Genomic DNA, 72089 nt, shown 5'->3' with positions numbered 1-72089 from the left:
CTACACTTATACCTTTAAGTGAATACAATGTCTTAATCAATTCTTTGAATCTTTACTTTTAGAATGCAAAGAGCCAATGATGTTTTTCAACTGCTCCAGCGCTAGCCCTGGTTCCAAGGGATCAGAGTGTCAGAAGAGCTGCAAAACATTAGACATGGCCTGTGTGAGTTACTTGAATTCTTATTAAGGTGTAGGTCATGCTTATGTTATTCTAAACCAGTATGCTAGTTTTTTCTGTTTCTGTTTGACACAAAACAAGAAATTTAAGTGACATGACATGGTCATAGTGCACTGTACTTCTGCAAAAGTAGAGCTCCAATAGGGATAATAAAACACCAGAATTGCACCACAAAAGTAGTACCAGATCTAATATACAGAATGGAAAATGAGACAGACTGTACAGAAAAGAGGTGTGAAGATACTTTATGAACTCTATCCTTTTGTGTTCCACTGAGAAAATAACATCATATGGGTTTAGAATGGCATTGGGATAAGTAAATAACCAATACATTGTAATATAAGGATGAATTATTCCTTTCTGCAGTAATAATTTGTTGTGAAATATTGCAAATGTGTTACTGCAGATCAGCACAGAGTGTGTGTCTGGCTGTGTGTGCCCATCTGGTCTGGTGTCAGATGGGAACGGTGGCTGCATTGCTGAAGACCTCTGTCCTTGCATACATAATGGAGTTGCCTACCAACCTGGGGAAAGCATTAAGACTGATTGCAATACATGGTAAATACAACTGTGAGATTTTTAATTATTTTTTATATTTTAGATACTATTGTTTATAATGCACTTACATTACTTTTTGTAGTGCTTGTAAGAATAGACGATGGATATGTACCACAAACCAGTGCAGTGGGACATGCAGCATCTATGGAGATGGTCATTATAGAACCTTTGATGAGAAAAGATACGTCTTTAGTGGAAACTGTGAATACAGCCTTGTTCAGGTATTAACCTTATACTTTCTTATGAGGCCTGAAGCTCTTTATAACTTAATCTAAATCTAAATTTTCATGTTATGCCCAGGACTTCTGCAATAGCACCAGTGGCACTTTTAGAGTCATTACTGAAAATATCCCCTGCGGATCCACTGGCACCACTTGTTCCAAGGCTATCAAGATTTTTCTTGGAGTGAGTTAACTCTCTGCATTTACCAAAGCAGGCATATAAAACCTTAAATTAGTACAGAATGAACATTGTATTTGTCATTTATATTTCAGAGCAATGAGCTTAGATTGACAGATGGATCCTACCAAGTTGTTCACAGAGATGCAGGAGAGGAGATTCCCTACCAGATGCGCACCATGGGGCTTTACTTGGTGATTGAGGCCAGTAATGGTCTGATGCTCATTTGGGACAGAAAAACAACAATACACATCAAACTGAATCCAGAGTTTAGTGTGAGTAATGTGGCAGGACTATCACCTCAATCTTTGTCAAGTCTATTTATTAAATATTTTTTATATATATATATATATATATATATATATATATATATATATATATATATATATATATATATATATATATATATATATATATATATATACATATATAATACGTTTATAATAACAGTGTTCTATTCATATTGACAGGGGCGCGTGTGTGGTCTATGTGGAAACTACGATGGGAACGCAAACAATGACTTCACTACACGCAGTCAAGCAATTGCTGTCGAAGCCCTGGATTTTGTAAACAGCTGGAAGCTCTCTAGTTGTCCAGACGCAACTCTCATCCAAGAACCTTGTGTCCATAATCCGTATAGAGAGGCCTGGGCACAGAGGCAGTGCAGCATCATTACTAGCAATGCCTTCTCAACCTGTCACTCACAGGTACTTACAACAAACTGCTATTAAGGGAACTCGAATATCCATGTTATTATGTTTGAAAAATCGATCGCATTTACCAGCCACATTGTTATGAATATTGCTTTAAAGGTGGACCCCTCTCCTTTTTATGATGCTTGTGTGAGAGACGCATGTGCCTGTGATAGTGGTGGAGATTATGAATGTTTTTGCACTGCTGTAACAGCCTATGCACAAGCCTGTAACGAAGCTGGAGCCTGTGTTGCCTGGAGAACACCTAAAATATGCCGTGAGTCACTGATAACTATCGCATTGTCATCAGATATGCTGTAAAGAATGACTAAAAACAGTACACCACAAAAGCCTAAAATAAGTTTAAGGTTTGCCTTTTCATTGCAGCATTGTTCTGTGATTATTACAACCCCCCTGGTGAATGTGAGTGGCATTACAAACCTTGTGGAGCTCCTTGTATGCAGACATGCAGAAACCCTTCTGGAAACTGCTCTAGTCAGATACCAGCGCTTGAAGGTGAGAACTCATAATTACAACCAGTTATATCATTTGCATGTTATTGAGAAAACAGCTATAAATACTTGTATTTTGAAGACACTTTGAAATTATTTTGTCACATCACACTTATTTTGTATTCTATTAAATACATATTTTTAAATAATGCATAATAATTAGTGTATGTTTACTACCGTAGAAACCCTAGAGATAATTTCGGGGGGATTTTGCTTCAGCTTAAAAAAATTCAAAGTGATTTTTGTCAAGTATTCATGCAAATGTTTCATTCAAATATCACCTAGGTTCAGAATCATAAAAAATCATAATAGGCTATGTCCCCTAAACTGGACAAGTTTATAGAATAGTTAGTTTATATTATAGTTTATATTTGTCTTCAAAACATTTGTCACAACAATTTATTCACTGAAATCTATTCTTAAATTGAACTTCACATTGCCACATTGCACATCACATGCTTTGTTTGTTTTAATCTGATTTATATTTTTCCCTTTGAACCTTTTTTAGGATGCTATCCTAAATGCCCTCCTGAGCAGCCTGTTTTTGATGAGGATAACATGAAATGTGTGACACAAGAAGATTGTGGCTGCTTTGTTGAAATGTTACATTATGAAATTGGCCAGCAGGTGCCAACCACAGAAAACTGTCAGTCATGGTATGCGTATTTTCTACTCGTACTCAAGTTCCATATAGGTCATTAATAGTTTTTAAATATTCTATTTGTGTTTTTTTCATGCAGTTATTGTTCATCATTTGGTGTTGTCTGTGAGTTTGATGTAAATGGTAAGATTTTTGCCATTTCAGTTATAGTTTAGTTTTGAAGATTAGTTTAGTTTAGTTGAAAGTCTACTTTCATTAAATTCTTTTTTTCATACTTTTTCTTCATTTACAGCATGTACATGCCAATACAACAATGTAGAGTACTACTTTGGAGATATAATTTATCATACAACGGATGGACTGGGAGGATGTATCACAGGCAGATGTTCAGTCAATGGAACTATTGAGAGGACTTTGATACCTTGTGAAACGACTGCTGTCCCAACAGTCACATCCCCCCAGACCACAACACAGAAATTAACACCAACCCCGACAACAGTTTTTGTCTTCAGCACCCCAGGTACCTTGTTATTTCTGTAATAGACAGCTTTTTCATATATATTGCTTGTATATATAGGGTTCATTCATTGGAAATCAAAGCTTATTAAGCATTAGTTATACTGGAAGGACTTGTAGTAGTAAACATTGATTATTTTCATTTAATTACAAATGATCACAACTTCTCCAGACAATGGAACTGAAAAATATTTTCATATTATTCAAACACTGAGCATGCATTTTACAACACAAAATTATTAATTTGCTCTTATTCTTAATTACTTTAAGATTTTTCTTATTGAAATGCTTATTTTACATTCATCTTACATTTAATAACTTATTTACTTGATGACCACAGAATACACTTCACCGGAAACTGAAAAAGAAACAACCACAACTTATGAGGTTTTAACTACATCCAACAAGCCAGAACAATTGACAAGCGGACCAACAACTATAGTTATTTTAACTGCTTCTACTGCGGAAATTAAACATTCAACTGAACAACTGGTGTATGTAACTTCAAAGCCTTCAACATCATCAGATCAAACATCAACACTGTCCTCATCAACGACAGCAAAGAAAACAACTGACACTGAAAGTTCCATAGAGACACAAAGTACAGTAACATCAAAAACCTCAATTGCACCCATTACAAAAATACTTCCAACAGTCACTGGTAAAGTGTCGACAACACTTTCCACAGAATCACAATCTGTGTCCACACTTCAGACGACTGGAGATCACACCACAAAGTATGAATTTACCACGTTATCTAAAACATCAACATCAACAAGCACATCCCTCCCAATTACACAAACCTCACTACCAGTTGTTACTTCCATACAACCAACAACGCTAACAAAGACAACTGCTGTGCCAGTCACGGCACTTGTGTCTACAACAGTGAGTGCTGAATCATCCACTGGATATGAGGTTAGCACTCAGGGCCTTTCTTCAACAACAAAACCAGTCAAAGCTGAAACAACTCTTTCAACCACCACACCAGCCATCTCAACCACCACTGTCCTTGTCGAAGAGGGAAGCACCACTGTCCAGCCACCTACAGGAACATCATCTCCAAGCAGTGTCTACACAACTTCAAAATCATCTACAGCTACTCAAACAACTGCAGAAGTAACAACAACTGAGACTGTAACTGAGAACGAATTGACCACATCTCCGACACTTTTGTCCACCACCAGGCCGCCAAAGGTAGTAACAACTGGTCAAGCAAGCCTACCAACAACTACAGCCACGACCACTTTAGAAGAGTTAACAGCTACATCATATGAAACGTCGACATCCACAAGCACATCTCTCCCAGTGACACAAACTTCACTACCAGTTGTTACATCCACGCAACCAACAACGCTAACAAAGACAACTGCAGTGCCAGTCACTACACTTGTGTCAACAACAGTGAGTGTTGAATCGTCCACTGGGTATGAGGTTAGCACTCAGGGTCTTTCTTCAACAACAAAACCAGTCAAAGCTGAAACAACTCTTTCAACAACCACACAAGGCATTTCATCCACCACTGTTCTTGTCGAGGAGGGAAGCACCACTGTCCAGCCTCCAACAGGAACATCATCTCCAAGCAGTGTCTACACAACTTCAAAATCATCTACAGCTACTCAAACAACTGGAGAAGTAACAACAACTGAGACTGTAACTGAGAACGAATTGACCACATCTCCGACACCTTTGTCCACCACCAGGCCGCCAAAGGTAGTAACAACTGGTCAAGCAAGCCTACCAACAACTACAGCCACGACCACTTTAGAAGAGTTAACAGCTACATCATCTGAAACGTCGACATCCACAAGCACACCTCTCCCAGTGACACAAACTCCACTACCAGTTGTTACATCCACGCAACCAACAACGCTAACAAAGACAACTGCAGTGCCAGTCACTACACTTGTGTCAACAACCGTGAGTGTTGAATCGTCCACTGGGTATGAGGTTAGCACTCAGGGTCTTTCTTCAACAACAAAACCAGTCAAAGCTGAAACAACTCTTTCAACAACCACACCAGCCATTTCATCCACCTCTGTTCTTGTCGAGGAGGGAAGCACCACTGTCCAGCCACCTACAGGAACATCATCTCCAAGCAGTGTCTACACAACTTCAAAATCATCTACAGCTACTCAAACAACTGGAGAAGTAACAACAACTGAGACTGTAACTGAGAACGAATTGACCACATCTTCGACACCTTTGTCCACCACCAGGCCGCCAAAGGTAGTAACAACTGGTCAAGCAAGCCTACCAACAACTACAGCCACGACCACTTTAGAAGAGTTAACAGCTACATCATCTGAAACGTCGACATCCACAAGCACATCTCTCCCAGTGACACAAACTTCACTACCAGTCGTTACATCTACGCAACCAACAACACTAACAAAGACAACTGCAGTGCCAGTCACTACACTTGTGTCAACAACAGTGAGTATTGAATCATCCACTGGGTATGAGGTTAGCACTCAGGGTCTTTCTTCAACAACAAAACCAGTCAAAGCTGAAACAACTCTTTCAACAACCACACCAGCCATTTCATCCACCACTGTTCTTGTCGAGGAGGGAAGCACCACTGTCCAGCCTCCAACAGAAACATCATCTCCAAGCAGTGTCTTCACAACTTCAAAATCATCTACAGCTACTCAAACAACTGGAGAAGTAACAACAACTGAGACTGTAACTGAGAACGAATTGACCACATCTCCGACACTTTTGTCCACCACCAGGCCGCCAAAGGTGGTAACAACTGGTCAAACAAGCCTACCAACAACTATAGCCACGACCACTTTAGAAGAGTTAACAGCTACATCATCTGAAACGTCGACATCCACAAGCACACCTCTCCCAGTGACACAAACTCCACTACCAGTTGTTACATCCACGCAACCAACAACGCTAACAAAGACAACTGCAGTGCCAGTCACTACACTTGTGTCAACAACCGTGAGTGTTGAATCGTCCACTGGGTATGAGGTTAGCACTCAGGGTCTTTCTTCAACAACAAAGCCAGTCAAAGCTGAAACAACTCTTTCAACAACCACACCAGCCATTTCATCCACCACTGTTCTTGTCGAGGAGGGAAGCACCACTGTCCAGCCTCCAACAGAAACATCATCTCCAAGCAGTGTCTTCACAACTTCAAAATCATCTACAGCTACTCAAACAACTGGAGAAATAACACCAACTGAGACTGTAACTGAGAACGAATTGACCACATCTCCGACACTTTTGTCCACCACCAGGCCGCCAAAGGTGGTAACAACTGGTCAAACAAGCCTACCAACAACTATAGCCACGACCACTTTAGAAGAGTTAACAGCTACATCATCTGAAACGTCGACATCCACAAGCACACCTCTCCCAGTGACACAAACTCCACTACCAGTTGTTACATCCACGCAACCAACAACGCTAACAAAGACAACTGCAGTGCCAGTCACTACACTTGTGTCAACAACAGTGAGTGTTGAATCGTCCACTGGGTATGAGCTTAGCACTCAGGGTCTTTCTTCAACAACAAAACCAGTCAAAGCTGAAACAACTCTTTCAACAACCACACCAGCCATTTCATCCACCACTGTTCTTGTCGAGGAGGGAAGCACCACTGTCCAGCCTCCAACAGAAACATCATCTCCAAGCAGTGTCTTCACAACTTCAAAATCATCTACAGCTACTCAAACAACTGGAGAAGTAACAACAACTGAGACTGTAACTGAGAACGAATTGACCACATCTCCGACACCTTTGTCCACCACCAGGCCGCCAAAGGTAGTAACAACTGGTCAAGCAAGCCTACCAACAACTACAGCCACGACCACTTTAGAAGAGTTAACAGCTACATCATCTGAGACGTCGACATCCACAAGCACATCTCTCCCAGTGACACAAACTTCACTACCAGTCGTTACATCTACGCAACCAACAACACTAACAAAGACAACTGCAGTGCCAGTCACTACACTTGTGTCAACAACAGTGAGTGTTGAATCATCCACTGGGTATGAGGTTAGCACTCAGGGTCTTTCTTCAACAACAAAACCAGTCAAAGCTGAAACAACTCTTTCAACAACCACACCAGCCATTTCATCCACCACTGTTCTTGTCGAGGAGGGAAGCACCACTGTCCAGCCTCCAATAGAAACATCATCTCCAAGCAGTGTCTTCACAACTTCAAAATCATCTACAGCTACTCAAACAACTGGAGAAGTAACAAGAACTGAGACTGTAACTGAGAACGAATTGACCACATCTCCGACACCTTTGTCCACCACCAGGCCGCCAAAGGTGGTAACAACTGGTCAAACAAGCCTACCAACAACTACAGCCACGACCACTTTAGAAGAGTTAACCGCTACATCATCTGAAACGTCGACATCCACAAGCACATCTCTCCCAGTGACACAAACTCCACTACCAGTTGTTACATCCACGCAACCAACAACGCTAACAAAGACAACTGCAGTGCCAGTCACTACACTTGTGTCAACAACCGTGAGTGTTGAATCGTCCACTGGGTATGAGGTTAGCACTCAGGGTCTTTCTTCAACAACAAAACCAGTCAAAGCTGAAACAACTCTTTCAACAACCACACCAGCCATTTCATCCACCACTGTTCTTGTCGAGGAGGGAAGCACCACTGTCCAGCCACCTACAGGAACATCATCTCCAAGCAGTGTCTACACAACTTCAAAATCATCTACAGCTACTCAAACAACTGGAGAAGTAACAACAACTGAGACTGTAACTGAGAACGAATTGACCACATCTCCGACACCTTTGTCCACCACCAGGCCGCCAAAGGTGGTAACAACTGGTCAAACAAGCCTACCAACAACTACAGCCACGACCACTTTAGAAGAGTTAACAGCTACATCATCTGAAACGTCGACATCCACAAGCACATCTCTCCCAGTGACACAAACTTCACTACCAGTCGTTACATCTACGCAACCAACAACACTAACAAAGACAACTGCAGTGCCAGTCACTACACTTGTGTCAACAACAGTGAGTGTTGAATCATCCACTGGGTATGAGGTTAGCACTCAGGGTCTTTCTTCAACAACAAAACCAGTCAAAGCTGAAACAACTCTTTCAACAACCACACCAGGCATTTCATCCACCACTGTTCTTGTCGAGGAGGGAAGCACCACTGTCCAGACACCTACAGGAACACCATCTCCAAGCAGTGTCTACACAACTTCAAAATCATCTACAGCTACTCAAACAACTGGAGAAGTAACAACAACTGAGACTGTAACTGAGAACGAATTGACCACATCTCCGACACCTTTGTCCACCACCAGGCCGCCAAAGGTGGTAACAACTGATCAAACAAGCCTACCAACAACTATAGCCACGACCACTTTAGAAGAGTTAACAGCTACATCATCTGAATCGTCGACATCCACAAGCACACCTCTCCCAGTGACACAAACTCCACTACCAGTTGTTACATCCACGCAACCAACAACGCTAACAAAGACAACTGCAGTGCCAGTCACTACACTTGTGTCAACAACCGTGAGTGTTGAATCGTCCACTGGGTATGAAGTTAGCACTCAGGGTCTTTCTTTAACAACAAAACCAGTCAAAGCTGAAACAACTCTTTCAACAACCACACAAGGCATTTCATCCACCACTGTTCTTGTCGAGGAGGGAAGCACCACTGTCCAGCCTCCAACAGGAACATCATCTCCAAGCAGTGTCTACACAACTTCAAAATCATCTACAGCTACTCAAACAACTGGAGAAGTAACAACAACTGAGACTGTAACTGAGAACGAATTGACCACATCTCCGACACCTTTGTCCACCACCAGGCCGCCAAAGGTGGTAACAACTGGTCAAACAAGCCTACCAACAACTACAGCCACGACCACTTTAGAAGAGTTAACAGCTACATCATCTGAAACGTCGACATCCACAAGCACATCTCTCCCAGTGACACAAACTTCACTACCAGTCATTACATCTACGCAACCAACAACGCTAACAAAGACAACTGCAGTGCCAGTCACTACACTTGTGTCAACAACAGTGAGTGTTGAATCATCCACTGGGTATGAGGTTAGCACTCAGGGTCTTTCTTCAACAACAAAACCAGTCAAAGCTGAAACAACTCTTTCAACAACCACACCAGCCATTTCATCTACCACTGTTCTTGTCGAGGAGGGAAGCACCACTGTCCAGACACCTACAGGAACACCATCTCCAAGCAGTGTCTACACAACTTCAAAATCATCTACAGCTACTCAAACAACTGGAGAAGTAACAACAACTGAGACTGTAACTGAGAGCGAATTGACCACATCTCCGACACCTTTGTCCACCACCAGGCCGCCAAAGGTGGTAACAACTGGTCAAACAAGCCTACCAACAACTACAGCCACGACCACTTTAGAAGAGTTAACAGCTACATCATCTGAAACGTCGACATCCACAAGCACATCTCTCCCAGTGACACAAACTTCACTACCAGTCGTTACATCTACGCAACCAACAACACTAACAAAGACAACTGCAGTGCCGTTCACTACACTTGTGTCAACAACAGTGAGTGTTGAATCATCCACTGGGTATGAGGTTAGCACTCAGGGTCTTTCTTCAACAACAAAACCAGTCAAAGCTGAAACAACTCTTTCAACAACCACACCAGGCATTTCATCCACCACTGTTCTTGTCGAGGAGGGAAGCACCACTGTCCAGACACCTACAGGAACACCATCTCCAAGCAGTGTCTACACAACTTCAAAATCATCTACAGCTACTCAAACAACTGGAGAAGTAACAACAACTGAGACTGTAACTGAGAACGAATTGACCACATCTCCGACACCTTTGTCCACCACCAGGCCGCCAAAGGTGGTAACAACTGGTCAAACAAGCCTACCAACAACTATAGCCACGACCACTTTAGAAGAGTTAACAGCTACATCATCTGAAACATCGACATCCACAAGCACACCTCTCCCAGTGACACAAACTCCACTACCAGTTGTTACATCCACGCAACCAACAACGCTAACAAAGACAACTGCAGTGCCAGTCACTACACTTGTGTCAACAACCGTGAGTGTTGAATCGTCCACTGGGTATGAGGTTAGCACTCAGGGTCTTTCTTCAACAACAAAACCAGTCAAAGCTGAAACAACTCTTTCAACAACCACACAAGGCATTTCATCCACCACTGTTCTTGTCGAGGAGGGAAGCACCACTGTCCAGCCTCCAACAGGAACATCATCTCCAAGCAGTGTCTACACAACTTCAAAATCATCTACAGCTACTCAAACAACTGGAGAAGTAACAACAACTGAGACTGTAACTGAGAACGAATTGACCACATCTCCGACACCTTTGTCCACCACCAGGCCGCCAAAGGTGGTAACAACTGGTCAAACAAGCCTACCAACAACTATAGCCACGACCACTTTAGAAGAGTTAACAGCTACATCATCTGAAACATCGACATCCACAAGCACACCTCTCCCAGTGACACAAACTCCACTACCAGTTGTTACATCCACGCAACCAACAACGCTAACAAAGACAACTGCAGTGCCAGTCACTACACTTGTGTCAACAACCGTGAGTGTTGAATCGTCCACTGGGTATGAGGTTAGCACTCAGGGTCTTTCTTCAACAACAAAACCAGTCAAAGCTGAAACAACTCTTTCAACAACCACACAAGGCATTTCATCCACCACTGTTCTTGTCGAGGAGGGAAGCACCACTGTCCAGCCTCCAACAGGAACATCATCTCCAAGCAGTGTCTACACAACTTCAAAATCATCTACAGCTACTCAAACAACTGGAGAAGTAACAACAACTGAGACTGTAACTGAGAACGAATTGACCACATCTCCGACACCTTTGTCCACCACCAGGCCGCCAAAGGTGGTAACAACTGGTCAAACAAGCCTACCAACAACTACAGCCACGACCACTTTAGAAGAGTTAACAGCTACATCATCTGAAACGTCGACATCCACAAGCACATCTCTCCCAGTGACACAAACTTCACTACCAGTCATTACATCTACGCAACCAACAACGCTAACAAAGACAACTGCAGTGCCAGTCACTACACTTGTGTCAACAACAGTGAGTGTTGAATCATCCACTGGGTATGAGGTTAGCACTCAGGGTCTTTCTTCAACAACAAAACCAGTCAAAGCTGAAACAACTCTTTCAACAACCACACCAGCCATTTCATCTACCACTGTTCTTGTCGAGGAGGGAAGCACCACTGTCCAGACACCTACAGGAACACCATCTCCAAGCAGTGTCTACACAACTTCAAAATCATCTAAAGCTACTCAAACAACTGGAGAAGTAACAACAACTGAGACTGTAACTGAGAGCGAATTGACCACATCTCCGACACCTTTGTCCACCACCAGGCCGCCAAAGGTGGTAACAACTGGTCAAACAAGCCTACCAACAACTACAGCCACGACCACTTTAGAAGAGTTAACAGCTACATCATCTGAAACGTCGACATCCACAAGCACATCTCTCCCAGTGACACAAACTTCACTACCAGTCGTTACATCTACGCAACCAACAACACTAACAAAGACAACTGCAGTGCCGTTCACTACACTTGTGTCAACAACAGTGAGTGTTGAATCATCCACTGGGTATGAGGTTAGCACTCAGGGTCTTTCTTCAACAACAAAACCAGTCAAAGCTGAAACAACTCTTTCAACAACCACACCAGGCATTTCATCCACCACTGTTCTTGTCGAGGAGGGAAGCACCACTGTCCAGACACCTACAGGAACACCATCTCCAAGCAGTGTCTACACAACTTCAAAATCATCTACAGCTACTCAAACAACTGGAGAAGTAACAACAACTGAGACTGTAACTGAGAACGAATTGACCACATCTCCGACACCTTTGTCCACCACCAGGCCGCCAAAGGTGGTAACAACTGGTCAAACAAGCCTACCAACAACTATAGCCACGACCACTTTAGAAGAGTTAACAGCTACATCATCTGAAACATCGACATCCACAAGCACACCTCTCCCAGTGACACAAACTCCACTACCAGTTGTTACATCCACGCAACCAACAACGCTAACAAAGACAACTGCAGTGCCAGTCACTACACTTGTGTCAACAACCGTGAGTGTTGAATCGTCCACTGGGTATGAGGTTAGCACTCAGGGTCTTTCTTCAACAACAAAACCAGTCAAAGCTGAAACAACTCTTTCAACAACCACACAAGGCATTTCATCCACCACTGTTCTTGTCGAGGAGGGAAGCACCACTGTCCAGCCTCCAACAGGAACATCATCTCCAAGCAGTGTCTACACAACTTCAAAATCATCTACAGCTACTCAAACAACTGGAGAAGTAACAACAACTGAGACTGTAACTGAGAACGAATTGACCACATCTCCGACACCTTTGTCCACCACCAGGCCGCCAAAGGTGGTAACAACTGGTCAAACAAGCCTACCAACAACTACAGCCACGACCACTTTAGAAGAGTTAACAGCTACATCATCTGAAACGTCGACATCCACAAGCACATCTCTCCCAGTGACACAAACTTCACTACCAGTCGTTACATCTACGCAACCAACAACGCTAACAAAGACAACTGTAGTGCCAGTCACTACACTTGTGTCAACAACAGTGAGTGTTGAATCATCCACTGGGTATGAGGTTAGCACTCAGGGTCTTTCTTCAACAACGAAACCAGTCAAAGCTGAAACAACTCTTTCAACAACCACACCAGCCATTTCATCCACCACTGTTCTTGTCGAGGAGGGAAGCACCACTGTCCAGACACCTACAGGAACACCATCTCCAAGCAGTGTCTACACAACTTCAAAATCATCTACAGCTACTCAAACAACTGGAGAAGTAACAACAACTGAGACTGTAACTGAGAACGAATTGACCACATCTCCGACACCTTTGTCCACCACCAGGCCGCCAAAGGTGGTAACAACTGGTCAAACAAGCCTACCAACAACTACAGCCACGACCACTTTAGAAGAGTTAACAGCTACATCATCTGAAACGTCGACATCCACAAGCACATCTCTCCCAGTGACACAAACTTCACTACCAGTCGTTACATCTACGCAACCAACAACAGTAACAAAGACAACTGCAGTGCCAGTCACTACACTTGTGTCAACAACAGTGAGTGTTGAATCATCCACTGGGTATGAGGTTAGCACTCAGGGTCTTTCTTCAACAACAAAACCAGTCAAAGCTGAAACAACTCTTTCAACAACCACACCAGGCATTTCATCCACCACTGTTCTTGTCGAGGAGGGAAGCACCACTGTCCAGACACCTACAGGAACACCATCTCCAAGCAGTGTCTACACAACTTCAAAATCATCTACAGCTACTCAAACAACTGGAGAAGTAACAACAACTGAGACTGTAACTGAGAACGAATTGACCACATCTCCGACACCTTTGTCCACCACCAGGCCGCCAAAGGTGGTAACAACTGGTCAAACAAGCCTACCAACAACTATAGCCACGACCACTTTAGAAGAGTTAACAGCTACATCATCTGAAACGTTGACATCCACAAGCACACCTCTCCCAGTGACACAAACTCCACTACCAGTTGTTACATCCACGCAACCAACAACGCTAACAAAGACAACTGCAGTGCCAGTCACTACACTTGTGTCAACAACTGTGAGTGTTGAATCGTCCACTGGGTATGAGGTTAGCACTCAGGGTCTTTCTTCAACAACAAAACCAGTCAAAGCTGAAACAACTCTTTCAACAACCACACCAGCCATTTCATCCACCACTGTTCTTGTCGAGGAGGGAAGCACCACTGTACAGCCACCTACAGGAACATCATCTCCAAGCAGTGTCTACACAACTTCAAAATCATCTACAGCTACTCAAACAACTGGAGAAGTAACAACAACTGAGACTGTAACTGAGAACGAATTGACCACATCTCCGACACCTTTGTCCACCACCAGGCCGCCAAAGGTGGTAACAACTGGTCAAACAAGCCTACCAACAACTACAGCCATGACCACTTTAGAAGAGTTAACAGCTACATCATCTGAAACGTCGACATCCACAAGCACACCTCTCCCAGTGACACAAACTTCACTACCAGTTGTTACATCCACGCAACCAACAACGCTAACAAAGACAACTGCAGTGCCAGTCACTACACTTGTGTCAACAACAGTGAGTGTTGAATCGTCCACTGGGTATGAGGTTAGCACTCAGGGTCTTTCTTCAACAACAAAACCAGTCAAAGCTGAAACAACTCTTTCAACAACCACACCAGCCATTTCATCCACCACTGTTCTTGTCGAGGAGGGAAGCACCACTGTCCAGTCACCTACAGGAACATCATCTCCAAGCAGTGTCTACACAACTTCAAAATCATCTACAGCTACTCAAACAACTGGAGAAGTAACAACAACTGAGACTGTAACTGAGAACGAATTGACCACATCTCCGACACCTTTGTCCACCACCAGGCCGCCAAAGGTGGTAACAACTGGTCAAACAAGCCTACCAACAACTACAGCCACGACCACTTTAGAAGAGTTAACAGCTACATCATCTGAAACGTCGACATCCACAAGCACATCTCTCCCAGTGACACAAACTTCACTACCAGTCGTTACATCTACGCAACCAACAACGCTAACAAAGACAACTGCAGTGCCAGTCACTACACTTGTGTCAACAACAGTGAGTGTTGAATCATCCACTGGGTATGAGGTTAGCACTCAGGGTCTTTCTTCAACAACAAAACCAGTCAAAGCTGAAACAACTCTTTCAACAACCACACCAGCCATTTCATCCACCACTGTTCTTGTCGAGGAGGGAAGCACCACTGTACAGCCACCTACAGGAACATCATCTCCAAGCAGTGTCTACACAACTTCAAAATCATCTACAGCTACTCAAACAACTGGAGAAGTAACAACAACTGAGACTGTAACTGAGAACGAATTGACCGCATCTCCGACACCTTTGTCCACCACCAGGCCGCCAAAGGTGGTAACAACTGGTCAAACAAGCCTACCAACAACTATAGCCACGACCACTTTAGAAGAGTTAACAGCTACATCATCTGAAACGTTGACATCCACAAGCACACCTCTCCCAGTGACACAAACTCCACTACCAGTTGTTACATCCACGCAACCAACAACGCTAACAAAGACAACTGCAGTGCCAGTCACTACACTTGTGTCAACAACTGTGAGTGTTGAATCGTCCACTGGGTATGAGGTTAGCACTCAGGGTCTTTCTTCAACAACAAAACCAGTCAAAGCTGAAACAACTCTTTCAACAACCACACCAGCCATTTCATCCACCACTGTTCTTGTCGAGGAGGGAAGCACCACTGTACAGCCACCTACAGGAACATCATCTCCAAGCAGTGTCTTCACAACTTCAAAATCATCTACAGCTACTCAAACAACTGGAGAAGTAACAACAACTGAGACTGTAACTGAGAACGAATTGACCACATCTCCGACACCTTTGTCCACCACCAGGCCGCCAAAGGTGGTAACAACTGGTCAAACAAGCCTACCAACAACTACAGCCACGACCACTTTAGAAGAGTTAACAGCTACATCATCTGAAACGTCGACATCCACAAGCACACCTCTCCCAGTGACACAAACTCCACTACCAGTTGTTACATCCACGCAACCAACAACGCTAACAAAGACAACTGCAGTGCCAGTCACTACACTTGTGTCAACAACAGTGAGTGTTGAATCGTCCACTGGGTATGAGGTTAGCACTCAGGGTCTTTCTTCAACAACAAAACCAGTCAAAGCTGAAACAACTCTTTCAACAACCACACCAGGCATTTCATCCACCACTGTTCTTGTCGAGGAGGGAAGCACCACTGTCCAGTCACCTACAGGAACATCATCTCCAAGCAGTGTCTACACAACTTCAAAATCATCTACAGCTACTCAAACAACTGGAGAAGTAACAACAACTGAGACTGTAACTGAGAACGAATTGACCACATCTCCGACACCTTTGTCCACCACCAGGCCGCCAAAGGTGGTAACAACTGGTCAAACAAGCCTACCAACAACTACAGCCACGACCACTTTAGAAGAGTTAACCGCTACATCACCTGAAACGTCGACATCCACAAGCACACCTCTCCCAGTGACACAAACTTCACTACCAGTTGTTACATCCACGCAACCAACAACGCTAACAAAGACAACTGCAGTGCCAGTCACTACACTTGTGTCAACAACAGTGAGTGTTGAATCGTCCACTGGGTATGAGGTTAGCACTCAGGGTCTTTCTTCAACAACAAAACCAGTCAAAGCTGAAACAACTCTTTCAACAACCACACCAGCCATTTCATCCACCACTGTTCTTGTCGAGGAGGGAAGCACCACTGTCCAGCCACCTACAGGAACATCATCTCCAAGCAGTGTCTACACAACTTCAAAATCATCTACAGCTACTCAAACAACTGGAGAAGTAACAACAACTGAGACTGTAACTGAGAACGAATTGACCACATCTCCGACACTTTTGTCCACCACCAGGCCGCCAAAGGTAGTAACAACTGGTCAAACAAGCCTACCAACAACTACAGCCACGACCACTTTAGAAGAGTTAACAGCTACATCATCTGAAACGTCGACATCCACAAGCACACCTCTCCCAGTGACACAAACTCCACTACCAGTTGTTACATCCACGCAACCAACAACGCTAACAAAGACAACTGCAGTGCCAGTCACTACACTTGTGTCAACAACAGTGAGTGTTGAATCGTCCACTGGGTATGAGGTTAGCACCCAGGGTCTTTCTTCAACAACAAAACCAGTCAAAGCTGAAACAACTCTTTCAACAACCACACCAGCCATTTCATCCACCACTGTTCTTGTCGAGGAGGGAAGCACCACTGTCCAGCCTCCAACAGGAACATCATCTCCAAGCAGTGTCTACACAACTTCAAAATCATCTACAGCTACTCAAACAACTGGAGAAGTAACAACAACTGAGACTGTAACTGAGAACGAATTGACCACATCTCCGACACCTTTGTCCACCACCAGGCCGCCAAAGGTGGTAACAACTGGTCAAACAAGCCTACCAACTACTACAGCCACGACCACTTTAGAAGAGTTAACAGCTACATCATCTGAAACGTTGACATCCACAAGCACACCTCTCCCAGTGACACAAACTTCACTACCAGTTGTTACATCCACTCAACCAACAACGCTAACAAAGACAACTGCAGTGCCAGTCACTACACTTGTGTCAACAACAGTGAGTGTTGAATCGTCCACTGGGTATGAGGTTAGCACTCAGGGTCTTTCTTCAACAACAAAACCAGTCAAAGCTGAAACAACTCTTTCAACAACCACACCAGCCATTTCATCCACCACTGTTCTTGTCGAGGAGGGAAGCACCACTGTCCAGCCAACTACAGGAACATCATCTCCAAGCAGTGTCTACACAACTTCAAAATCATCTACAGCTACTCAAACAACTGGAGAAGTAACAACAACTGAGACTGTAACTGAGAACGAATTGACCACATCTCCGACACCTTTGTCCACCACCAGGCCGCCAAAGGTGGTAACAACTGGTCAAACAAGCCTACCAACAACTATAGCCACGACCACTTTAGAAGAGTTAACAGCTACATCATCTGAAACGTCGACATCCACAAGCACACCTCTCCCAGTGACACAAACTCCACTACCAGTTGTTACATCCACGCAACCAACAACGCTAACAAAGACAACTGCAGTGCCAGTCACTACACTTGTGTCAACAACCGTGAGTGTTGAATCGTCCACTGGGTATGAGGTTAGCACTCAGGGTCTTTCTTCAACAACAAAACCAGTCAAAGCTGAAACAACTCTTTCAACAACCACACCAGCCATTTCATCCACCACTGTTCTTGTCGAGGAGGGAAGCACCACTGTCCAGCCACCTACAGGAACATCATCTCCAAGCAGTGTCTACACAACTTCAAAATCATCTACAGCTACTCAAACAACTGGAGAAGTAACAACAACTGAGACTGTAACTGAGAACGAATTGACCACATCTCCGACACTTTTGTCCACCACCAGGCCGCCAAAGGTAGTAACAACTGGTCAAACAAGCCTACCAACAACTACAGCCACGACCACTTTAGAAGAGTTAACAGCTACATCATCTGAAACGTCGACATCCACAAGCACACCTCTCCCAGTGACACAAACTCCACTACCAGTTGTTACATCCACGCAACCAACAACGCTAACAAAGACAACTGCAGTGCCAGTCACTACACTTGTGTCAACAACAGTGAGTGTTGAATCGTCCACTGGGTATGAGGTTAGCACCCAGGGTCTTTCTTCAACAACAAAACCAGTCAAAGCTGAAACAACTCTTTCAACAACCACACCAGCCATTTCATCCACCACTGTTCTTGTCGAGGAGGGAAGCACCACTGTCCAGCCTCCAACAGGAACATCATCTCCAAGCAGTGTCTACACAACTTCAAAATCATCTACAGCTACTCAAACAACTGGAGAAGTAACAACAACTGAGACTGTAACTGAGAACGAATTGACCACATCTCCGACACCTTTGTCCACCACCAGGCCGCCAAAGGTGGTAACAACTGGTCAAACAAGCCTACCAACTACTACAGCCACGACCACTTTAGAAGAGTTAACAGCTACATCATCTGAAACGTTGACATCCACAAGCACACCTCTCCCAGTGACACAAACTTCACTACCAGTTGTTACATCCACTCAACCAACAACGCTAACAAAGACAACTGCAGTGCCAGTCACTACACTTGTGTCAACAACAGTGAGTGTTGAATCGTCCACTGGGTATGAGGTTAGCACTCAGGGTCTTTCTTCAACAACAAAACCAGTCAAAGCTGAAACAACTCTTTCAACAACCACACCAGCCATTTCATCCACCACTGTTCTTGTCGAAGAGGGAAGCACCACTGTCCAGCCAACTACAGGAACATCATCTCCAAGCAGTGTCTACACAACTTCAAAATCATCTACAGCTACTCAAACAACTGGAGAAGTAACAACAACTGAGACTGTAACTGAGAACGAATTGACCACATCTCCGACACCTTTGTCCACCACCAGGCCGCCAAAGGTGGTAACAACTGGTCAAACAAGCCTACCAACAACTATAGCCACGACCACTTTAGAAGAGTTAACAGCTACATCATCTGAAACTTCGACATCCACAAGCACACTTCTCCCAGTGACACAAACTCCACTACCAGTTGTTACATCCACGCAACCAACAACGCTAACAAAGACAACTGCAGTGCCAGTCACTACACTTGTGTCAACAACCGTGAGTGTTGAATCGTCCACTGGGTATGAGGTTAGCACTCAGGGTCTTTCTTCAACAACAAAACCAGTCAAAGCTGAAACAACTCTTTCAACAACCACACCAGCCATTTCATCCACCACTGTTCTTGTCGAGGATGGAAGCACCACTGTCCAGCCACCTACAGGAACATCATCTCCAAGCATTGTCTACACAACTTCAAAATCATCTACAGCTACTCAAACAACTGGAGAAGTAACAACAACTGAGACTGTAACTGAGAACGAATTGACCACATCTCCGACACCTTTGTCCACCACCAGGCCGCCAAAGGTGGTAACAACTGGTCAAACAAGCCTACCAACAACTATAGCCACGACCACTTTAGAAGAGTTAACAGCTACATCAACTGAAACGTCGACATCCACAAGCACACCTCTCCCAGTGACACAAACTTCACTACCAGTTGTTACATCCACGCAACCAACAACGCTAACAAAGACAACTGCAGTGCCAGTCACTACACTTGTGTCAACAACAGTGAGTGTTGAATCGTCCACTGGGTATGAGGTTAGCACTCAGGGTCTTTCTTCAACAACAAAACCAGTCAAAGCTGAAACAACTCTTTCAACAACCACACCAGCCATTTCATCCACCACTGTTCTTGTCGAGGAGGGAAGCACCACTGTCCAGCCACCTACAGGAACATCATCTCCAAGCAGTGTCTACACAACTTCAAAATCATCTACAGCTACTCAAACAACTGGAGAAGTAGCAACAACTGAGACTGTAACTGAGAACGAATTGACCACATCTCCGACACTTTTGTCCACCACCAGGCCGCCAAAGGTGGTAACAACTGGTCAAACAAGCCTACCAACAACTACAGCCACGACCACTTTAGAAGAGTTAACAGCTACATCATCTGAAACGTCGACATCCACAAGCACACCTCTCCCAGTGACACAAACTTCACTACCAGTTGTTACATCCACGCAACCAACAATGCTAACAAAGACAACTGCAGTGCCAGTCACTACACTTGTGTCAACAACAGTGAGTGTTGAATCGTCCACTGGGTATGAGGTTAGCACTCAGGGTCTTTCTTCAACAACAAAACCAGTCAAAGCTGAAACAACTCTTTCAACAACCACACCAGCCATTTCATCCACCACTGTTCTTGTCGAGGAGGGAAGCACCACTGTCCAGCCTCCAACAGGAACATCATCTCCAAGCAGTGTCTACACAACTTCAAAATCATCTACAGCTACTCAAACAACTGGAGAAGTAACAACAACTGAGACTGTAACTGAGAACGAATTGACCACATCTCCTACACTTTTGTCCACCACCAGGCCGCCAAAGGTGGTAACAACTGGTCAAACAAGCCTACCAACAACTACAGCCACGACCACTTTAGAAGAGTTAACCGCTACATCATCTGAAACGTCGACATCCACAAGCACATCTCTCCCAGTGACACAAACTTCAATACCTGTTGTTACATCTACGCAACCAACAACGCTAACAAAGACAACTGCAGTGCCAGTCACTACACTTGTGTCAACAACAGTGAGTGTTGAATCGTCCACTGGGTATGAGGTTAGCACTCAGGGTCTTTCTTCAACAACAAAACCAGTCAAAGCTGAAACAACTCTTTCAACAACCACACCAGCCATTTCATCCACCACTGTTCTTGTCGAGGAGGGAAGCACCACTGTCCAGCCTCCAACAGGAACATCATCTCCAAGCAGTGTCTACACAACTTCAAAATCATCTACAGCTACTCAAACAACTGGAGAAGTAACAACAACTGAGACTGTAACTGAGAACGAATTGACCACATCTCCTACACTTTTGTCCACCACCAGGCCGCCAAAGGTGGTAACAACTGGTCAAACAAGCCTACCAACAACTACAGCCACGACCACTTTAGAAGAGTTAACCGCTACATCATCTGAAACGTCGACATCCACAAGCACATCTCTCCCAGTGACACAAACTTCAATACCTGTTGTTACATCTACGCAACCAACAACGCTAACAAAGACAACTGCAGTGCCAGTCACTACACTTGTGTCAACAACAGTGAGTGTTGAATCATCCACTGGGTATGAGGTTAGCACTCAGGGTCTTTCTTCAACAACAAAACCAGTCAAAGCTGAAACAACTCTTTCAACCACCACACCAGCCATCTCATCCACTACTGTCCTCGTCGAGGAGGGAAGCACCACTGTCCAGGTACCTACAGGAACATCATCTCCAAGCAGTGTCTACACAACTTCAAAATCATCTACAGCTACTCAAACAACTGGAGAAGTAACAACAACTGAGACTGTAACTGAGAACGAATTGACCACATCTCCGACACCTTTGTCCACCACCAGGCCGCCAAAGGTGGTAACAACTGGTCAAACAAGCCTACCAACAACTACAGCAATGACCACTTTAGAAGAGTTAACAGCTACATCATCTGAAACGTCGACATCCACAAGCACACCTCTCCCAGTGACACAAACTTCACTACCAGTTGTTACATCCACTCAACCAACAACGTTAACAAAGACAACTGCAGTGCCAGTCACTACACTTGTGTCAACAACAGTGAGTGTTGAATCGTCCACTGGGTATGAGGTTAGCACTCAGGGTCTTTCTTCAACAACAAAACCAGTCAAAGCTGAAACATCTCTTTCAACCACCACTCCAGCCATTTCATCCACCACTGTTCTTGTCGAGGAGGGAAGCACCACTGTCCAGCCTCCAACAGGAACATCATCTCCAAGCAGTGTCTACACAACTTCAAAATCATCTACAGCTACTCAAACAACTGGAGAAGTAACAACAACTGAGACTGTAACTGAGAATGAATTGACCACATCTGAGACACCTTTGTCAACCACCAGGCCTCCGAAGGTGATAACAACTGGCCAACCAACAACTACAGCAACATCCACTTTAGAAGTAGAAACCTCATTCGAAACACCCAAATCATCCAGTACAGCAATTACCACTACAAACGTTTTCTACTCATCCACATCTATGGAGACCTCAATTGCTCCCATTACACAAACACCACCACATGTTTCCCTTCCTGTGACTACAGAATCCTCTCTATTCTCAACCACTTCTATTGTTTGTTGTCTTGTGAATGGCACACATTTTCAATCAGGTACAAATACTTCTCATACTTTTTTTTATTGTTATTGAATATTTGAGAGACAGTATAAAATTGTGTAAATTCTGTCTTTTACAGGTGATATCATTTATAATGTTACTGATGGCTTTGGTTGGTGCTTCACTGCACACTGTAATGCAACTTGTCATATCGTGAAGATTTCAACATCTTGTGGAACCTCTCCATCACCATCCATTTCTCCTGAAACAACCACATATTCGAGTGCATCAACAATAGGCACAAAACAACCTGTCACATTAATATCCACAACTAATACAAACACAGAAGTAATAACTACAACCTTTGGGCCTAAGTGTGATGCTCTTGATCCACCAAGACAGGTACATCCTACTTTAAATAACTTGGTCCTTTGTTTCATAGGTTGTATCATCAGTAGGCCGATGGCCCTCCATTTCAGCCGATTTTTTTTTTTAAATTAGCATGTTTACATTTGACAGGCATTTTTATCCATAGCAACTTACATTGCATTGGATAAGTACTTTTGGATTAGTAATTAATTCAACATTTTTAATAATAACATGTTGGCAAGCTAACGCAAATGGATGTTAAGCAGCCTCTTGAATATGCAGAGTAGATTTGCATATTTTGATGGAAAGATTGCTGAACCATTCATTAAAATATGAATGGAGTCTCAGGTGTAGGGGAACAATGAACATCTTTAAATCAAGCAAAGCCACAAAATTAACAAATGGTCATTCACATAATTAAGTTAACAGAATTAAGTAAACCATGTCAGCTTCTCATCTACGAAAACGGGTTGAACCTGACCAGTTTTATTGGTTTTGCAGCCCAATGATACTTGGCAGAGTGGATGTCAAATGTGTCAGTGTGAGAGTGAAACACTGAGGGTCCTTTGCCTGCCTGTTACTTGTCCTGTTTCACCACCTGTTACTTGTGATAAGCCTGGACAGGTGCTTGTCAACAAAACAATTGACTGCTGTGAGATCTATGAATGCAGTAAGTGATCTGAACACAACAAAGATTGGAGACACAGGCATTTTAAAACATATGGTTCCATAAGTGCATATAAGAATTAATTTAAGTACTTATTCATTTTATATATTTACTTTTATATATTTCATCTATTTATTTGTATATATTTACTGTTAAACTGGTTTTCAACTGATGAGCCTCTTTGACTTGTAAAAGTTAAACAGCACATTTGTGATCTAAACATTTATTGTAGAAATGTCTGTACACTTAAAATGAAATGCTAAACAAAAATGTTTTATATTGTTCTACAGGTTGCGATATAAATCTGTGCCCTATTCCCACACTACAATGTCCACTGGGCTTTATACCATCCTTCAGTGTAACTCCAGATAACTGCTGTCCAGAGTTTGTTTGCTGTCAGTACAAAAAACAGTTCTCAATGAATGATAATTTACTGTTTCAGTATTGTGCAATGCACAGGTGTGCACTCAATTCATTTCTTATTCTTTACAGCACCCGCGGAAGTTTGTGTCCATAATACCACAGTGTATCAGGTAAAATTAGATTTTTGTGTATAAATAAATACCATATAAAATATCTAAACAACTTATGTGCTCATTTATTCCCTCTCATTATTTTTCTCTCTAGCCTGGCTCAACTATTCCAAATGATGATCCCTGTACACTTTGTTACTGTGGTTGGAATGTAGACCCTGAAACAAAACTTCTTTCTCCAGAGTGTGTGATAGCTGATTGCAACTATAACTGTCCAGAGGTATAGAGGTCTATTTATTCCTGTAATGAAGACTAGCTCAGTTGGGTTATACATGTGAATAATAAACAAAGACAGCTTTAAAAGAACACAATGCCCAGCTAGGTATCAATTTCTCCTCTTTTCCTGTAGAATCAGGAGTACCAATTTATTCCTGGTCATTGCTGTGGAGAGTGTGTTAGCACTGATTGTGTGGTTATGCATGACAACATCACAGTTACGATTTCAGTAAGTTCTTACATTCTTTCTAGCATTTTAACAACTGTATTGTAAAACACATCTTATTACATCAAACTAAAGGACATTCATTTCTGCATGAAGAAACCTTTTAATATGTCTATAATCTATATATTTCTTCACTAACAGGTTAACCAGACATGGCAACCAACTAATGACAAATGTGTGAACTACAAGTGTGAACGAATCGACGGTAAATCATCGGCAGTTGAGATTAAGACTGCTTGTCCTGCCTTTAATGCTGAAGATTGTATCCCTGTAAGTGGCTTACACAGGACACTATTTTAACTATTGGTATTTATATGTTCAAATTAAGTCTTTGTAATGGTCAATGCTTTTTCATTTTCTACAGGGAACAGAGACAACAGACGCAGATGGCTGCTGTAAAACATGTGAGACTCAGCTGAGACAATTTATTACGGAAAAGAATTATATAAAAATAATTATTCAACAATTGCATATGAGAATCAATTCTCACTTTTAGAAACATTTATGTACCATTTGAATCATGATTTGTGATTTATAAAACTGAAAGTTAATGCCACTCATATACATGTGATGCCCATATTGTTTTTGGGAGCAAAATAATATTTTGAGAGGGAAGAAAACAGGGTTATACTTTATTTTAAGGTGTCATTGTTACAGTGTAATTATATATTTAAGTACTTTGTAATATTAAGCAACTACATGTACTTACTATAGGGTTAGGGTAGGATTAGGATTTGGTTGAGAGTTAGTTGCATGTAATTATACATAATTTACTGTTATTACTATGGTAAGTACATGTAACATATGTAACAGGGACACTGTAAAATAAAGTGTTACCGAAAATAGTACTTTTTAATTTTTTTCAGGACATACAAGATGTAGAAGTATATTTTGTAACACTTACCTAATGTGTTTCTCATTTCTATTAGGTATACTGGAGAGCAAATGTAATGTCCAGAAGAACAGCACCATCTTGGTCAGCAATGGCTGTATAAGCAGCACACCTGTGGAAATAACGTCTTGTGCAGGCTTGTGTGGTACCTCATCAATGTGAGTATCAAAATCAGAATCCTTAATTACTAAATATATGTACGTTTTGTGCCATGCCACTGCTCCACATAGTATGGAAGCTTGTTTCTGCCACATATTAAACATTTTAAAAAAGGTAATTGTGACTTTTTATTTCACAATTCTGACTTTTCCTTTCTTGCTGTGGTGTTCATATCTGACATTTGACATTTTTGTGAGTTTATATTTCGCAATTCTGAGAATTAAGACTCGGAATTGCAAAAAAAGTCTGAATTTTAAGATAAAAAGTCACAATTATATTCTCAATTTTTTTAATCCATGACAGTAACAAGCTTCCATATTATAGAGTCAAACTTATACTGTCTGTGCTGGTAATTAACAACAGAACCGTCTCTTCATTGTATGTTAAAACAGATATTCTGTAGAAGCGAACTCTCTTGTGCATTCATGCTCGTGCTGTCAAGAAATGGCAACCACCAAAAAGGAAGTGACTCTGACTTGCCCAGATGGGTCAAACATCAACCACTCATACATTCACATCGATTCTTGTGGCTGCAAGGCCAGCGATTGCCCTGGTCAATCTACTTCCTTAAAGAGACGTCGGAGGAGATTGTGAACCTGCTTTTTTAACAACATACAGTAGAGCCATTTTAAATGTATCTCATGGCATGAAACTGTACATTTTAAATGTTTGTGATTAACTCTATGGTGTCATGAGAATGACATCTCTTTTGTTTCTTGTCTAGTAGTTCTTAATAAACTAATGCAAATTAAAGTTTTCTTGCACATTTTCATTTTTCTGGAAAATTACAATGGTCTCAAAATTCTGCATATAGAAATAAATCTGCAAATGGCATGGTGAAAAGATTATGGATTCGCATTGTATTGATTTTGGATGCAAAATTATTATCATTGTGGGCAACCAATGACCATTGCTCATGGTCTTATATATTTTAATTAGAAGTTAAATCCATGTTAAGTTAGAGTGGTATGGCAAGTATAGCCTTTTAATTTACATTTTGCAGATGCTTTTATTCAAAGCAACTTACAATAAAAGAACAGCAATTTGTCACAGATCTAATATTTTTAATATATATAGTATACACAATTTATAGTATGCAATGTTTATCCTTTTGTGTCCACAAAAACACTATCATAATTTAAAAGGTCTTGCAAATGTTTTGTGTGCAGTGCAATGACAGGCAACGTACTTATATACTGTGACGATATTTGGCATTTTACACTTAGTGTCACATGCTCTCAGTAACCTGAGTTGTCATAAAGTGGTTTGTGCACATACAAAGGACCCATCAAAACAACATACTCTGATATCTCTTTAATAATCTTCAAAATAAATTATATGCATGTACATTTATGTAACTAAATTCATACAGATAAAAGCATAATATCAAACATCTTTAAGACATGGGATCACTACAATACAGATATGGTATACTGCCCTCAGTGGACATACGACAAGATACTCTTTTGCAAAATTATTCTACATTCTCTATAACATTCCAGAAACATTCACTCTGAATGCTGATTTAGCAAAAACAATTACAAGTTGTTAGATTTACTTGCTACTATTAAGGGTTGATAGACTTCAGTGTGCATTTTTACAAGGTATTTTTGGTATAAAGTTTTACATTGTTGGTACAGTTGAATATTTAAGCTCTGGGTGGCAGTTCTCCAGTTAAAGCTCCTCTGCCATCTGTAGCAAGGAGTTTATGGCAGCATCCTTGTTGCCCTGTTGGGCCTCCAAAACAGTGCGAATAACTTCCTTGTCCAGGTTGGGAAACATATCCTGAAGGGCTTTAAGGTCTTCTTCACTGCAAGGGGTGCTCTGTGGTGCAACAGGAGGCACAGCTGGCATTCCCATTGGTACCACACCTTGGTTGTACAGACCAGGGACACCTAGGTGCAAATTTGGACAAAAGAGAATTTTTTGTTTTATTTTTTATAATTGAAAAAAGTATTTAAATGTACACAGGAAACAATTTGGGGGATTCTTCTGGGGAGTCTTACTATTTAAACAGAATAGGCTTGCTTTATTACTATAACCCCGACATATGAAATAATAGAAAGAAATGACACATGCTTTATGTTTTGCATCATATTTGAAACATCAGGCTTTTATGGTTCAGATAGTATGGTGTAGTGAGAATATGGATCTCGAACTCGAGGAGGAAAAAACACAGCAGTACAGCAGACTTTTTACTCAAAATGCAAATAAATATCAGTTGTCACTCGATATCTGCCAATAATATGTCTTAGTAAGATGATATTAAAATGCTTAGTGTTATGATCAAAACTCTGTAGTTTCAAAACATATTATGTAATGCACTACAATGATGATTGAGAGATGAACAAACAAATATTCCCCAAAAGACTGATGGATCGTATTTGATAAGATTTATCTTGAAATTTTACTAACAATGTAAGTTATTCTTACATTTACTTCATAAAAATCAGTAAGATTTAAGTAAGAGTAAGACTATACAAAACGGCCTTTTACCCGATAAACAAGTATAAACTCTCAAGCAGGCGACAGAAGGCATGTAGAAGATTTTGTACAACAGGTTCCTCAGCAAAGTTTTGATAAATTTTGACTGATAAATTGGAAACTTTTGCACATTTATGATTTACGTATCATATGATACAGTTAGATGGACTGCCACACTGTTGAGTCGACACTGTGACATGGTACTTCTGAGCCAGGTTTTCAGCCTTCTCGGGGCACTGAAACATCATTCTGCATATAGAGCTCCAGCAGACAACAGTTAACAGTACTATTCCACCTGCTTTAACAGACCACATATTTCAGGCATCTGATCTCCAAGTACTGCTGCAGCTTCCTTTAGAGTTTCGTATTTGCAGTTGTGTTTACAAATGTTGGTCTGTGTTTGAAGTGTTGCAGGATTCAGCTCAGCGTATGGAGCAATGACTGAAGAATCCACCTCTCTGGATAAAAGCATGCTCTTCAGTTGAGCAAGAGTATGTACAGTAAGCCACTCTGTCTAAACATCTCACTTAACTGCTGGCCAGTGGTGTCCAACATCCTGTAGAAAGGTGTTTTGGAAGTTGGGCAATGTATCGGGCTGAACATTAGGTTTAGATGCCATGTCTAATGTTTATAGTTGGTCTTGCAGTTTTTTATTCTGATTCTCAAGGTGCCGTTGAGGCATTCCAACTCCTGAATAACTGTGGTGCCTCTCTCAAATCTATCCAACAATCCCCTGGCAGTTGCTCCTATGGTAGATTGGGAGTCATTTTCTGCCATCTGTTCTAAGCAGAGTAACATGATCATACTGTGGTGGTACAGGAATAATTGCAAGAGTCCTCTTAACCCACCTAGTGGGACACAGGGTTTGTAAGCTGTGGACATTTCCCAGTGTGGCTGCTATTTCTTTAAATGCATTTCTGTACTTTCCAGAAGGATTGTACAAACAGCCAAGACTGTGGACCCAATCCAATGCATCACATGTCAGAGTTGATGACTTGCAAGCAGCCTGGGAAACCAGACTCACACAATGAGGGCCACAGTGCACATACAAGGCTAGTGGCTGCTGCTCTAGTTTCTTGGCTTTGATTCTTCCAGACACGCTTGTCCACGCAGACAAGACAAAGGCAGATTCAAGCGCATCATAACATTGAAAGCGACCTTAGCCATATGCTCATCAGTTGTTTATCGATGGCCTTTTTCCAGTTTTTGAACCCTGTCTTGCTGTGATGAAGGCCTGGTCTGTGTTATAGCCATTGCTGATGTTTGAGATTTGAATTCATTTACATAATAAAAGCAAAAAAAAAAACAAAGCAAAGGAAAGTCACAATGCCACTTATCTTGAAACTGCAGAGTTTTGTTTGTGAGCCTCTGTTCAACAGCAAACTTTCAAGGGGGCTGATATGGTTTAAAATGAACCTTCTCATTGTCCGTGTTGCTGTCTCTCACTGCTGGTCTTTGCCTGTGCTGCAGTCTCTCTCACTGCTGGTTTCTTTCTGTGCCGAGTATATCTTTTTGTTTGTGTCTGTATTTCATTCTTCGCTGCTTTCCATTCCTCTGCAGGTTTCTATCTCAACCTCTTTCCAAGGGTTTCTTTCTCTGTCACTCTCCCTGGCTGCCCTCCTTTTACAACTCTCCCTGGGTGTTCTCTCTAGCTCTGGCAAGTTCCTGTTTCTCTCTCTCCCTGGGCATTTCTTCGCTAATCTTTTCACATTTATCCCTGAACTGTTCTTAATCATTGTTCTGAGAGGTCAAAAACCAGAAATCCACACAGTTGAAGGAAAAGTGTGAAAAAATACTTTGACTACCTTTTTTGACATTACTTTTCAGCAAGCAATTCATGTAATCACGTATTACTGTTTAATTTCAATCTACAAATAAGGTATGTTTTCAGAATGAATTGCTAGTTTATAATTGATTATTCCAATAACCAAATCTGATACGAAATATCTGAGAAATATTGAGCTTATACTTGTTACAGGCTTGCCTTGCAATGCATTATGATCATTGTACCTTTGTTTAAAACACAGCAATAAGCAGAGGCAGCCTTAGACAATGTGTTTATGTGTAGCTGAATGAATAGTCTGTGCAGGAGCAATAAAAGCAAACATATTTTCTTGCTATTCTAACAGACTGCAAAGTAGAAGTTAGCTTAAATATTGTTATTCAGCAATTACTGATTTTTAAACTGACAAATATTTTTAAAATGCGCTGTCATTTGGACAGTGTGAGTGATAGAGTGAGAGTGATAGAGTGAGAGAGAGTTAACGGCCCTTTCCAAAAAAGTAAATATGTAGGATAATTAGTTAGTTTAGTTATCAGTTTTTCAATATTGTTAATAGCCTACATTCATCAGTTTTGAGAAATAAACAGGACACCCGTTTCACCAGACTCGCATCAATCAGTTGTCAGGTTTTTAAATCTTTGTTAACCTGCAGTTGTTTTAACCATTACGTTGTCATGACAGTATTTTAGCCATTGTATAAATAAATAAAGTAAGTAAAGCGCATAGGCGATGTAAATAAAATATTGAAAAAGTTTAAAGGTAAACAATATTAGCCGACTATTCAGTGCCGACTCGCTGTAGGTTTAGTCATCTAGTCTCAGAGTCTTCATACCATATTTATATACTGTAAATAATTAGCATATTTAATAAAATAATTATTACACAATTATTATTAAAAAAATACTGAAATAGTTTTACGCTGGGCTACAAAAAACTACTATAAGATATTAAAAAACTACTATAACTATAATTTATCTGTTAATTAATTAATAATTGACTAAAACAACATCAGAAATATATTATCATCATTACACTTCCTTATTTTTGGATATCTGAAAAAATCCAGAAAAATAAGCTGCCTTTTCATGATTAAATGCTAAACTCTTTGATCTTCTTTCAGTTTGTAAGCAAGTTCTGGAAGCAGAAATGTGACCACTGTAAACTTTCATTTAACTTTGTGTCGACAAAAGCAAAAGGCAAAAGTATAGAATTAAGTAAAGGGGGGAAATTTCAAAAAGTGTGGGGGAATTGCGCCACTGGAAATAGAGATCACGATTCTCCCACAATTCTGAATAGACATTTAACCAAAATAAAACTTGCTACAGTCTATTCAAATATGTTTAATAATTTGAATGAATTCGTTTTTTTTTTTTTTTTACAAACATCGGTTAGAAAGAATGACTCATTCTTTCATACTGGTTTCATTACTGGATGAATCGTTTTTTTAACAAATCTCTTTAATGAATGCTTTAATGACAAATACATTTTTAACAATCACCTAGTGGTGTAACAATGTAATCGATACAATCGTTATTTGATGTGCCAAGTTACTTTCAAAAGGTGATTTGCTCTATTTTAGTTACTACCGTAGACATCAGTGTTTATAAACGAACTATAAACTTTTGTGAAGTTGTTTCATACCTAAACATGACAACCGCTCTCTCTGGCTCAGCGGCAACGAGCATTTGAATGTTCCAGTGTGATCGTTCTTGTCAAAGGTCTAATAGACATAGCCGAATCATTGTCATTCAGGAATAAGATCACATGGGTGTTGAAATCGAGATTGTGATCTTTTAACAATTAATCATGAAGCTCTATCATATAGACCCTGAATTTAAGCACAATCGGCCAATGTTCGATTACAGTTTTAAAATGAATATTGCCTGATCGCTTGGTGCATCCCTAGTTATGATGATAGATTGTTAAACAAACCTGCTATGGGCACATATCCAACGCCTTGCTGATAAACTGTAGGCATCAGAACCACGGGTTGCGGCTGCATCATCATTCCCGCTGGTATTGACTTGTTCAAAGAAAAGAAAAAAAAAGATTCAGTAAAAGTTGACAAGCTCTTTCCTTGAGAGAGCTACTGTTCTTACAATTTTTCCCAATTTATAGCACATGTATGAATTTTAGAGCATGTCCGGACCAGAACATTTGTTTAGGTTAAAAGTAATTTGAGCAAAAATGCAAAATGACACAATTGCAATCAAATTGGTTTACAACTTAACATCAACATTAAGCAACAGCTTTTATCTTTTGTTTGCAATAACACCTGGTCAAGACATGCCAACATTTTCAGTTCAAGCACAGAAGTATTTCTTAGGACTTACTGCAAAAGACATGACAAGATTAATCATGCCTTCTTTGTCATCACCCTGTCTTCCGCTCAAACTGTACCACTCATCCACTACGGTGCCCTCACGCAGGCCCTCTGGGATAGTCACGTGTGTCCATGCGATGCGATCATCCATGGAAAACGCCCTCTGTCCACCAACACACAACAACCATCAGTTAGGAGAGGTTACTGCCAGAATAGTTACCATTACATTTAGGTTTTCAGAATTTAAAATTTCATGATTAAAAAAAAAGAAAAAAAAAAAAAAGAGTTGTTATTTGTGATATTTGTGAGTCATGTAATAGACAGCAGACAAAAGGCTTTCTAAAGCAGGGTATCTGCAGGATTTAAAAACAAAACAAATTAAAGGCTTTTTAAAAACCTTTTTTAAGATTTGCACAAATAAAAGTAATACCATATGAGTGGGGTTTTTCAGTGTCTATTTTACACTATTATAATAAGAAGAAGAATTTGTTACATTTATATAGCGCTTTTATGAGTACTCAAAGCGCTTTACATGGAATGGGGAATCTCTTCAACCACCACCAATGTGCAGCATCCACCTGGATGATGCGACGGCAGCCATATTGCGCCAGAACGCCCACCACACACCAGCTTATTGGTAGAGAGGAGACAGAGTGATTAAGCCAGTCAGTATATGGGGATGATTAGGAGGCCATGATGGATAGAGGCCAATGGGCAAATTTGGCCAGGATGCCGGGGTTACACCCCTACTCTTTTCCGAAGGACATCCTGGAATTTGTAATGACCACAGAGAGTCAGGACCTCGATTTAACATCTCATCCGAAGGATGCAACTAAACCATAATATGACCATAAATCCCCCAATTTTAACAACTTTACCATTCAAATACAGATTTGACAAAAAACTAAGTGTTTTATAAAATAATAAACCTCACATTTTAGCCTTTAACCATTTTTTAAGAAAAGGGATGAGTCAAAATTACAAATGATTATGTTTATATTAATTTAAAAATATATATTATAATATATTTATCACATTTTTTAAAGGAATATAAATTTAATGATTTACTTAAAATACTTGAAATTATAATGAAAACTCTTCTTATACTATATAAGACTTATGTCCTTAAATTTGATTTAACTGAATATAAGACTTTTTTTAAGGACCTGTGGGGACCCTGTAAACCAGGGGTCACCAAACTTTTTTCTCTGGGGGCCACATTATCGTTCCTGACTGTGATGGGGGGCCGGGGCCGGGGCCGGGTCAGCTATATAACATAGAATTGTATGACCCAGACCAAAATGACCACCAGCAGGCCTCATTGTGTAGTAGAGATTACTAGCCTGGCACAGCCATCCCCACTACTATATCCACACTACTATATCAACACTTGATTCCTGGCACATATTTGTTTATCTTTACTAGTGGTTTGCAAAAGTTGTTTGTTTTATTTAAAGTTATTCTTCACAAATAATCGTTGGTCCACTGTTCTTTGAAAACTCTGCACTCTCTTTTTGGGGTGGAACGGTACACAGAAGTCACGGTTCGGTTCATACCTCGGTTCAGACATCACGGTTGGGTACAATGAAGGGAAAAGCAAAACAAAAATGCAGAAGGCTTGTGCATGTCTCAGGCTGGACCACCAAAAGAAAAATAAATGTCTTAAACCTTGTATTTTTTTAAATAAGTTTTATTAATAAAGTAAAGGCATAGAACCAGTTTATTTGTAGTGCACTGACAATAAATAGTTTTATATAATTAGTTCATTAATTCAATTAATAAAAATACCTTGATATGTTTGGTAATTGTACCTGAATTAATTGAAAATTAATCTGCTACATTTCAGATTAATATATTTGTTTTCCTTAAAAATGTAATTCACAGTAACTTAAACACTTTGCAGTTTGAATGATGTCCTGCATAAACTAAATGACGGAGTATGTTTTTATGTTTCCACTGTTCGATCGCGGCCGCGCGCCACACACACACACACACACACACAAATATAAGTAAACACTTTACGACTTTCCGATCGCGCCCACACCTCTCTCTCAACATATTCCAGCAGGCCGGTTCAAGTAGTGGGGGGCAGAGGGGCTGGGGGGCCAGTCAAAGGGGGGTGGCGGGCCTAAGTCGGCCCGCGGGCCTTAGTTTGGTGACCCCTGCTGTAAACCCTTTTCACTTATTGCTGTGGAAAAGGTTCGGGTTCCAGTGGCATAAACAGCTGCCTATTTCTCTGATACAAGTCCATAGTTGAGAGCATTATTCTGAAGAAAAAATAAACCTAAAATAACAATCATGATTTATAATTGTGATTGTAATTCATCAAAGTGCAGTTTTAAATGACTACAACTAGACTAAATCACCCAGACCTTTATGCCCAGTTTCACAGACAAGGCTTAAATGGAATAACTTTTGTGTCTTTTTTTATTCAATCAAACGCAACGTGTTTGAGAGCAAAAATAAATATATTGTAATTAAAAAATAAAAGACTGCAAATAAAGTCTCAAAGCAGTTTTAATTAAAAAAAAACAATAATATCAAAACTCTTCTCAAAGAAAAGATTTTCTTTGTACAGTTTTTATTATGCACACACAAAATTGCTTTCTGTTCTGCTGTCATTGTTTGCAATACTAAAACCTTAATTGCGAGTTGAAAAGTTTTGAATTCAAGTGAAGCTGCAGTTCAGGGGGCGGTATCTAAGCGCCACTATGACAGGCCTGTTTCTATTGGTCACTCTCGCTTGGCGCAACAATTTGGCCGCAAGCATCCTGGCCAAATTTGCCCCTTGGCCTGTGTCCATCATGGCCTCCTTAATCATCCCTATATACTGATTGGCGTCATCACTCTGTCTCCTCTCCACCAGTAAGCTGGTGTGTGGTGGGCGTTCTGGCGCAATATGGCTGCCGTCGCATCATCCAGGTGGATGCTGCACATTGGTGGTGGTTTAGGAGATTCCCCATTCCATGTAAAAGCGCTTTGAGTACCCAGAAAAGCGCTATATAAATGTAACGAATTATTATTATAAAACATTTGAGTCGCAAACAATGACAGCAGAACAGAGAGCAAATTTGTGCGTGCGTAATGAAAACCGTACAAAAAAAAAATCTATTTATTTATCTGCAATCTTTTATTTTTCAATTACAATATAATTATTTTTACTCTCAAACACATTATGTTTGACTGAATAAATAAATAAAAACACATAAGACTTAAGTCATTCCATAGGTATAAGCCTAATCCCAGACTAAAAGCAACTTGCACTGACTTATCTTAAAATATGTCAGTGACATTGTTTTGTCTCAAGATGCACAGCAGTAATGTTTTATTCAAAACATTACATTTATAAAAGCTACTTATACATCCTAATTTAACTTAGTCACCTAAAACTTGACTAAGAAAAAAAAAATGGTTAAGACACATTGAAGAATGAAAAAATTCTTTAATTTTGTTTTTTCTATTTTCTAATTTTCACTATTTTGAACTACTTGAAAGGCAAACCCACTGTGCTGATAGGAAACAAAGGAAAGTAAATTGCTGCTCCAACAGGATATTTGTATTGTAATATTGTAAAAGTCTAAATTATTTTGTCTTCTTTTTTGTTTGAAATAAAGACAGATTACAGTCAATTTTTTATTAAAACTACATATTAATCAATTCTTGTCAACAATACTGAATGTTGCTTTAGTCAGTTATTGTTTAATGATGGCGGTGCCGTGTAAAAAACAAACATTTTGTCATAGTTTTCGTTAACAAAATTAAATATATATATTAAAAAAATTATAACACTATTAAGATTGCTTTATTTCAAGGAAGTAATCCATGTACAAAAATAGATGAGAGCTTTCCATTATTTATAGCTCAGATGAGAAAGAGACAAGAATGAAGTAGATAGAATGAGGTAAGACAAAATGATGGCATACTCGTTGCTCGACAAAAATGAAAAGGTTTTATATGTAATACAAAGTTATTTCAGTCTGACCTCATCAAAGATTTCCAGATAGAAGGAATCCACCCCAGGTGGGACAGTGCACTGGATGACCTTGTTCCAGCGAGGGTTCTTTGCTCCATTGTGGGCAGTAGGAGTCTCATAGACAGCATACCCGAGTCGAATCCTGCAGTAAGGGTCCATGCGTGTCATACCATAATTCTTTGCAAGCTTTGCCTGTTGAAATAAGAATCTGATATAAGATAATATCATAACTTGTAGGCTTTTGAATTTCCTTTCAAATATTCTGTATTATTTTTGGACACCTAAAGTCACAGATGCACAAACACAAAAAAAGTCACAATGAGCCATTCATGTACAAATTCAGTATTAAGCAAAGCAACTGGCTGAAATGCATTGCTCATGTAAGCGCCTAATCAGTGTTTTAACCACAGAAAATGTGAGCGATATAAATAACTTGTTATTATTACTATACTATTATTATTATACCTTTAAACAGGTTAGTCACTTTTACGAGAAAGACCTGCAGCATAAAACATAAAAATACACGTGGTAAAACAGACATATTTTCTATATAAAAAAATTAAATTATACTAGAATTATACATAAATTATTGACACTGCCCAAAAAGGCAAAGTTGCATACCCTAATCCTAAAGGTGCAGTCACATTTACTGTTGTCCAATGAACTTTGGCAGGCAAAATTCTGTAATTTCAATAGGAATCCATGCAATCGGGTATTTTGCACAAGGATGAAAGAATTTGCTAATGTGACGGCACCTTAACTTAGATGCTGATTCATTTTCCAGTCAATAACAGCTCAATAAATAATTAGTCGACAGATCAGAAACACTTCACAACTGAGAGACGCTAGCTTGGGATCGGCTTAGGCCACTCTGGGACCTCTTGGAAATATATTTACCTCAGAAACAAAAACAACTGTAAAGAGATGACTCCAACTCCTTTGAGGACTTCAGATGACGCAAACTCTGAATCAACATGCACCAATGCTATAATAATTTGTGTAATAAGTAAAAAACAACCAATGCTATAATAACTTGTATTATTGTAATCATTATGTTCACAACTTGTACTAATTAGTTCAATGAGCAAATCGTTTCTGCCATAAATTAATACATTGTTAGCTAACTGCGTGATTTGTATATGGAGATTTCTGAAATACATTACTTGGACAGTCACATCTGATAACAGATGACTTTAAATTGTAATATAGACATGAATTTTCTGTAAAACTGAAATTATATGTATTGTGTAAAGCTATACAAATAAATGTGAACTGAACTGAATTAAATAGCTAGTCAACTGGGAAAATGAGAAGTACTATTAAATTAACTTTACAATAATGAAAAATGACATGTTTTCTGATATGTAGCCTAGTAACGTAAAAACATAAGGTATTATGCTTTGCAATGTAGCAAAGTATCTACATCTACGTTAAAAAAAATACTTTATTGCTGTCTAATATTAACATAACACATAAAGGTACCTGTACTACAGTGATGCTGAGGCGACCAGCTGTTCCCAAAGATCCTCCGTACTGCAGCTGTCGGGCTGCCTGGGCGTCTAACTGTACCTGCTGTTGTAGTTGAGTCGGGGTGATCCTCAGAAAATCCTGAGGCAACTCACCAATGTAGACCTAAACAGAGAATAAGAACATAAACAATATACAGTTTTAACAGTAATTACTAGTCATTCATTAATGTGATCATCTCAAATCAGTGACTACTGCTTGTCCAAGTACTTCTAATGGAGCTATTTGTATGGCTAATAAAGACAAAGCATTTCAGTAGACATTATAAAGAGAAGTGAAGAAATAGGGCAACCCTGTTTAACCCCCACGTTTGATGGAAAATCAGTTTGATGTGCCTCCTGGTAAAGAGATTGAACTGTTTGAATTTTGCATAAAAAGAAACTGTTTCCAAATGTATCTCCAAACTCAAATCATGGAAACAATGGAAAATAAACAGGTGTTTAATTGAATCAAAAGTTGTTGCAATCGTTGTTTAAAAATGTGATTGGTAAAAACTTGTCTAGAATTTTGGGGTTCTTATACTTGCCTGGCTTGGGATTTAAATTAAAATATACCTTGCTGCTTCTTTTAACATAGAATAGGTCTTTATAAGTCTCCAAAGGAAACTCCATCCAGTTTTAGTGTGTAGTGTAATGTTCATCATTATCAATGGGTGATGTCTTATTACAGTTGTAATCGAAATTATTCAACCCCCATTCCAAATCAGGTTTATTGGCAAAATTTGAGACTTTAAGCTGTTTGCAATCAACAAATCCAACAAAAGTAATTGCAATAGCTCAACACAACAAATGTTTTAAGTGGTTTCCCCCAAATTCAACTGAAAATGTCACTTTTAAGGACTTACGCAGTCTCAAAATTATTCAACCCCCAGAATAGAATCCCTCACAATAGCACAAATCTGCAAAACAGGTGTTGTCTCAAGCACACCTGATGCAACAAATCAAGAAGTTCATTAGTTGCACCAGGTTTGCTTGAGCTAAAACACATGAAATATCTGAACTGGCTAGGTTTGTTGAGTCTCATGTTTGACTGCATGTTAGAAATATGGCTAACACCGTGTCCTAACTACCCTAACGACGCATGATTAAAGGTATCTTTTCCATGTCAATCAGAGTTTTTGTCCTAACCAGCCGCAACACACAACAATTCTATTTTAGAAACGGTTTCTATTTTTCTGCGACGTCATGGCTGTAATAACAATTTGATTATGTAGCCTACTTATCCATTTTCTTGCGAATGCCATCAAGATTACTCTTTGGTGCTATGCACTTGCCGCGAGACTCACACGCTGTTCTGATTGGCAGTGGGTTTTGACTGATTTTGACGTATCTCGCAGTCGCGTCACGTCTAGTGTGGAAAGGCAAATTATTTGTCGCTGGAATCTTATCGGATCGCGTCTGGTTAGGACACGGTGTAAGTCAAAAGAATGGTCCAAAAAGTTAAGAGAAGATATCATCGCCGTTCACAAACAAGGAACAGGACACAAAAAGATAGTGAAGGCACTAAATGTTCCTAGAGACACCATTGGAATCATAGTTCGCAAGTTCAAAGTAGGGCTGAAACTAACGATTACTTTTTCAATCGATTCATCTACCGATATTGTTCTCCCTGATTAAATCTAACAATATTTTTTTAACCATAGCTACAGTGTCAAACATGGCAGTGTCCATAAAACAGTTTTACAACGATTGACAGTGCGTTATTAAATACATGAGTCGAGGCGTGTGTTCATCCATTATATTTTAAATAACCAGTGTTTCCGCTACATTCATTCTGTGGTTGAAAAAAATTGTTTGCCATCGTAGTCTTTAATCAAAGTCTGAAAAGTTACTTCCGGTCTGGAATGGCGTCCCTTCTCTGATGACGTAGGTTTGAGGACTTGGGTTGGGAAACGCTTAACCACTCCCTTCAAACCGTTAGTCAGTTATGAGCAGAGATGGAGAGGAGGAGCGCTAGAGTAAAACCCTGCCCTCTGTTCAATATTCCGTTTCACTGGGAAATACTTCACAGCACTGGAGAAAAGTCGTTTGCAACTTCCTGTTCACGCGGACTTTAATAAAACATTACACTCACATCTTCTGGAGGTTCAGCAGGAACACGTTGGTACCGATCCTTTTTTTCTCGTTTGTAAAGCTGTCTGGTGTGAAATGATTCGCGCAAACATGAAAGCACAGACAATCGTGGGGAATTCCCGTGAGGGAATCCCCGCGTCAATCCTTTGGGCATATTGCTTCAAAAACAAAACTCGGCCATAGATATAAGCATCTAACAATGCGAAGCGCTGCACGCTATGACTCCACATTGCTTCAAGTGCATCATTCTGCGCATGGGATGCGCATAATCGCTTTGCCGCTCTAAAGTGAATATCACTCATGGGCGACGCCCCCATTAGAAAATGATTTTCATTAGAAAATGATTTTTTTCTAACAGTTTAGAAGACTTCTTGAATAAAATGCATCTTAATATCATTTGTCACTCTATATCTCCAAGTAGGCCTAATATGTCTAAGATGATATTTAAATGCTTAATTTTAAGATGAAAGCTCTATCATTAATTTTCATTGTTGGGGCAAAACACAATGTGATGCAATAGTCCTACAATGATGACTGAGAAATATGCATTCCCCAAAAGCTTGTTGTATCATATTTGAAACATAATATACTCAATTGATTGAAACCTTTAAATCTAGCCTACATGGGGACCATCCCCCAACAGTTTCACCAAATCCTGTGGAAAGCAATGCAATAAAAAAAAAAAAAAAAATTCTAATTTAAAATTTTAAATTATTTATTTTAATTTGGTGTTACATTTGAAATGAAATGTTGACATTATATTTTTAAGTTATTATTAGTGTTCTCCTTTTAGAAATTACAGAGTCCAATGGTTCTAGAGGTCAGAAAAGTGATAAAAATGTTAGATTCTCCTGCAAATATTGGCGCAAATTTTGAGAAAATCCACCACAAAATCATTTTAGGCCGCAAAAAATCTGAAAAAAGTCCAGAGTAATCCTGGAGGGACTGAGTAATCAAGCCGAAATGTTACAAAGGCATTGACTGCGGTTTCAAAATTGCCCCTGGATAAAAAAAGTTCACACATTTAGGGGCCGTCAGTATACCGTCAAGTATACATCTGCATCGGGGGAGTAACATAATAATCTCGTTCACGGTAGAGAAAGATGCATGTAGGCTACACAGGAAAAGAAACCGTGAAGACATTGAATTTAACAAAAAAGCCGTCATAATAATCACAAATACACTTACATTGCTGACATGAGTTTTTATGAATGAATGGCTTGCTCTAACTGTTGCTCGGTCTTCGTAAACGTGCTTTTGCACCATCTGCTGGTGAGATCGACTAACAGCAGATAAAGAGTATGCTCGGTTATCTACTGCTTTTCCTGTAGAGTTTTCTGACGAATTTGAACCACTGAATTTGTGGAAGTGAATTTGTAAAGCGAATTCACTTGTGTCAAATTACTGATTTATTTGGTAGGTAGCCATGTAATAAGCGGGATAATGTAGAGCGAGGCGGTTGTTATAACGAATACAACCCCTTCAGGCTAATTCAAGACTTTACAAATTACAAATTCAAGGTTGTATTCGCTATAACAACCGCCTCGCTCTACATTATCCCGCTTATTACATTCGCGTCGGGGTCTTGAATCAGCCTGTCGGGGTTGTATTCGCTATAACAACCCCCACGCTCTACATTATCCCTTAGGCTACTTAATCTTTAAGGAACTATTGAACTCAAAAGTCCCAAAATGTCATTCCGGGTAACTGTCCCGGCTTAAAACCTGAACACAAAAATACAACAAAAATGTAAAAAATACAAAATAAAAGTATTTAAAATCTACTTGGTCATAATTGTATTGATGTTTTCAACGATACCTACAAATATAGGCTAGTGATAATCCTAAGCTTATTTACATTTTTATGACAGAAAGACTTTTGTCTCCAAAATGTGATTTCTCTAATGTCATTCCTGGATAACAGACATCAATGACCATTTTGGACCACAATGCATTTTGGTATGTCATGTGACATAATATTGTACCAAAAAGAAGACCCTGAAGGAGCACCAGAACATGTGCAAAGGTCAGTAAGCGTCTCTTAAAATGTTGACATATTTTTGGTCCCACTTTGTAGCAATATCATGTCCTTTTGGATAACACTAATAAAACATTTATAATGTTTTTATATTAAAAAAAATCTAGGCCTATTTGATCTAAAATATTACCTTAAATGATGATAGCTAAGGTGTAGTTTTCCATAGGTGGTTAAGTTAGTGCCTGATTATAAAAAAAAAATATTTGTTTTGTCATTCCTGGATAACAAAAAACCTCTGTTAGCCAGGACATGTCATCCGTTATCCAGAATGACATATGCATAACAATCTAGTTTTTAATTAACATTTGTAAACTTTTAGGCATAGTTATATTATTAACATTAATATTATTTACATAATTGTTTGGGGGGTTTGCCATATTTTTGCTGTCATTCATCTTGATTTCATATGATTCAATGAGTCACATGGGTCATTATCATTGAATTGAATTTTGTAATGTTTATGGTCAAATCATGAATAATGTAATCATATTAATATATCAACATTTTATAAAAGCTTTAGTATAGCTCTGGTGTTTTAAGGTCAATTCTGTTCTTCCAGATGCCCCTGTCTAATAAAGAGAGGCAGAGATGGTTCAGAGCCAGGATAAGCGCAGATGCAGAAGGTAGGGCTGAGTATCTTGGAAAAAAGAGAGCAAGGTATTATAGTGATGACTATGTGTTAGTAACAAGCAAACTATAATATTAATCGAAATAGGTTCACACTCATTTGCAATAAGCCTAAATGTTTTAGCTGTATAATGTTTTGTACTATTCCCTTGGCCATTGTTAATGAAGCATTATAATTTTACAAATTTACATTAAATTTTACAGATTTTTAAATCATTCAAAACTTGTCAGTGTCTCTTACTTGGTTTCAAGTTTGAGTGTTGGAAAGAAAAATGATACTGAGGATGGTTTTTATGGTAATACTGAAACATATTTGCAGAATGTCCTTCCTTCTAACAGTATTTCATTCTGGCTAACAATGACACAGGAAATTAATTTAACCCATATTTGTGTGTTAGATTACACAATTCTGTTTTTGTTAAGTTAATGATAAAACAAGTCTTATTTAGCCTAATTTATTGGAAAACATTTTTCATCAGCAGTCAAAAATGAGCCCGTGTCTATGTGAAATCCCAAATTGATTATATTAATTGTGATTAAAATGTAGTTTTCCGAGCACTAATTGTTTGTTGAGCTCCAGTTATGGATATCAGTAGCCTACATTTGTATGCCAACAATGGTAGAAATGTAATTACTTTAAAAATGCATTACGTTACCAGGAATGACATTTTCATGGGGAAAAAATGTCCATGATTCACCCAAAAAAAATGGTTAATTACATTCTTTAAATGTGTACGTCATTGCATTACATACACAACACTCTAATAAGTATAGAAAGTCTGGGCTTTCTTTTATTAAGCCAGTTTTTGTTGTTGTTGTTTTTTTTTCACATTTTAAATCATTATCCGTCATTCACCCAAAAACACTTCTATCTGTTTACTATGATTGTATTTTACTATATTGATGATCACCAAACCTAAACAACTGAGGTTGACTAGAAGTGTCCGTTATTACGTCATGCGTCAACTTCCCTTTACATACAAACTGCTTGCTAAATCACGAGCCCGATGTAGCCAACAATACAGTGCACAAAATTACGTCTAACAACTATCATCCATCATGGTAATGCGCAAACTGTATGTTTTTAATCTAATAACGTTCAAGAAAAACGTTCAAATAAATTAAATAATAAATAGCCTAGTCTGTTTAGTTACAACACGGACACAATTTGGTCTGGCATGAAATTATATTTGATGACGTATAGTCATCACATCTTTCTTAACACAAACGACCTACTTGTTATGAAGAACTCGACGTTTCCGCAACACAAAATTAAGAACTGGTATACGTAGCAGCTATGCATTTTGTACTTTTCGATACTTTGTGCCTGTGCGTCAAACACTGTGATGTTTAGACGCCACTTGAGCTGTCTTCTTCGTGTAAAATCTACACATGCCTATTGTTGCATTGGTAATTCTGTACTGCGCAACTTTCAATGTTTGTTTTCATTGGGGAAAATGTTTATTATGCAGCGTGAGCAAGCTAACATGTTGTATTAGACTGTATTTAAACAAAACGAACTCTTACCTGCCCCCGTTGCGTGCTAATTGTTGTTGCCATTTCGAGGTAAGGTAGACAACGGTTGTCTTATTTTTCAAATAAGCAAAATATAAAAATAATTACGTCAGAATGCACTGATATCTAACGAGACGCACTAGCGAAGCTCGCGACCGGAAATGACCAACCACCCTCTCAGGCGCCGCCCAGTTGTACATTTCAAAATAAAAGTCTTTTGGCATCTATTTAAAATTAGAACGATTACATCGGAGACTTCTCAATAAAAACTCAATCACCATGACAAAAATTACTTAAATAAAATTATGCAGATCACACACGCGCGCGCACAAACAAACACTCATTCATTCAAACATTCATCAAACATAGGCCTACCACATTTGAACCTGTACACAGAAATCCCTGTAATAACTGTCAAGTTGAATCTACCTTCCCAGAGCCAGTGATTAATCTGTTTTGATGTTCCTATTCCCTATAAGATGTTCCAGGCAAATAAATATACCAATTAACAAAATAATGGATTAAGATATTTTTACAACACTAGTTGTGTTGCTCATAACTGCACTATATACTCAATCTGAAAATGACATGAATGCTAAATAATGTAGGGAAGCTACACACTGTTGTTTTGATTATGGAAGTAGCTTAAATGTGTCTATTGTTCATAACCTATAAGCAGATAGCCTATATCATAGACAAAAAAATATTTTGAATTATGATAACTTCTGCCATAAAGCTCTAAAATAAAGTTATTAAAATGATACCGTTATCATTAATTTGGTCAAAAAAAGAACAAAAACAAAATTCTGAGGATATTATCAAGTACAAAAAAAAGGAAATAATACATTTAACCATCATTATAACAAAAACTATACACTATTTCTTGGGAGATTGTCTAATTTGTTTTGTTTTTTTGTTGGTGAAGATCCAGAAATTTGCTTTCTATGTTAGACTTATATAGCACTTTTTAAATTGTGTTTTTTTTTTCATCTCATCGTTTTTGATGGGACTGAAGTCTGTGTTGACAGATATTAAATTTGTTCTATTGTAGTGATAACAATCCAAAACGTTGGCCTACTATATTGTCTTAGGGGAAAGGAGGAGTTCAAAATTAAAAACACTTCCTGGTGTACTAATGTGCAATGCAAATGGTTTGGAGCAAGTCAGACGTCGAGTAAGGTAAGACTCTAGTATTAAATTCAAAATCAAACAAATTTTTACATTTTTAAACGTTACAAACATAAAATTCAAAGTTATGTTATTGTTGTTGTTTAGGTAAGAGAATAAATATATAGCTACGCATCTGAAAAAGCTCCCCTAGTATTTGTTTTATTGTGAGAGTCTATGTTGTGCTGTTTTATTTTTTATTGTTAGGTGAGGGTATCACTTTAAGAAACGCGGAACAGGGAAGTTGTCGACCACTCTGGCTATCGCCTGTCGCTTTTCTCATGTCCATCTCAGAGATATACAGGGAGCCGACGCGAAATGTTTTCTGTTATTATGAAATAACTAATGTTCATTTACATTGTTGCTCTTCTTTTATCCCTGAAACATGAACAGGTCCCAACTCAAACGATCCAGAATATTAAGAATGGCCTTCACAGACTACACTCGTCCGGGGGACAAAGAAGAGACCTTTATTCTGAGAGCGACAAAAATCGGGTTGGTCGTGGCTCTTTACTGGTTCGTTTCGATTTCCATGGTATTCCTGAACAACGACCTGTTAGACAACAAGGACCTAGATGCGCCTCTCTTCATCACATTTTTCCAGTGTGTTGTTAGCGTTGGACTATGTTTGCTCATGAACGTTCTCGCAAACTTTTGTCCGGGATACGTGGATTTCCCGACTTTAAAATTTGATTTGAGAGTGTCCAGAGAGATGTTGCCGTTGACGATCGTGTTCATCAGCATGATCACATTCAACAACCTGTGCCTAAAACATGTGGGAGTTGCTTTCTATACGGTTGGCCGCTCGCTTTCCACCGTATTTAATGTTCTTTTGTCCTACACTGTTCTAAAACAATCAACGTCCTTGCACGCGGTGCTGTGTTGTGGAGTCATTCTAGGTGAGTATCAACCCTTCCCATCTCTCTTATGAATAAAGAAATGAACACAAATGGAAGTTACACGTTTCTTCAAAGTAATACAAATAACTATTAAAACATTTAACAATGTGAGTTTTAAAACATCTATAATTAATCAAATCGCGAGGCAAGTAAAGATGCATACTTCTACTAAAAATAATATTTATTTTGATTCTAAGAAAATAAGTCTGCACCAAGTCTATAAGGATAACGTCAAATAAAAGCATGGAGAGCCAATCAGAATCCACCCGACTTTTAAAGTGGTCGAGCACTTGACTGCAGATGACATAATGGCAGCGCACGATTATAATAAACAGAATATTTTTGTTCGTTAGTGTGGACTATAACTATAAACTTTTAATAAACATTATAATGCTATGATAATAGGAGAGTCTATACCACAGCTATGACAATATCGAAACAGAGGACCAGTATCATTATCACTCTCAGTATTTTATGTAGGCTATTTTTAACTGAGGAATAATAAAAACAATGACAGCTTATCAGATGTCACCAGACTTAAAAGAGCTTGAGCTTTTAACGATTTATCGGGCACTCATGGGCCGTTTACATGACACCGTTTTCAACTAAACTAAAAACGAAACTTTTTTCCGTCATTTACACAACAACAGCATTTTGGTGACCTGAAACGCAAGCTTTTGAAATCAGGTTTCAAAGTGCAAGTTTTTGAAAACAATACCATTATTGTCTCCGTGGAAACTACAAAAAAGCAAATTTGTGAAAACATCATGCACAGGCGTATTACGTGTACAGTCAATGGGCCCTATTTTAACGATCTAAGTAAGCACATGGTCTAAAGCGCATGGCACAAGTGGAAAAAGATGGGAAAGCACGCCCATGGGCGCACAGATGGGCGCAAATGCATTTGCTATTTAAACAACGTGGCGCAGGATGTGAAAATGATAACTGTGTCGGGCTGAAACTAGCAAAAAACACTTGCGTCGCGCTCGCGCCTGCCGCTGCATTGCGACAGGTGCATGATAGGGCCCTAAAGTTGCATAGTGTTTCTAAAGTGACATCGCCAACTAACCTACTGGCCTGGTATGCATAACATTTTAATGTTCTTTTCACGGATCCTTGTGAATGGGGATTGTTTGGACAATGTCGTTGTCTGTACGTGAAAAAAGCAAAGGAAAAAACTTTCCTTTCTTAATACATCGTTGTCAAAAATATACCCTTAGAATAAACTAAATATTATTCTTCACTGCTCTAAAACTAAAAAGTAAAATGCCTTTTTTTTTATACTTTCCCAGCGACTGTGAGGATCCCGTTCATCTACACAATGGTGTCTGCTATAAAAGAGGAATGCTGATAGTTTGTGCTTTGTTCTTTGCCTTCAGGTGGATTCTGGCTGGGTGTGGACCAAGAATCTGTGGCAGGTTCCCTTTCTTGGACAGGCGTCATTTTTGGTGTAGTTGCCAGCCTTTGCGTATCTCTCAATGCCATCTACACAAAAAAAGTGTTGCCAGTGGTGGATGGAAATATCTGGAAGCTCTCCTTCTACAACAACCTCAATGCTAGTGTACTTTTTATTCCCCTTATGGTCATTTTCGGGGAATTAAAAAGCTTGTTTGAGTTTGGTCGACTAACAGATTTACATTTTTGGGGCATGATGATTTTAGGTGGAGGCTTCGGCTTTGCAATTGGATACGTGACGGGACTTCAGATCAAATTCACCAGTCCATTGACGCACAATGTGTCCGGCACAGCCAAATCCTGTGCACAGACTGTGTTGGCAGTCGTCTACTGGGCGTCCAATAAGAGTGGGCTCTGGTGGACAAGCAATATGATGGTGCTGGGTGGATCCTGTGCCTACACCTGGGTCAAAGGACGTGAGATGAAGAAAGAGCAAGTGCCTGTGGAAACACAAATCACAAACACAGAGAAAACTAAAGATGACCCAGGGGTGTGAAAATATTTTGGGAATTATTTTGTTGTAGAGACTTTCTGTTTAGCACATCAATATAAATGTATATTTTATGGGCATTTGAATATTCGATGTATAAAATTTCCTTTGAAGTGTAAATTATTATTATTAAAACCTTTTTAATAATACTCTATCTAACTTTTTTAACAACAACATATTTCCAGCAACATAGTTGCTGTGCCTGATAGATTAAGTACTCACAAATCTGTTTTTATTTTATTTTATATATTAGTATTAATTGCATCAATCAATAAGACTTACTGCTAAATTAAGGCTATAGACTATAGTCATTTTTATGTATAAATATGTGGATTATGCAGCCCCAGCATTCTTGAAGTGTCAAATACTTCTGTCAGTTAGGCTACATGCACATGACAAAAATACAATGTAAACAGTCTTTATTCAGGTGAGAAACCAGGCTTAGTCAGGGGGGCCAGATGAAAAAAAAAATGGTGTGGTTTAATTTCAGCCTGCATCAAGTCAGATTGTGGATTGATCATTCAGAATATTTCATCCAGTTCCTTCTGCTTGAAGATCTGGAAACATCACACCAGAATTATAACAAAACCGCACAAAAACACAAACCAGCACATTCTCTCCTCAAAGATTATCTCATTTCGTCTGGAATATAGCTCAGTGTTTTACAGCCATAGGCTGCACAATGCTGTGACATTTTCGATGAAAATGAATAGATTTGTTAATTGTGAGTGATGAACAGCCTCATGTTATCCGTTCCAAGATGGCAGACACGTTGACATGTTTGGAGCGGTTGAATGTGGATTCTATGTATACATTTCTATGCATGGAGCATTCAAATTTGGTAAACAGAAGCTCAAGCATGCTTGCTTGACATTTGAGAACCAATGAGGTTCTTTCTCGAGAGGAAGGCAAATACAGTTGAGCTTCCGTTTCCATATTTGAGTGATCTATGTATGTTTGCTGTTTAATGTTTAATTGCTCAATTAAATCTTTTCATCATATAGGGACCGGGTCTCTTCAGAAAACGTAGATTAAAACGCTTGATTCATATGGATTTCTTTTATAGTCTCTTTATGAATGTTTTGAACAGTCAGAATTTTGAGTTAGTGTTGAACAGTAAGAGTTTTCAATAGAGGGACATAAATATCTGATTTCATTAATTTCATATATGTTAATTTATGTTCCAAAAATGAATGAAAGTCTTATGGGTTTGGAATTACACGAGGGTGAGTAATTGATGACAAAATATTCATTTTTGGAAACCTTTAAACTTGTTGCACAGACTTGTTTGTTTAAGGAGGACACATCTCTGTGATTGCTTGGGGTTAAAAGACAAAGCGACAGATCAGGAATAACCTGTTCCCTGGGATGGTGTTATTTATTCACTGGGCCATTGTCACTTTTGTCTCCGGCATTTGCATTGCGTCCTGTTATAGCAGTGGTTCCCAACAGGGGGGTCGCGGCCCACAAGGGGGCCTCAGCGAGCTCTCAGGGGGGTCGCGTCATATTTTGAAAAGTTTTGCGCAATGAGCATTAAATAAAAGCCCTTAACTTTATTCTGTTCAAAATGTACAAAATTTATATGATGAGCGAGTTCATCATGAATCCATTTTCCAATCCGTGTTTTTGTCTTATCCTGAACAACTATGGTACACCTATAATAAGTGTTTACATTGGGACTATTTTACACTAGATCGGATCGCTGCCGCTGCGGAGTAGCCCAGTACCTGCGTGACTCGTCATAGACGTACACAGAGAGAAGTAGTTCCGGCTACAATGTTCTTCCGAAAGACGCATTATTCTGTAAGTAAACGCAAGTTTATTATTGCTCGCTATATAGCGCCAAAAGCGTCAAAAATAAAGCCTCACATTGATTAAGCCTCACAAATAACATGCAAGTATTGAGGTCCCAGACAGCAGTCATTTAGTAATAGCCTATATTCTTTTCTTTCTTTTTTTACCTACACACCAGTGTGAATATTTTTGTTACTGTATTTCAAATAGGGCCAATTTATAGGCTACTCCAAGGCTTACGTTTTTAAATTACAAAGGGCCTAATGATGTTTTTGTTATTGTATTTTTAATATTATAGGCTATTATTTGTGCATAAACATATCTGGTTATAGTAAACACCGTTTGTTTGAAAACAACATATTTTGTCATCCTTGCTGCAAGCTTACAAGAGCGATAATATCATTAAATGTGAATGGGGGCCCTAAAATATTTTCTTGGGAAAAAGGGGGTCTCAGACAAAAAAAGGTTGGGAACCACTGTGTTATAGGACACTAAAAATCTAAATACAACAAATGTCTGGTTTAGGTTTCTGGCCATTTATACATGAGTTAACAGATACTGATAAATGAGACAAGACACAAATATTGAATATTTATGTTTTTTTGAATGAGGTCTCCAGATTTATATATATATATATATATATATATATATATATATATATATATACTTTATAACAGTAAATAACATATCATATTTTATTATATGATGATTAATATCATATTTTTAAATATGATGGTTTCATTATAAATATGGTGATTATCTCTATAGCACGAATTTTATTCATCGTGCCATTTATTGGCCTACGCCAAAAATAGTTTTTGCGTGCATATGATACGCACAGTAACCGCTTGGGTAGGATTAGGGGTGTGGAGTGCGTGCGTATTACACCACGCCATAAAGTGCGTATCATGTGCACGCGAAAACTATTTTTGGCGTATAAATGACGAAATAAAATCCGTTCTAGAGTTAAAATACCTTGATAAAAACTGAAAATCATTAAGGACCTTTTTTCTCTATTCAATAATTTTAGTGATTCTCATTTGCTACTTAAATCTGCAACATTTTTAAAAACATAAAATATTAGGTCAAAGTAGTGCAGAATCAACTTTGAGCTGCCTCACGTGATCGCATCAAGGATCAGCCAAAAATCCACATGCATCTTAAAAAGCGGATGTTTCAGAATATGCTGCGGCAATTTTTTGTGCCATCTTGTGGTTTAGAGGAAAATAAAACCAAAGGAGCCTTTAACCCCATGGAGCCTTTAGCCCCGTAGTACATTCGTCACAAGAGGAAATACTTTAATCGCCTAACCAAATTGATATACAACGTGTAGCCTACTTCAGGGGTGTCCAAACCTGTTGATCAAGGAAGTTTAGCTTCAGCCCTTAATTAAACACACCTGAACCAGCTAATCAGGATATTCAGGATCACTAGAAACTGTGTTGGAGCTAAAGTGGCATGAAAAAAACTGCCATACGAGGAGTCTTCAAACTGAGATAGCATTGATGACGTGGCTGCTAAGATATTCAGGCTCATTACTAGAATACAGGCAGCCTTACGTTTGAGAAGGACCCTATGTGTGTCGATGTCCTAAAATTAAGGCAGAGCATTGATTTAAAATGGGGATTAAACTGACTGAACTGCTTAGTTTCAACTCACACATTCAAGCTAATCAGAATATTCAGACAGACCGTGGTGTAATGCTAGATGAAATTAAATATTTCTTGTTTTTTAAAGTCACCATGAAGTCAAAGTCATTTACAGTTCTTGATTTTTTAATGGAATACTGCTATTTATGTGCCTTGGAAATCGGGATATTTTGCTGTGTTCATGCCATGTTGTATTTACCGCAAATAAATAAAGCTCCATACATTTTCGAATAGCTTTCACTGAACTTTGATGTAATACACAGATTGGTCTTTACGAAGCCACTTCAATGCTAAGTCCCAGTTCAGCGGCTGCATCCTTCGAATGGCGCATTCGAAGGCCAATTGCAACAAAAGGCTGTCCCAAAGGCTTCTTCAAATGAAGCCTCCAAATGCATCCATTGTTTCCCCTGAAAAGAAGGATAAAACAGATCGATCCTTCGCGGCCTTGTCTACCCCAGAAATTATTGCGCACCAGTGACGACAGGATTTTTTGAGAGAAATTTCTTAATCACACTTTAAAACGTAATTATTGGGTTTTGGCTTACTCAAATCCTCAGCAGGCTAGACAGTCCCATTTAAGAATGTTCGGTCCGACCTTTATGGCCTTCAAAGGTGTGTCCTTTGAAGTCAACGTCCAGCCTCTGAATTGGGACGCAGCTCGATTCAAACACATCTTAAATCTGCAGTGGTCAGGTGGAACAAGTCATAGCTCTCAGAAAATTACGAGTTTACATGTTGTCATTTCAAGTGCTACAAGAACGTGTAGGCTTTTCACAGTTCAGAATTGTTACGGTAATTACAACATGGAATAAACACCTCAAAATAACTTCCCGTCCCTCTCTATGGAACAAAAAGGGCGTTTCCCAATTTTTGTCTGTTTTCAAACCTGGATAGATGTTTTTAACCATCCAAGAAGCTCTGAGAGGCCATGCATTATTTATTTTTTCTTGTTTTCTCGTGATCTCAACTTTTTATTATTTCTAGACTCTAGACCATGAGAAAACAACTTATGTCGAGATGAAGATAAAACAAGACATAATAAATATAATAAAAAATAATAATGCTGCACGCTTTTAAGACCTCCATAAATAAAGGAATCTATGTGTGTTTTTTAGTGCCTAGGGCATAGACATATGAAAACATTTTGCTCATGTCATGCATACAACATCTTTGTTGTAAATAGATACACCTTAAGTAAGTTACTGACTAAAGTCGGCGTAGTATTGCAATAGTATTGCAATAAGGAAAAATGATAAATAAAATGTGTTTATAAAATATAGACTACAAAGCTATTGTGACAAATATACAAAAAATATGTTCAAAAGTAATATAGAAATCTTTCACAAACCATATTTAGTTTATATTGTAATGTTATAAGCTAAGTCTTATATAATAGTTGTTGCAATTCAAAATATGCTTCAAATACACAAACTATGGAACGGGAGCAACAGCGAGAGTATTTATTTTATATTTATATTAAGTCTCTCGCACATGCATGCCAAATTGTCTTTTCTTAGTGTAAGGCAAGGCAAGGCAGGTTTATTTATATAGCACATTTCATACACCATGGTAATTCAAAGTGCTTCAGAATAGAATTAAAATAATCACAAAATAAAAGCAAGGAAAATTAAAACAGTTTTAAAAGGAATTAAAAGAGATATAAAGATGATACAGTTATAAAAGGAATTAAAAGAGTAAAAAGATGATACATAGATAAACTTCTCATCTGGCAAAACAACGGTGTATAATTTTTTTCACAGCTCCCAGTTTTACTCTGAGATTGTCCCATGGTGATTATTACACTGTCTGTGGTGTTCTTTCAAACCTGTCATAAGCTATTAAAGTGTGACGTAACTTCACCAGTCAAAATACGAGCACGTGCAAACCATTTAAGCTGAATACCTTTTGCAAATCAATTTAGATATAGCCAGGTTGGGGTATTGTTTGAATCTTAACGATTCCGATTCTGCTTACTTGATGAATGAACAATGTGGTTGATGACACTATAGCCTACCAATGTTTATCCCAGAGGATTATGTGACATCCACAGTGTGAGCTCTGGCCCATCACAGTATGCTGGGGCCGAATGATGCAAACGGCAGGAACGCCAGCACTATCGCATAATGTTGCAACAAGTGGCAAGCTTGCCCGTACTGTGTGGTTAATGGAGGCTGATGTGCCAACATTATTGTATTGCCGGTGCTGTCATGAGCATAATACAAGTGGGGTTATACTAACGCTGGCGTGATCAAGAGCAGTATCTGAAGGTGTTTCATGTAAATGAGCATTAAAATATAATCAAAGTTAACGCCATGCACATGAAACACAAAGGCAGCAGCAGCGCTGCTTCATCTTGTCATCTTCAACGATCTGTGTCGACATGAAAACCCTTAGCTGTAGTCTCCGCGCTATAGGCTCACAGCTCCACCACGGAGGAGAGAGCATGAAGAGCCGGGCTAATATCCTGAAGGGTTGGGTGAGAGGAATGCGGACGCTTAGTCGGCATGAGCTCATCACCAGGGTAGGGTTACACCAGCCGTTCATAAGTTCTTACTTCAACTGAAACGTAAAGTCCAAACTAGAGGCTTAGTACTAGCTAGTTTGTAACAGTTATAAAATAAACAGGTAGGATGATCTGACAGTGCAAAATACCCTATCAGATTGTCCTACCAATATATAATATATGTTTGTTTACATTCATACTACAGACACTCATACTAGAACATACTTTTTAGCGGTTGTGACGTAATTACTTGATTAGCTGGTTCATTAGCTGTTTGATTAGGGTTGGAGCTATAAACTGCAGGATGGTAGCCCTCGAGGAGCAGGGTTTGAGACCCATGTTCTACGTATTGACAACAGCGGCATCTGGTGGCTAATAAAAATTACCACAGCGATAGTCAGACAGACAGACAGACAGACAGACAGACAGACAGACAGACAGACAGACAGACAGACAGACAGACAGACAGACAGATAGATAGATAGATAGATAGATAGATAGATAGATAGATAGATAGATAGATAGATAGATAGATAGATAGATAGATAGATAGATAGATAGATAGATAGAATAAAAGTGTTATAACATCGTACCTGAAAGGTAGGCTATATTGCAATGAAAGCTTGGGATCAGTTTTTGAAAGAATGAATAGCCATGGTACAAGTGATCAGTTTAGATTTTTGTTCTAAGAGTTTTGAAAATGTACACCTTACTTGTGAAAATAGTACCAAAGCAAATAAAAAACCTGTATTTTAACCATATTTATGAACTAGAGTTTAAACAGGTACAGTATGTGATTTACTCTTTAAGACATTGAAAGAAATCCACATACTGTAACAAGCTAAGAATGTAGAAAAAAGGGTTGTTGTATGATAAGATGAAGTCTAAAAAAACTAGTTTGTGAATTTGTAAAATGTGTATATGTCTGTAGGTGTTTTTGAGTGTTTATGTGTGCTTGCTGGTTGATTTGAAAATTATATTATTGTGTACATTGTTGTTGCATCATGGCAGTGTGTGTGTGTGTGTGATGGTGGATTCCTTATTATCATCATACACATCTTCACTGTCTCTCTTATAGTGCAAAACTATGATACTACATGAATCGCCATGGCGCTCACACTTCACAAGTTTTCTTATCGTTTGTCGTCTTCTTGTCTTAGCAGCACTCGAACAAGGGGAGCGCGGGGCACAACCTAATGCAGGGTTAAATGTAACACGGACCTTTTACATAGTTAGTCAGGGTCAAGCAGGTTGTGTTTCCGCTTATTTTCTCTCGCTGCCAGAAGACAGTCTCCCGCTGAATTGTGGAAAGTTTTGATTAGATTTCGTGAAGATACTGGACAAAGAGTGTTTTGACACCATGCAAGTAAATTTATAAATGTATATATATATTTATTATTTTAAATATATCCAAAAAAATATTTATTTTGCCACATTTAACTTTGTTGGACTTTCACAAACAATTATGGAATTTAAATGTCAAAGTATGATTTTTATTTTTTCACATTTGTTGCATTGATCACTTGTTTTTTTTTATATAAAAAAGCCTGTTTTTCATGTAAAATAAAATATAAACCCTTTAAAATGTGATTTTGAGCTCGTTTTTATTAATATTAATAATTTTGTATGCAGCTACCACACACAAGTATAATTCAATAGCAATTACAATGATGATTTTATTTATATATTGCAAAACTGTGCAGCCCTTTCATATATCTCTATTGATCCATAATAAGGATGATTGAATGAGGGATGGATGTGGATATACATGTATATGGTTTGTACACAGATGTACAAACAATATCAAACTATACAGATAAAATAGTACTGAATTATGTGTGTTACACACAAGTGTTACAACTAACCCCTCTGTCTGTTACAATTAACCCCGCATATTAGTGCAGGGCCATATGTAGCAAAATAAAGTGTTTGGAACATTTCATATAGATTTTTGCAAATTATGTTTTTTGACTTCTACAGACCCTATAGTTTGCAAAACTACCTGTTTCCGATTTTTTCCCGGGCTGCACAGGCCCAAAATCCAAGATGGCGGATATATCACCAAAAATTGCAAATAATCACCTTTTTAAACATTTCAAATGGATATATGTTAGGTATATCATTATATACATACATTTTCTAATTAACTGATTGACTTGGGTAATAAATATGACCATGGGTAACATGAATTATCATGATTATCAACCAATGATGGGTGTAAACACCATTATGCTATTTATTGGCATACCCGGAAAAACGCATTGACTGATTAAAAGTTTCCTTCATATAACCTAATGATAATTTTAATGAAAATAATGTTCTGCGCTCACCACAATAATTCTGTTAACAATCAGATGACATGGAAAATTATTGGGGAGAATGGATTACATGAAGCCAATGGGAAAGATGGGAAAGATAGCCAGCCTTTGTTACTAGGAAACGATAAACAGAATGAAACTTTTGAGCTTTTGCAGGAAGAGGGAAATTATTTTTCCAGCCTGGGCAACTGGTGTTTTTTTACTTGCTAGGACCCCACTAAATACAAAACAACCTGTTTCCAATTTGTTTCTTCATTTTTAGTGCCAAAATTCAAGATGGCAGACAATATGCAGAAAAATCACATAAAATAAAACATATAATCTTTTCCCTTCTATAAAGGCTTTAAAATGGTCAACTTTTGATGAATGTATTCCTAATTAGGCAGACAAGTGAGACAGACTATTTTCAAAATATTTATTGGATCATTTGCCAAAATATTGGGTAAAAAAAAATAGAAAAATTGGAAAAACTGGAAAAAAAAAATCTGCATTTTGTTTCATTATTGAAGAGTTCAACAAAACAGTCAGCCATTGTCACTCAAGTATTTATCCTCATCACTCTCACTGTCACTGTCACTGTCAGAGTTTTCAATATTGGTGCATGTCTCCTCAGAGCCCTCACACCTGCAAAGTTGCGTGCATGGTAAGTTGTTGCTCTTGCAAGAACACCTTCTACTGCATTGGCTGGCAAGACAAGAGCACTTCACAAGCTCCACAACAGCCTCTGGTGCTGGTGGAAGTTTTGACAGGACAGGAGCCCATTGCCCATCATCAATTTGCCTCCATCCAGTGATAGTGCGTCAAGAATCTTTGGAGCAGGAGCTGTATCTTGTGCCCAAACATTTGCTTGCCAGTGTGCTCTCAGAATTTGCTCTGTAACTGCTCCTGAAGTGGGACATAGTTTTCCCACTCCCTGGTCAGGTTTTAGAGTTTTAAACATGTTCCACCGAAGGGCTTTAGCTGTTTCATAACCAGGTTTGAAGAGCTGACACATGAATTTCTCACATCCAGCTAACACGTCTGGAGATAGATGAGGACCTACACCAAGCCTACAAAGTGCATTAATGACATCATCATCTGTCTCCATGAATGACTTAAAACAAGAAACCTTTCCTTTCCCACGGATATGGCCTGTGGTATCGCAACCTGTGAGTGCATGGAACCCTGGTAATGCTGCTGCGTACATGATCAGTAGAGTGGCCGCCTGTTCTTGTGAGCTCCTCATGCTCACCATGTTAACTTTTGAGGCCATAACAACTTTGTGTGTGTGAACTGTAATTGACAGTTTACATAGTTCAACAGCTTTATGAGCAAGGTAGAGAACGAAGTTGGCTTTTTTCTGCCATGCTTTTTTCTGCATGAGGAGCTCACAAGAAGAGGCGGACACTCTACTGATCATGTACGCAGTAGCAGTAAGTCGTTTTGGCAAAACCCCACATATCTACACATGTGACACAGATGTCTTGGTGCTTGCCCTACGCAGGATACCAGACCTCAACAAAGACAGTCTCATTATCATGGGCACTGGAGATCGTCGACGAAAGATACAACTCCAACCTATTTACGTGGCTCTTGGCCCAGAGCGTGCAGCACATTACCAGGGTTCCATGCACTCACAGGTTGCGATACCACAGGCCATATCCGTGGGAAAGGAAAGGTTTATTGTTTCAAGTCATTCATGGAGACAGATGATATGGAGCTATTCTTGTGCCAATAAAAATGAACGTAGCTTTTCAAGAAACTAATGAAAATATAAATTGAAACTAAATAAATTATCTCTAAAACTGAAAAAGAATAAATCGCAGGCAAATTTTTTGACTTCGTTTTTAATACACTGCATGTTTTGCTAACTATTTCTCATATTTCAATCGCTGATCTGAACTTACAAATGCGCTTCCAGAGTTTTCATTTAGGCTTCTGAAGTTTTCGTTTTCACTCCCAGAGTTTTCGTTCGCCGTTCTGACACATTTCTCTCGTGGGGGCGGGGCTAGTAGCAGTGTGTTCTCATTGGTTACTGAGCTTTTGATTGATAGCTTCGTGACCTGGAAGTGAAGACGTCAGTGGTGTGTTTATGTGTGGATGTGAGCTCTGTAATCGCAGCTTTCTATTTCATTTTAGCGATATTAAGTTTATATCTGTATTTATTTGCTGCTACACTATATTGTTGAGATGATCTCTTATAGAAGGAATAGTACAGACGAATGATATTTATCATTAGTCATCGTCGCTATATCAGGAGGATAACGTTACTGGATAAGCCTACTCGTGGTAAGTCTGATTTTTTTTTTTTTTATACTATACTAATACTATTTATAATACAGTACTGGCTTTTTTCAGGTGGAGAGGCATTAGAGCTCAGTGAGAGCCCATAACATTATACAGCTGAGCTGTGTTGTCTTGATTTAACTGTTAGCCCAATCATTACATGACTTGTTTATCTACATTCGGTTACAGTCTTCGATTAGATCATATTTGCTTCGATTAGATCATATTTCCCCCCAGCCACCCCAAACAACTTTGAGCTAGAGTACTGTACAGTAGCCTATCTGTACTGTATCAGTCAATGACTGATGCCATAGGACCAGAGTGCTGTCAATCACTGCCTGATTCAACTTTGGCAATGTAAAGCCTTTTTTACCATGCCAATAAAGCTATTTAAACCTGAATTCCTCAATTTCTGATTAATTTGCGATGCAGAGTTTTTGAAAGAGGTGAGACACGACTTGACCACGTCTCTGTTCGTAATATGTAAACACTCAATTATTTTGAAGTATCGCCCTGGTTGCAGTATTTATTCTGATTACTTTTGTGTGATAAAGATGACTAATAAAGCTATTATATGTAGCTAGTATGAGTAACAAAATGCTTTTTCTGTGTCCATATCTGACTAATAATAATGAAAAAAAGTGCACTTCAAATGAACATTTATTTGACAAATGTTAAATCTTTAATAGTCTTTAATAATAAATATATGTCCACATTAAAAACTTAATACATGCAAGTAATTATGACTGAAAACATCCAGCTATAGGGAATACACATCCATATGTTTATATATAGGGCTATACAGCCATCTACTGGTTACACAACAGTATTACAGATGATAAATGCTGCTTGACTCCGAGGTAAATATTTAGTACTGTAAAATCCCTTAAATATACTGTATATATAATAAATATTTTAAGTCTGCAAATTGTTACTGTATGGGGAGTTCAAAGCAGTTTGTATTGTTAGATTATAATACATTTCTTCTCTCATTTTCCAGGGAGTGGAGCAACTTTTCCATAAAACTGATGCTGACACAGAGTGATGCTGATGGAGTGATAGTACCAGAGATCCACTGTCCCTGTCAGACAATAATCTCACTTTGTTCAGACACATCACCTTTGAATAACTGGGATCTTGATCTTCAGTCACCTGATTTATTTTAATATAGCAAATATTTCAATTTCCTCTAGATTAAAACAAACATAGTTCGCAAGTACACAAGAGGTTTCACTTTATTCTTATTAAACTATGCTAATCTTGGATTAGCATACCAATAGCATATGAATGTTGAGGGGATAGTTCACCCAAAAATACAATTCTCTCTTATTTTACTCACCCTCATGCTGTCCAGATGCATTTTACTTTCTTTCTACAGATAAACACGAATTAAGATTGTAAGGAAAGTAATCCATCTCTGCGAGTCCTAAAGACGCTTTAAAAATCACACACAGTGAGCGTGACGGTAATCCATGCGACCTCAGTGGATGAATCAATGCCTTCTGAAGTCAAACAATACGCTAGATAAAATAATAATAATAATGTAAACTGTTTTAACTATTAAAAATCATACGTACATTGGTTACAATCCACTTGTATTATGGACTCACAGAGATGGATTATTTCCTTAAATATCTTTGTCTATGTTTATATGAAGAAGAAAGTCATATACATCTGGGATGGCATGAAGGAAGAGTAGCCTAAATGATGAGAGAATGCTCATGTTTTGGGTGGACAATCCTTGTTCTGCTTGTGTCCAGTCACTGCTTTGTTACTTGTACTGCAACAGGAACTGTTTAAAGAATCATTGCAACATTTAAAATGTATATTAATTTTTAAAATGTGTATTTGTAATTGTGCATTTTGTATAGTAATGTATATCATGAGAATACTGTGCATTGCATGTATATTATGCAGTTAATGTTTTGTGGATTCTGGTCTTTCCAGTCACAACATAATTGCATCCAAGACCTTCACTCTGATACTTGTGTATATGCTTTAGTGACAATAAAGAATGTACATTTATTGGAATTCATATTTTCAATTACATTAATTTAACTGGTTGTGTAAGTCACGATTGAAACGGTTGATGATTGTTAAAATATATTTAAATTAAATGAAAATGTTAATTAAATGAAATAACTAAATATAATTATCAATTTAAAAAAATGGCAATAAGAACATTCTTTGTGTGACATATGTAATGAAATGCCCTTTGAGGTCTGTATCTGACAGCAGGCCACGACTGTAATTTTCATTTTGTTTAAATTCCTCTTATTTAAGTGATCATTAATTTTGATGGTGTAAACGTATATCATGCTAACAATGAGTAGTGTGATGGCCATGGTTGCCAAATGCCAACCTTGATTACCTGGTTGAAGTTTGACTTTCTTGACGGCTGAATATATCACACACGTTTGCTAATATTCTCTTTAAATTGTAACAACTGAACCTAATCAGAGCCTAACATGCAAAATAATCATCAGGAATAAACAAATATTCTCCGAAAACATTGGACACTACAATATTTTAAGTATTATATACAGACAGTACTTTAATGTGCAATTACACCTGAATAGACTGAATAGATCTCTTGTGAGTAGTAGTAAGTAGTAGTAAGTAGTAGTAACTAAGTAGTAGCAGCAGGTAAATACAGATAAAATAAAAAAACAAACATAACTTTTCACTAAAATGAAATAGAAAGCTGCGATTACAGACGCTCACATCCACACATAAACACACCACTGACGTCTTCACTTCCAGGTCACGAAGCTATCAATCAAAAGCTCAGTAACCAATGAGAACACACTGCTACTAGCCCCGCCCCCACGAGAGAAATGTGTCAGAACGGCGAACGAAAACTCTGGGAGTGAAAACAAAAACTTCAGAAGCCTAAATGAAAACTCTGGAAGCGCATTTGTAAGTTCAGATCAGCGATTGAAATATGAGAAATAGTTAGCAAAACATGCAGTGTATTAAAAATGAAGTCAAAAAATTTGCCTGCGATTTATTCTTTTTCAGTTTTAGAGATAATTTATTTAGTTTCAATTTATATTTTCATTAGTTTCTTGAAAAGCTACGTTCATTTTTATTGGCACAAGAATAGCTCCATAGATGATGATGTCATTAATGCACTTTGTAGGCTTGGTGTAGGTCCTCATCTATCTCCAGACGTGTTAGCTGGATGTGAGAAATTCATGTGTCAGCTCTTCAAACCTGGTTATGAAACAGCCTGTGAAGTGCTTGTCTTGCCAGTCAATGCAGTAGAAGGTGTTCTTGCAAGAGCAACAACTTACCATGCACGCAACTTTGCAGGTGTGAGGGCTCTGAGGTATGGCAAGCCGTTTTAACTTTTATTAATTTCCAGGATATGAATCCTTGATGAAATCAACAATTCAATTTTCACTAGTTAAAATTATAATTCTTGATATCAGGAATAATGTTTCTTCTAGTAACAATGCTAATTCTTGATATCAGCATTTACATTTTCATTAGTGAAAATGATAGTTATTGTTATCAGGAATTAGATTTCTACTAGTAACAATGGCAATTTTTGATATCAGGAATTACATTTTCACTAGTTAAAATGATAATTCTTGATATCAACTATTGAATTTCAACTAGTAAAAACTATAATTCTTGATATCTGTAATTGTATTTTCACTAGTGGAATGTCACCATAGGCTGCCATTCAAAATCAATTGTTGATATCAAGAATAGACATTTCAACTAGTGACAATTGAATTATTGATATCAGTAATTGCCATTTTTACTAGTAACAATGTAATTATTGATATCAAAAATTATATTTCTACTAGTAAGAAATCTATTTGAATGGCAGCCTATGGTGACATTTCACTAGTGAAAATATAATTACAGATAAACAATTAAATTGTTGATATCAAGAATCCAATTGTTGATATCAACAATTCATATCCTACATGTGCTGTTAAAAGAGCGACAAAACTATTACAGATATCAAAAATGTATTTCTTACTAGTTAAAATTCTGAATACACATTTCAGCTTTTTATTTCTTACTAGTAGAAATATAATTTTTGATATCATTAATTACATTGTTACTAGTAAAAATGCAAATTCCTGATATCAAGAATTACATGGTTACTAGTAAAAATGTCTATTCTTGATATCAACAATTAAATTGCTACTAGTAAAATTTTTCATTTTTGATATCTGAAAATGTATTTCTGATATCAATATAATTTCAGATATCTAAAATGTCTTTCTTACTAGTAACAATCACATTCATGATATCAGAAATTAACATTGTCACTGGTGAAAATGGAATTCTTGATATCAAAAATGAACATTGTTACTAGTAGCAATTCAAATGTTGATATCAAGAATAGACATTTCAACTAGTGACAACTGAACTCTTGATATCAAAAATAAAGGTTTTTACTAGTAAGAATTGTATTTCTGATGTGAAACTGGAATTTCAACAAGTAAGAAATCAATTCTTGATATCAGCAATTGATTTTGAATGGCAGCCTATGGTGACATTTCACTAGTGAAAATACAATTACAGATATCAAGAATTATAGTTTTTACTAGTTGAAATTCAATTGTTGATATCAAGAATTATCATTTTAACTAGTGAAAATGTAAATGCTGATATCAAGAATTAGCATTGTTACTAGTGGAAATGTAATACCTGATATCAAAAATTGCCATTGTTACTAGTAGAAATCTAATTTCTGATATCAATAACTATCGTTTTAACTAGTGAAAATTGAATTGTTGATATCAAGAATTCATATCCTGGAAATGAATAAAAGTTCAAACGGCTGAGGAGACATGCACCAATATTGAAGTCAGACAGTGACAGTGACCGTGAGAGTGATGAGGATAAATACTTGAGTGACAATGGCTGACTGTTTTGTTGAACTCTTTAATAATGAAACAAAATGCAGAATTTTTTTTTTTTTCAATTTTTTTTCCGTTTTTTTTTTTTTGCCCAATTTTTGGGCAAATGATCCAATAAATATTTTGAAAATAGTCTGTGTCTCACTTGTCTGCCTTATTAGGAATACATTCATCAAAAAGTTAACCATTTTAAAGCCTTCATAGAAGTGAAAAGATTATATATTTTATTTTCTGTGATTTTTCTGCATATATTGTCTGCCATCTTGAATTTTGGCACTAAAAATTAAGAAAAAAATTGGAAACAGGTTGTTTTGTATTCAGTGGGGTCCTAGCAAGTAAAAAAACACCAGTTGCAAAAATCTATATGAACCGTTCCTAAAATAACACAATTCCCCACACTATATGGGGTAAGTTGTAACATTTGCACTTCTGTCACTTTCAGTGCAACTGTATGAAAATGGTAGGTCCTAGAAAAAAACTTTAAGTGTTTATTTGTAGCAGAGATGGGTATGTTGCTTGTGCACAAAAAAAAGATTAATCTAACTTAATTATTTTTTTAATAATTGAGCCAAAACTAAAATGTGCCCCGCGCTCCCCTACACAACACAACGCCTTTAACGTGCACAAATTACGAGATCTTTGGACAACGGCAACCCTAGACCAACAAAGAAAAAAACGTTTTCTCACATCACATAAATTCATGCAAGACATTAAAGACCCGCCTATGCTCGCTGTCCAAGACATATGTGCAGAAAACTGGGCAGAAATACACGCGGGCTGGCTGTCCATGTCTGTTCAGCAAAAACGTACTCGGTTACTAACGTAACCTCGGTTCTCTCTAGAAGAGGGAACGAGTACTGCGTTTTATCAAAACGCTACGGGAAAAGTCTCTTTTCACGAAACACTGAAGCAAAAAATTATCCTTTAATTTTCATATATGTAAAACGCGTTGCGGCAGCAGCAGACAGCTATGGCGAGACGGCTTGCTCGCTCATTGGCTGCTCTGCGGCAACTGCTTAAGCCTATCGAGCGAGGCCTGAGATGACATCAGGCCAATGAGGGCGCTTCGCGCCCTCCTCGCCACTTCCCGCCGAAACGGGCGTGGCTTACCTCTATAAAAGGAGCTCGAGAAGGCTGACTCACTTGATTTTGATCGCCGAAGCGAACCAGAGTGAACCGTACGCACGGCAGAGAACGCAGTACTCGTTCCCTCTTCTAGAGAGAACCGAGGTTACGTTAGTAACCGAGTACGTTCTCTTACGAGAGTCCTCTCGTACTGCGTTTTATCAAAACGCTACGGGAACCCCTTGCAAAACGCCGTGCGTGCTGGGATAAAAAACACTGATCACCGGAAGCTATTTCAGGCATACAGTGCATAATCACCAGATTGACTCACACAGAGTCAGGGAATAAGGGTGGGAGCCTAAATTCCCTAAACTGTAGCGTCGTAGAATAGACATGTCCACAGACGCAAGTATAACATCACATAGACAGGGTAGGGAACCTGAACTAATGCGGAAAATGTGGGTCTTACACAGTTCTGCCCAAGATAGTCGGTAGCGCATAGCGCATGAGTTTCAGCGGTCTGACTAGACGGCTGAACGGGTTACACCGACAAAAGCTTAGCCTGCAAGGCGGGAACCTCTAGGTTATAAAACCTGATAAATGTAGACGGCGAGGCCCAGCCTGCCGCCGTACATATATCCTGTAGGGAAATCCCGCTGGACCAAGCCCACGAAGAAGCAACGCTTCTCGTAGAGTGCGCTCTGACTCCCAACGGGCATGGAATGCCCTTGGCAGTATAAGCCAGCGCTATGGCGTCAACTATCCATCTGGATAGACTTTGTTTCGAAACAGCCATTCCTTTGGAACGTCCACTGAACGAGACAAAGAGCTGCTCTGTCTGTCTGAAGACAGCAGAGCGGGACATATAAGCTCTTAAAGCCCTAACAGGGCAAAGAAAACTCGAGTCCCCTTCCTCACTCGATGCCGGCAGGGCAGCCAGGGAAATGACCTGAGCCCGAAAAGGCGTGTTGAGGGATTTCGGCACATAGCCGTGCTTAGGTTTGAGTATGACTTTAGAGTCATTAGGACCAAACTCCAAGCATGCCGGGCTCACAGAGAGCGCGTGCAGGTCGCCTATGCGCTTCACTGAAGCGAGAGCCATCAAAAACACTGTTTTGAAAGACAAATGTTTGAGGCTAATAGACTGGATAGGCTCGAAAGGGGCACCTTTCATGGCCGCCAGGACCGTAGAAAGGTCCCACAAAGGAACTGAAGGAGGTCTGGGCGGATTCAGTCTCCTAGCTCCCCTGAGGAAGCGGATGACTAAATCATTCCTTCCCAGCGACTGACCCAGCGTTGAACCAGAGAACGCTGAAATAGCCGCCACATACACTTTGAGCGTGGAAGGGGATCTGCCCTTATCCAACAGCTCTTGTAGGAAGGAGAGAACCTCCGTTACCTCACATTCGAGGGGTGAAATGCTCCGAGCTGTACACCAGCCGGAGAAAACCGACCACTTCGAAGCATAAAGCCGCCGTGTCGACGGCGCTCTAGCCTGAGTGATGGTATTCACGACTCCCTCTGTGAGACCAACGGGTATCCGTTGAGCACCCACACATGAAGGGACCACAGTTCCGGGTGTGGGTGCCAAATCGAGCCCCCGGCCTGCGAGAGGAGATCTCTCCTCAACGGCAGTGGCCATGGATCGATATCTGTCAACTGCATCAGAACTGGGAACCATATCTGGTTCTCCCAGAACGGAGCTACAAGCAGGACTGGGCATTTCGTTTCCCTGACCCGTTCCAGCACCTGTGGCAGGAGGGAGACGGGGGGAAAAGCGTATAACGGGCAGCGCGGCCACCTTCGGGACAGCGCGCTGTCGGTCTTTGAAAAGAACGCGGGGCAGTGCGCGTTTTCGCGGGACGCGAAAAGGTCCACCTCCGCTCTGCCGAATCTCTCCCACAACAGCCGGACTGTTTGTGGGTGTAGAGACCATTCGCCCGGGGGAACATTGTTCCTGGACAGTCTGTCTGGGCCCACATTCTGAAGCCCAGGTACATGCACTGCTCTCAGCGAGCGTAAGTTGTGCTGAGCCCATAATAGGAGGCGTTTCGCCAGCCTGTACAGGGATATGGATTTCAGACCGCCCTGGCGATTTATGTAGGACACCACAGCCATGTTGTCCGAACGGACTATGACGTGTTCGTCCTTGATGTGGGGACAAAAACGCGTCATCGCGTTGTGCACTGCCAGCATTTCTAGGCAGTTTATGTGTTGGAGCTTTTCTCGTTCCGACCACAGGCCGAAGAACGGTCTGCCCTCGAGCAGAGCTCCCCATCCCGAGGTGGATGCGTCTGTCGACACCATCCTCACTCTCGAGGAAGTCCCCAGGCTTACACCTGATTGGTACCAGTCGTCCGCCGTCCAAGGCGCCAGGGCTGAAACACAGCTCTGATCGACCTTGAGGCGTAATCGACCGGTCGCCCACGCTCTGCGCGGTACCCGCGTTTTCAACCAGAACTGCAGCGGGCGCATGCGGAGCCGGCCCAGCCGGAGAACTGACGATGCTGAAGCCATGAGACCCAGCATCTTTTGAAACTTCCTGAGCGGGGTGACAGCGCCGCGGCGGAAAGACCTCGCCGCGCGCTGAATGATCAACACGCGCTGTGGTGACAGCCGCGCTGTCATAGACTGTGAGTCCAGAACGACACCCAGAAACAAAATCGTTTGACTGGGGTTCAATGAACTCTTTGTCCAGTTGACTGTGATACCAAGATTCTCGAGGTGATCGAGTAAAATGGTTCTGTGCTCCACGAGCTGTGATCGTGATTGAGCTAGGATCAACCAGTCGTCCAAATAGTTCAGCACTCGCATGCCTCTGAGTCTGAGAGGAGCGAGCGCTGCGTCCATGCATTTCGTAAATGTACGAGGTGCTAGGGACAAGCCGAATGGCAGGACTGTATACTGGTATGTCTGACCCCCGAAGGCGAATCTCAAGTATCGCCTGTGGTGTGACGCTATCTGTATTTGAAAATACGCGTCCTTCAGATCTATCGACATGAACCAGTCTTCTCGGCGAACATGCGCGAGAATTTTGCTGGTTGTGAACATTTTGAAACTGCGTTTCACTAATACTCTGTTCAGCCGTCTTAGATCCAGTATGGGTCTGATACCACCGTCCTTTTTGGGGACTAGAAAGTATCTGCTGTATAGTCCCCCTTCGCTTAGAGCTGGGGGAACGCGCTCTATCGCCCCTTTGCTTATCAGTTTTGATATTTCGGCTCGAAGTAGGTGAGCTACTTCCAACGAAACCGTAGTTTCGACGCGCGCTGTGAAGCGGGGAGGGCGTCGACAAAACTGTAGCGAGAAGCCTCTCTTTATAATGCCTAGCACCCAGTCCGAAACCCCTGGGAGCGCTGCCCATGCTTCTGCATGGCTGGCTAGGGGCTGGATACGGAGCGCGCTCTGATCGCCGTGCGACAGAGGCGCTTCGGGGGATACAAACATAGAATAGAATAGAATAGAATGAGGCATTTATATAGCGCTTTCATATGTACTACTGTACACCGTTATGCCTGTGGCATTTGAGGCGGGGCGCACGCTTAATACAGCGGGCGAGACGCTCGTCCTCGACCTTACTACAGTGCTTAGCTGAGTGAGGGAGGACTGAGAAAGTCTCATAGGACCCATGTGAGCGAGTAGATGTGGGCTGGGAGCGGGCACATTTACCGCTTTGGGCGCGGCGTCTGCCTGAGCAGAGCGCGCGCTCACAGTTCTCGTTTTTACAGAGAGCCTGTGATGTGTTAGACATAGTGTTCGTGGGCACTGGGAAGTGGGCACTCTCACTATGCTGGAAGCGCAACCGACCTGAGTCGATTTTATGTGCGCGGGCCCTAAGTGTAGGGCTGTGCTTATGTGTAGTGATGGGCACTGAGGGGTGGGCATCGAGACTACATTTATAGCACCATCGGCCGTGGCCGGGACACCAGAAAATACACTCTTTTTGAGATTTATCTGGGTAGCCGTGAGAACGGCTTTTGTGTGCAGGCAAGCGGGCAGCAGTGCGGGCTTGCTCTCTGCAGAAAACACTGGAACAGTCGCAAATCTTGGGACTGAAACAGCGGGGCGCTTGGGTGAGAGGCCGGCCGCAACGGGACTCACACACCTGCGCTTTCCTAGGCTTGCTAGGACTTCTTCTGCGCTTCCGGTTTTACCACAATCCTCGATCGCGGCCCGCGCGAAGAGGGGCGCCGGGCGCTGGACCGAGAGCGGGGCCTCGAGCTGCGCTGCTGTGGCTGCTGCGAAGAGGCGGCCGAAGGCGGGGGCTGAGGCTGAGAGCTCCGCGGAGTCCGTTTGTCACGAACCGCTGCAGAACCGGAGCGCTTCGGCAGGAAGTGCTTGAAGGCTTGAGACGCTTTCTGGGCCTCGGTAAATCTCTCCACGAACTCGGAGAGAGAAGAACCAAAAAGGCCGGTGGAAGACAGCGGGGCATCGAGAAACGCAGTGCGCTCGGAATCGGCCATCTCCGTGAGCGTCAGCCATAAGTGCCTCTCAGCGACAGTGGCGGAAGCCATACACCGTCCCATGGCTTGTGCGGCGGCTTTAGTAGCTCGGAGCGTGAGATCTGAAGCGCTCCTTAAATCCGCGATGCAGATAGCGTCAGGTCCCATCTCGTCCAGTTTACGGAGGAGATCACCCTGGTAAATCTGCAGCGTAGCCATGGTGTGTAGCGATGACGCGGCCTGCCCAGCGGCGGAGAAGATTCGCGCGAGCAGCGTCGACGTCATGCGGCAGGCTTTAGAAGGCAACACCGGTTTAGTCCGCTGTCCAGCAGAGGGCGGGCAAAGGTGGGTCGCTATCGCCTGTTCCACCGGCGGAAGAGAGAGGTAGCCTCGGTCTCCGGCATTATCCAGAGAGGAAAATGCGGGTGACACAGATGAGCGCGTCCGCGCAGAGTAGGGCGCGTTCCAAGCCTTCGCAACTTCTTCATGTAACTCAGGAAGAAAAGGAGCGGGCTTAGATTCCGGAGAAGTGCGCTCACCAGGGAGGAAGCTACCATCCAGCCGGGTTCGAGAGGGGGGCTCCGGTGCAGACCACTCGAGGCCGAGGCTCGCCGCGGCCAGCGCGAGTACTCGCATGAGCTCCGTCTCGATGTTGGCTCTCGTTGAGGGCTTGCGGGCAGGAGGCGCGAGATCCTCAAAGCTCGCCCAATCCTCGCTGCCTGAAGCTAGCAGAGAGCAGGAATCCTTCTCTCCCGACGCGGCCTCTGAACCGACTTCCTCTGATGAAGCGGCGGCAGACTGCGGGCGCTGGGCATCAGGAAGTGATTCGAGAGAGGCCGGTGAAGCTGGCAGGCGAACCGGCGAGCTTGGTCGGGCTGGAACGGGTTCCGGGACCCGCTGCGAGCGGCGCTTCTTACGGCGCGGCATCGCGGCGGTGAATGCAGGCTTGGAAAAGGATGCCAGGCGAGTCCTCAGAGTCACCATCGGCAAAAGCGCAGCAGGTACGGCTGTAGAAGGCGGCGTTGGCCAGCGGCTTCGAGGGCTCGTCCCGCTGATGTGCTTGCTTCAACGACGCTGCTTCCGTGATCCAGCGATGCGTGCGCTTCGCTGAAGAGATTAAAATCAAGTGAGTCAGCCTTCTCGAGCTCCTTTTATAGAGGTAAGCCACGCCCGTTTCGGCGGGAAGTGGCGAGGAGGGCGCGAAGCGCCCTCATTGGCCTGATGTCATCTCAGGCCTCGCTCGATAGGCTTAAGCAGTTGCCGCAGAGCAGCCAATGAGCGAGCAAGCCGTCTCGCCATAGCTGTCTGCTGCTGCCGCAACGCGTTTTACATATATGAAAATTAAAGGATAATTTTTTGCTTCAGTGTTTCGTGAAAAGAGACTTTTCCCGTAGCGTTTTGATAAAACGCAGTACGAGAGGACTCTCGTAAGAGAACTGGTAGGCTATATAAAATATATCATAATGTTAAAACTAGATCAAAGACCACTTAATATTCACATTTAAAAAATATATTACTTGTTAGTATATTAGTATAAAACAATTATGATCAAATTGTCACCTTGCATTCATGTACATTAAGCTGCATGAGCATTTTACAATGCTGTTTCATCGCTCACACTACTACAATATCACGTGGCGATAATATCAAACTCAAATATTGGAGCGTCTATGACTGCTCGAGACAGGTTCAGATCATGTCGCTCACTGATCTGCTCATACTAACGAGAATCTGCAAGCGCAACAAGCACCGATTTGGCCGCGATCCGGGGTTAGCGGATCCAATATGAGCTCCTCCTGTTTAGTTGGTTAACCATGCCTGTCTTATTATGAGATGCCTAAATCCAATTAGATTCAGTTATGGGTCATATTTTCATTGTAATTGGTTGTTCAGTGACCAGGCAGTACTCAAATTATAAAAACATAAAATGTTATTGGTTTAAAACCAAAAGCCATGTGATGTCCATTAATGGTCATATCTGTATGGATATATGCAGTGGTGTAGTATAGTTTTTTGGTAGTGAGTATCTATACTGTGATCTTTCCCTTCGTCCAGAGCGACGCCCCATAAGCACCACAACACTCACAAATGCATACAATATGCATCTACATGTAATTGAGATCATTATTAAAGACTACTTATGTGTTATCAACATGTCATCCAATGACATTTACAGCTGGGGAGACTGGACTGATTTGCTACTTCTACTGTTTGCATAAATTAACTAGTTAAAATCTGTAACATATTCTTCCTTTTATATTAGCCATTGATTTCCATAGTAGGAAAAAATATTATGGGAGTCAATGCCATCAACTGTCTGGTTACCAACATTCTTTAAAATTTCTTCTTTTGTGTTCAACAGAAGAAAGAAATGTATACAGGTTTGGAACAACATGAGGGTCAGCAAATAACGACAATTTTTTTTTAGGTGAACTATCCCTTTAAATGCATGAGAAAGCATCCAGGAACTGCAAAGCAGCCTGAAAAACAGCCTGGTAGTCTACAAAGCTTTCCAAATATGTTTGTACTCAGGCATCTGAGGTGTGCATTGCCTCCTTGCTTGCGTGGCAGAGCGATGGCTTTTCAGCCATGTTGTAACATACTTCCTTGGCTCAAGAAGTCTTACATTGATGTACATTGATGCCCATTGATGCTGATCATCATCAAATTCACAACATTGGACAACAGCAGTGTTGATCTTCTGTCCGTACATACATTGTTAATGAGACTGAAGCCCATTTTACACTCAGCAGTGCTGCAAAGGATGGTCTGCATGCATCATATTAGGGGTTTTAAAGGGGTGGTTGAATGTGATTTCACTTTTTTAACTTTAGCTAGT

At 40.0% G+C, this 72089-nt stretch overlaps 3 protein-coding genes across 3 annotated transcripts in view; 2 read left to right on the top strand and 1 right to left on the bottom strand.

The window, feature by feature from the left end:
• The window catches only part of LOC308704780 (mucin-2-like), a gene marked incomplete at both ends in the record, with an annotated part of 12965 nt that extends 7344 nt beyond the window's left edge, over positions 1–5621 (top strand). The window contains 12 exons of the mRNA XM_081389349.1: positions 63–163; positions 585–736; positions 819–957; positions 1037–1141; positions 1231–1410; positions 1606–1842; positions 1948–2104; positions 2215–2343; positions 2848–2995; positions 3389–3460; positions 5303–5376; positions 5512–5621. Of these exons, the coding sequence (XP_081245475.1) occupies positions 63–163; positions 585–736; positions 819–957; positions 1037–1141; positions 1231–1410; positions 1606–1842; positions 1948–2104; positions 2215–2343; positions 2848–2995; positions 3389–3460; positions 5303–5376; positions 5512–5621 (1604 nt within the window). The remainder of the gene's footprint in view (positions 1–62; positions 164–584; positions 737–818; positions 958–1036; positions 1142–1230; positions 1411–1605; positions 1843–1947; positions 2105–2214; positions 2344–2847; positions 2996–3388; positions 3461–5302; positions 5377–5511) is intronic.
• A 21654-nt stretch (positions 5622–27275) lies between these two features.
• On the bottom strand, positions 27276–44500 carry tollip (toll interacting protein). Its single transcript, XM_081359959.1, has 6 exons — positions 44330–44500; positions 38022–38171; positions 36549–36731; positions 32577–32729; positions 32176–32266; positions 27276–27871 (listed from the first exon to the last, which is right to left on the bottom strand). Exons 1-6 carry the CDS (start codon positions 44360–44362, stop codon positions 27651–27653), a joined length of 831 nt encoding a protein of 276 aa, XP_081216085.1. The 5' UTR covers positions 44363–44500; the 3' UTR covers positions 27276–27650.
• A 909-nt stretch (positions 44501–45409) lies between these two features.
• slc35c1 (solute carrier family 35 member C1) lies at positions 45410–48646 on the top strand. The gene is made up of 3 exons (XM_081355845.1): positions 45410–45496; positions 45878–46383; positions 47763–48646. The coding sequence occupies exons 1-3, from the start codon at positions 45453–45455 to the stop codon at positions 48332–48334; spliced, it is 1122 nt and encodes a 373-aa protein (XP_081211971.1). The 5' UTR covers positions 45410–45452; the 3' UTR covers positions 48335–48646.
• Positions 48647–72089: the final 23443 nt, after the last annotated feature.

The sequence above is a fragment of the Scardinius erythrophthalmus genome, assembly GCF_964197995.2.
Source record: "Scardinius erythrophthalmus genome assembly, chromosome: 2".
Lineage (NCBI taxonomy): Eukaryota > Metazoa > Chordata > Actinopteri > Cypriniformes > Leuciscidae > Scardinius > Scardinius erythrophthalmus.
Note: the sequence above shows the minus strand (reverse complement) of the source record. Positions and strands in the feature narration are given on the sequence as shown.

Excerpts from the sequence above, each read along its gene's own strand:
- tollip (XM_081359959.1), bottom strand. The coding sequence starts at position 44,362 with ATGGCAACAACAATTAGCACGCAACGGGGGCAG. Across the intron at positions 38,172-44,329 it reads TTAGCACGCAACGGGGGCAG|GTCTACATTGGTGAGTTGCC; the intron begins GTAAGAGTTCGT and ends TTCTCTGTTTAG. Across the intron at positions 32,730-36,548 it reads ATCTGGAAATCTTTGATGAG|AGGGCGTTTTCCATGGATGA; the intron begins GTCAGACTGAAA and ends GTTGGTGGACAG.
- slc35c1 (XM_081355845.1), top strand. The coding sequence starts at position 45,453 with ATGTGCAATGCAAATGGTTTGGAGCAAGTCAGACGTCGAGTAAG. Across the intron at positions 45,497-45,877 it reads CAAGTCAGACGTCGAGTAAG|GTCCCAACTCAAACGATCCA; the intron begins GTAAGACTCTAG and ends AAACATGAACAG. Across the intron at positions 46,384-47,762 it reads GTGTTGTGGAGTCATTCTAG|GTGGATTCTGGCTGGGTGTG; the intron begins GTGAGTATCAAC and ends CTTTGCCTTCAG.